This window comes from Chiloscyllium punctatum, chromosome 36, assembly GCF_047496795.1.
Source record: "Chiloscyllium punctatum isolate Juve2018m chromosome 36, sChiPun1.3, whole genome shotgun sequence".
NCBI classification, from domain to species: Eukaryota; Metazoa; Chordata; class Chondrichthyes; order Orectolobiformes; family Hemiscylliidae; genus Chiloscyllium; species Chiloscyllium punctatum.
This window is the reverse complement of record NC_092774.1, coordinates 18,053,424-18,112,824: the sequence shown is the minus strand read 5'-3', so window position 1 is coordinate 18,112,824 and position 59,401 is coordinate 18,053,424. Positions and strand designations below refer to the sequence as shown.

Sequence of the window (59,401 nt, the reverse complement as noted above, 5' to 3'; positions counted from 1 at the left end):
AAATGTAGGTCTGGACAATGTATGTGAACCTTACGACTGCCCCTCAGTTGCATAATTAATGGAGAGTGGGGCTTGTGTTTTACATAAAACTTGTAACATTCTGTATTTTATTGGATTATGTCAGACTTTATTTTGAACTAAGAGGTATTCCCCAATGGCAACGAATAAAGCTAGTTGATTGCTCAAGGTCTCCTCTCCTGACTACTTTACTTTAAACGATTTGACACACGAGTTACTTTGCTCCAACAGTACTAATAGTTACATCGAAGGGAGAGAGAATTCCTCAAGTATGGCACTATCAGAATCCTGGGACAGCCCTATTTCTGGTTTACTTCCTAATGAACAAACATTAGGCATTTATTTATTTCTGATTTTGTTTCATTTTTCTTGTTTGATTCCCTGCTGTGACTACACTCTGTATCTGGAATGGTGACAGGCTGAGACTGTAGGTTCGCTTTCGATTGACTGAATGTTTTCTTGTTCTGGAAGCTGTAAAAGAGGCGTGAAAGCTTCAGCAGAAGTCCAGCAAAGGTGAGGATAGACCGACATCTTACTCTGTGGGAACAGGGAGATCAGAGGACAGAGAAATCAGGCCCTGAAATCCGAGCTGACACCAGACTACCCTGTGATCAGTGCTTTGATTAGCAATGCCAACCCTCTGCCTGACCTCGCTTCCCATCTGACTCCCCCCTCAATATTCAGGATCCAATTCTTGCCATCCTGAAGCCATGTGTCTGTAAGGAGTCTCAGACCATAATTATTCATTTCAATGAGTGCAGTTAATTCATTTACTTTTGTTACAATGTGGCAAACATTCAGATTCACCATGTATCATTTCAATTTTTGTGATCTTTAGAATCCAGTTTTGATTGCTGGTATATTTACTCTCCTTGTCCCTTTCTATTGTTCTCTGATGTTCATTTTCCACATCACTACACTGCTCACTGGCCTTGATTTGGATTGGCCATGCTAAATTGGCCACAGTGCCCAGGGATGTGCAGGTTAGGTGGGTTAGCCATGGGAAATGCAGGGTTATAGTTTCATAGTAATAGAAGCAGGAGTCGGCCATTTGACCCATCCAGCCTGCTCCACCATTCATTACGATCAGGGCTGATCTATCCACTGTCTGAGCTCCTCCTCCCTGCATTGTCCCAACTACCCTTAATTCCCAGACTCAACAGAGACACTCGGCCTTGCAGCTGTACTGTTACCTGATAAACAAATTCTTTCCTTGCATGGGAGTATCCTCTCTTTGCAAGGACCTATTGTATACTTATCAGCTACTAACCAACACTGTCCAGACACGACGTGACTGGGGAAAGTGCCTCAGTTTGCTCAAATTCCTGCAATTAACAGTTTGCTAACTGTTAAATGATTGTAACCTATATAATCAGACAACTCTGTTTCTCGTCAGAGTGACTTGTGACCATGAGGTCGACTTGGCTCTCCCCGTGAGCTCCGAATAAACAGTCAATAACCCAAGGTTTGTGTGTCATGATTACTTATCTAATACTTATTGGACTACTACGAGCAAGTCACCCACAGCATAATCCACTTCCATCCCCAACATGGATCAAGACACCATCCCTTCTTTGCCAGACAAGTAAATGTATCAAGTTCAGGAAACAAAGCCTGTCAAACATTAACAGGCACAGATCTAGACCAACCTTTTCCAGAGTCTGTCCCTTCACCTCGATTGACTTTCTTTTTCCCCTCAGCTCCTACAAACCAACAGCTGAACCCAAGGATGAGAAAAGAAATGGGAAAGAGGGCGAGAAAAGAGAGTGTGGTCCTCCCAGATGTTAAACAGAGGAAGGAAGTTACAGTCTGGACTGAAGCTCAATCTTCATTCAGAGAGAGAGGAGCAACAGCAACTTCAGAAGCTCATGGTCGACCTTCCGCATTCAGACAGTGGCGGAGGTTCTGATTGGCAGGAGGACCAGGCCCCTTCCGGTCCGAGAGGGTTTCCCAAAGAGGGGCGGGGTCCCATGCCGATCTCACACATGCGCACTATGAACACTGCTCACGGCCAATAGAGCGGAGTCTGGATCGCATGGGACTGTGGGTATTACATTAGCCATTAAAGAGATGAAATCAAGAGTCCCATATGCCATCTTAACCGTCCTTTTTTATGTGTTAATGACGAACACGTCAAGAGCTAATCTTTAATCGATTTTCAATTGATAGACTGAGTGAATCACTACAGGGGTTTAACTCTCTATTTCCAGTTCAGTGTCAGTATATCGCTCTTTATCTGCCCTCAAATAAGGACCGAATCAAAGCCCGACGTCTGTTCCACCTGAACGTTGATTTTTGTTTAGTTTGCAGGTTCCAACCCTCCGTTTCAATCATTTATTAAAAGTTATTCGTGTTACATGGGCATCGCTGGCTGGCCAGCATTTAGTTCCCCTTGAGAAGGTGGTGGTGACCTGCCTTCTTCAACTGCTGTGGTCCACACGCTGTACGGTGACCCACAATGTCCTGAGGGAGAGAATTCCAGGATTTAGACCCAGCAACATTGAAGGAACAGCAATGTGTTTCCAAGTCAAGATGGTGAGTGGATTGGAGGGGTACTTGCAAGAGGTTGTGTTCCCAAGTATCTGTTGCCCTGGTCGTTCTAGAGGAAGTGGTTGTTGGTTTGGAAGGTATTTTCTAAGTATCTTTGGAGAATTTCTGTGTTGCATCTTGTAGATCGTACACATTCCTGCTTCTGAACAGTGGGACAGAGAGAGTGGATGTATGTGGAGATGGTGCCAATCAAGCAGGCGACTTTGTCCTGGATGGTATCAAGCTTTTTGGATGCTGTTGAAGCTGCACCCATCCAAGCTGGTGGGAGAGTATTCCATTACACTGCTGACTTGTGATTTGTAGAAGATGGACAGAGTTTGGGGAGTCACAGTATGCCTGACCTGTTGCCTGCTCTTGTTGCCATTGTGTCTGTGATTAGTCAAGTTGAGTTTCTGGTCAATTGTAAACCCCAAGAATGTTGATATTGGGGTGTTTAGTGACAGTAACACTGTTGAATATCACGGGGCAGTGGTCAGATTATCTCTCTTGGGGATGAGTCATTGTTTGTCATTGGCATGGCATATATGTCACTTGCCACTCCTGAGCACATTGGATATTGTTAAGATCTTGTTGCATTTCAAACTGAACTGCTTCAGTTTGTGAGAAGTTGTGAATCGTGCTCAACATTGTGCAATTATTGGCGAATATCACCACCTCTGACCTTATGATGTAGGAAGGTCACTGATGAAGATGGTTGAGCCTAAGAAGACACTACCCTATGAATTCCTGCAGAGACGTCCTGGAACTGAGATGACTGACCTCCAACAACCAAAGCCATCTCTCTCTGTCCCAGGTATCCCTGAACAATTCAGATACACAACAATATTTCAAAACTAATTGAAGGAATACAGATGAAACACCCCTCTTCTGGGAGTCTCCAGTGCAAGGTTTTCTGTTCGGGAAACCATCTGATAAGTGTTGACTGTCATCAACCTTTTTGATCTTGGCCACACACAGCGCCCCCTGTCCATTAGCCCCCGCCACTCCAGCGCTCCCTGTCCATTTCTACCCCGGCACTCCAGCGCCCCCTATCCATTCTCCCTCACCACTCACAGCACCCCCGTTCTTTCCTCCCACCACCCACAGCTCCCACTGTCCATTCCACCGCCAACCACAGCGCCCCTTGTCCATTCTCTCTCCATCCCCAGGTTCTTGCCCATTCTCCCTCTATACTCCAAACACCCTGTCCACTCTCTCTCACGCCACCCTCTGTACCCCTGTCGTTTCATTCCTCAGGCCCTGTCCAGTCCGTCTGCCCACCTTCTACACCCATCTATTCTCTCTCACCCCACCCTCTGTCCCATGTCCATTCTTCCAGCCCCCACCATCCATTCTCTCTCTCTCTCCCCTCCCCCCACCATCTGCCACCCGCCCCATTCTCTCTCCCCTGAAATACACCAGGCTCGGAGTCAGAATTGGGGTTCAATGACAGAGTTTATTGCACAAGGAAATTCCGGGGCTCCGGGGAGAGAAAGACACCAACAGCACAGTGTCAGCTGCGAGACTTCTCTCGACCCGGAGCACACGTCGAGAAACTTTTATACATTTTGTGATACAATCGGTCAGGGATGAGATTATTGTCTTTGTAACATGATTTGTTTATGGTAATCCTTGCAGAATCGTTGATAGTTGATACAATCATTGTCAGTTCCAGCACAACCTTTGTTAATTTCCACACAGTCGTTGTCAGTTTCAGTGCAGACATTGTCCATTTCAATGTCTCCATGGAAATCCATTGTTGTTGTAATGGGCGCTAATTGCTCTCCCTGAGAAGGAGGATTCCTGCAGCCCTGGATATTAGCATTTGGTATTGAGTCTGTATCATGCTGTTGGCACTTCTATAAGAGGTGTTGGCTGGACACAGACACTTCGGCGGGCAGTGTTCATTACTCATGAATATTCTCTCCCCCACCCACCTTAAGCTAATCACCTGGGTTGTGAGTCCATTGTGCTAACATTCTGGTGGCCCCAGGCATGTCTGTATCAGCTCTGCTGTTTCTCTCCATATTGTGATCCAGCGGCCATCTTGTGTGTCAAGTTGGCCAACTGATGGCTCAGTGACCATCTTGTGTGTCTGTGTGTCTAATGTCACCCTGCCCTGTGCCATCTCCCACTTCTCCGCCACGCCCACTCTCTCTCTCCTCTGTTCAATTTCTCTATCAACCCCACTCATTCTCTCTCTCTACCCCCACCCTCTGACCGCCATTTTCTCTCTCTCTGTCCCCCATCCTTTCGGTCTCTTTTCTCCCCAGCCCCCACCACACCCGTCCTTTCTCGAGCCTCGAACCATCTTTGACCTCTGTATCAAACCCTTCAAAGGACAGAGAGAGAGAGAGGGAGATAATGGATGGTGATGACTCTACCTGGGATTCGGGAGGGGTGAGAAATGGCTGATCTTCTAAATTGAGAATACCTAAAATGATTTTTGCAAGGTTTGTAGCTCAGGTTGAGGTTTAAGGTGTAGGTTTGCTCGCTGAGCTGTAGGTTTGATATCCAGACGTTTAATTACCTGGTGATGAAACCAGCGTCTGTGCAAAAAGGTTGCCCCTCAGAAATCTTTCCCCTCTCACTCTAAACCCGTGCCCTCCATATCTGGACTCGCGAAACGTGGGGAAAAGACATACAAAAGTTGATCAGCCAGACAGAATGCAAAAACAATACAATGTCGAATCACAGGGAAAAACAAATTGTAGCTCGACCCCTTTTTTGTCCTATTGGCAGTTGGACTCTGAAAATCTGACAGGAACACCAGCACCCCTAGTGAGCACACTGCGCATGTTTCCCGGTGTCAGTTACGCAGTGCACATGCCCAACGGTGTCAGCTAAACACTGGGCATGCTCATCGCTTTCCGCAAAAAAAAGGGCGCGCGACCTTCCTTTCATAGTCCAATAGGGAACCGTGGAGGACCAAACAAAAACTGGTCCTCCTGCCAATCAGAGCCACCCCATTGTCTGAATGCGGAAGTTGGACCATGAGTTTCTGAAGCTGCTCCTCTCTTTCTGAATCAACATTGAGCTTCACTCAGACCGCAAATTCCTTCCTCTGTCTCAGATCTGTGAGTACCGCACTCTCTTTTCTCGCCCCCTTTGCCATTTCTACTTTTTTCCGGAGTTCAATTGTTGACTTACACCAACTGAAAGGAAAGGGATTTAACCCCGGGATTGGACGGACTATGGAAAAGTGATCGAGGTATGTGTCTCAATTGGCAAAATAGACAGGCAGGAGGCTGGAAGGACACAGCAAATCAGGCAGCATCAAGAGGTGGAGAAGTCGATATTTCGGGTGTAACCCTTCTTCAGGGCTGGGGCTGGGGCTGGGGCTAAAGTGGGGATAGGTGAAGATAGGGAGAGGGTGCGGCCTGATTAATCATTAGGTGGAAGAAATCAGGTTGGTGACAGGAAGGAGTGGGAGTGAGGGGCACGGGGCTGAGAAGGGAGTCGGGGGATGGAAAGGGAGGTTATTTGAAATTGGAGAACTCGATGTTGGGTCCTGCAGGCTGTAGGCTGCCCGGGCGGAAGATGGGGTGTTGTTCCCCCAATTTGCAGTTTGGTTCGTTGTGGCAATAAAGGAAGGCTAAGATGTTCTTGTCAGAAAGGGAGTGGGAAGGGGAATTAAAATCGATGGTGACTGGGAGGTCCGGACGGCCTCTACGCACCCGGCTGTGATGCTCGCCAATCCGTTCCCCAAGTTTACTCTCAGTCTCCCCAAAGTCGAGAAGACCACAATTTACAAACACGTGGCAAATGCAGTATTTCAATGTGAACTTTTAGCCTTTGCTATGGAAAAAAAAGCAGAAAGACAGTGTATTATTTAAATGGTAAAAGGTTGGAGTTTAAGAGGAGCTTTCAAAGATGTTTGCCCTTAATGGGAGCAGAAGAAGTTACAATGAAATCTTGCATTTGTGAGACAGAAACTGAGTGAGTGAGTAAATCTGAGGTTTTGGTGCAAAGTGGGAATTCATTGCACTGTGAGGATGAAGCCCTACCTATTGAGTCATTTCTGCTGGTGAATGAAACCAGGCTCAAGATTAGGAGGAGTAAATTTAGGACAGGGATGAGGAGGAACTGCTTTTCCTGGAGTCTAGTGAATCTATGGAATTCTCTGCCCCAGGAAGCAGTGGAGGCAGCTTCATTAAGTATATTCAAGACACAGTTGGATGGGTTTTTGCATGGTACGGGAATTTAAAGGTAGTTGGGTCAATGCAAGGAGGAGGATCTCAGATGATGAATAGATCAGCCATGATCTTAATGAATGGCGGAGCAGGTTGGACGGGCCAAATGGCCTTCTCCTCCTTCTATTACAATGTAATGTAACCCTGCATTTCCCACGTCTAACCCACCTAACCTGCACATCCGTCATCATTATAGGCAATTTAGCATGGCCAATCCAAATCAAGGCCGGTGAGCAGTGAGGTGATGTGGGAAATGAATATTAGAGAAAGGGACAAGGAGAGCAAATGTACCAGCAATCAAAACTGGATTCTAAAGATCACAAAAACTGAAACGGTGGGTCTGAATGTGTGCTGCATTGTAACAAAATTGAATGCATTAACTGCACACATTGAAGTGAATAATTATGGTCTGAGACTCCTTACAGAGACATGGCTTCAGGATGGCAAGGATTAGATTCTGTATATTGAGGGTGTTGTCTAATGGGAAGCTTGGTAAAGGTAGAGGGTTGGCACTGCTCATCAAAGCTCTGATCACATGGTAGTCTGATGTCAGCTCGGGTTTTAGGGCCTGGTTTCTCTGTCCTCTGTTGATCTCCCTGTCCCCAAGGAGTATGATGTCGGTCTGTTCTCAGCTCTGCTGGATTTCTGCTGAAGCTTTGTCCCCTTTTTCACCTTCTGGAACAATAAAGCATTCAGTCAATCAAGCCCCAACCCACCATCTCCCAGTTTGTCAGCCACCCAGGCACAGTGGAATCACAGCAGGGGATCTCACAAGAAAAAGGAAACCAAATTCGAAATGACGAGGTGCTCGTGTTTAATGTTTGTTCATGAGAAAATAAACCACAAATGGGGCTCTCCCAGGATTCTTATACTATCCTACTTGAGGAATTCTCTCTCCCTTACATCTAACTCTGAGAACCCAGCTATGATTTACAACAATATTTACACCAACAGAAGTAAGGAACCTGTTCTCAAATAGACAGAGAGATATACAAGATGCGCACATACAAGATCTCTCATACACACACACACACACACACACACACACACACACACGCGTTCATGGGAGTGAATGCACATTTGCAGAGCTGAGCTCAAGTGTCACTTTTTGTTATAAAACTTTAAGTTCGCTTGATAAGGTGCTTTCCAGGAAGTTCTGGGATTTGCATATTAATGATACCTGCAACCCATTTGTAAAGATGAAAGCCTTAACAATCCAGGTTTGTTCAATGGATCATTTCAGTGACAGGACACTGTCATGTTTTTCTATAAATTCTGTGTCTTATTATTTTATTCTCCACAACCACTTGATGAAGGAACAGTGCTCCAAAAGCTAGTGCTTCTAAATAAACCTCTTGGACTATAACGTGGTGTTGTGATTTTTAACTTTGTCCAGGTTAGGGGGGGAAATTGCTATGCTAAATTACCCATAGTGCCCAGGGATGTGCAGGTTAGGTGTGATAGTCAGGGAGTAGAGCAACAGGTGTAGGGGAATGGATGTGGGTGGGTTACCCTTCGGAGGGTCAGTGTGGACTCGTCGGGCCGAGTGGCCTGCTTCCATACTGTGGGGATTCTGTGAGGGGAAGGAATTCCTGCAAACTGTGCAGGGCGGTGCAGGCTAGCCAGCCGGCCGGCCGCGCCCCACCCCTTCCTCTCGCCCCTTTTCCCATTCCCTACCCCACCCCTGACCCATTGAAGGCGTCACAACGCGGAAGTGGCCCTGTCAGTTTGCATGAAACTCCCTCCCTCTCGGCAATTCCTCATCCTGGGAGTGTGTGGGGGGAATCTGTTCACTTGTGCCAACTGGAGTGAATCCAAGGAGGCAGCAGACTCTGCAAACTCAGGTATGTGTCTTAATTACCCGGGTGAGGAGGGACAGAAGGATGGGGTGGAGCTGTGTTCCCCATTGCGCCAGAGTCTGAGACTTCTATAAAATCATGAGGGGAATGGATAGGGTAAATGGACAAGGTCTTTCCCTTGGGATGGGAGAGTCCCAAACTGGAGGGTCATAGGTTCAGGGTGAGGGCAGTGGGGAGATGTAAAAGAGACCTCAGGGGCAACTTTATCATGAAGAGGGTGGTGCGTTTATGGAATGAGCTGCCAGAGGAAGTTGTGGGGGCTGGTAGAATTCCAACAGTTAAAAGGCATCTGGATAGGTGTATCAATACAAAGGGTTCAGTGGATCGGGGCCAAGTTATGGTAAATGCGACTGGCGTCATAGAGATATACAGCACAGAAACAGACCCTTCGGTCCAACTTGTCCTTGCTGACAAGAGAGCCAATCCAATTTAGTCCCAGCTGCCAGCATCTTGCCCATATAGGGGCCAAGTGATGGCAAATCTGACGAGATTAATTTAGGATATCTGGGCAGGTTGGACCAAAGGGTCTGTTTCTGCACTGTGTGACTCTAATCGTCTTCAGTGAAAGCAGAAGTATGGTTGTGAAGGCTGGACTTTCAGAGCATGTTCTGCCCTGACTGGAAGCAGAAGAGTTTGACTGAAGTGTGTTGGTGTTAATGCCTTGATGTCTCATGTTGCTCCCACCTTCCTGGGGTCATTAACCATTTTGTTTCTGGTCCTTCCTCAAGAAGCTGCATTGCAGGTTCACCCTGAATTGACACACTTTTTTTTTGCTTCCCAAAATCAGACCTGCTCACTCTCAGCAGGATCCCAGTGTTGTGAAAGATATTAACTTTCAGGTGGAGGTATCCAAAATTCAGAGAGATGTCAGTCTTGATGTTTTTGCTTTTTCTGCCCCTGTAAGATCCTGAATCAGCACCTTCAGGGGAATTAGTTAGAGCGGAGTGAGAACAGAGGGGAAGGGAGAGTGGGATGGTACTTTCAATTTTGTGGAACAACAAAAGAATATTCCACAGAAAGTAGAATTGCTTGTTCTGAATTTCTACCCTGTGCTGATAGTGATGACTTTTGTAATCTGTTTTTGCAGAGTATTTGAAAATCTGAAGTCAGAAGATTCAAAATCAACAGATGAAGGCCTTATGCCCGAAACGTTGACTCTCCCGTTCCTCGGATGCTGCCTGACCTGCTGTGATTTTTCTAATGCCACACATTTCGGCCCTGACTCTCCAGCGTCTGCAGTCCTCACTTTGAGTCAATGTCTGACAGTCACTCAGTGCATTCGGACCGCAACAATTTTCAACTAAGTTTCTGTGAGAAGGAGCAAAGCTTTTTGGTTCCTGTTTGAGGATGTTTTCAGCGTCAGTGGGACTGGATGAGAGACCCTACTGTTGCAGCGCACTGATTGTGGATCGTGTAACCGTTATACGGCCTGGGAAGAGGAATTGACGGCAGGGGGGGGCTGTATGTGTGTTTGTGTGTAACTGAAGCATTGGCCATGGAGAAACCCGAGGAATCCCACCTTTTGGAGAAACGATGGAAGTGTGATGACTGCGGGAAAAGCTTCTGTTTCCCATCTACCCTGGACTCTCATCGGCGCAGCCACACCGGGGAGAGGCCGTTCCCCTCCCCCGAGTGCGGGAAGGCCTTCAGTAATTCCTCCACCCTGCTGACCCACTGGCGGGTCCACACAGGGAAGAGGCCGTTCACCTGCTGTCAGTGCAAGAAGGCTTCCACCTGCTCCTCCGCCCTGCGGAGGCACCAGCGAGTTCACCTCGAGGGGAATTGAAACTGTGATGGCCAAGTTGCATCCTTTACCCGGTCTGGCCTACACATGACTCCAGATCTACAGCAGTGTGGTTGAATCTACACTGTCCCACCCCTCCTCGCTCGGCAAATGAGAGGGGAGAAACTTACTTGGAGACAGAGTATGGATTGAAATTGCTGAGTGAGGAGGCAACACATCCTCCTGGTTACAGCTGTACCAAGGATCCAATTACAAAGGGACGACTGGGTGCTAACCAATAGTAAAGAACGTGGGGGTGGGGGGTGGAGTGTATGCACTTTGACCTTGAGCTGTTTAAAAAGCAGCTACTTTTTCTCTGCCTTTTTGCAGGGGGATCTGAAGCTGTAACAAAGTTGGGTCGCAATAAAGGTTACCTGAATTTACCCCCTGGCTCAGACTCTCATTGAAAGCTTTGAGCTCCAAGAGGTTTTTGTTTAAAAGCTGATCAGTTCTTTCAGCCTCCTGCACTAAGCTTCCAATGTTGTCTGTCAGATGGAGCAGTGAATGAGGAGCCAGTACCATTCGAAATTGTAAGTTTTTCAGGATTGTAGAGTGCATCATTTCATCGTCATTGTAAAGTTTCCTGGCAGCTTCGGGAGGTGTGGGCTGTGTTCAATGGAAACGAGGTGGAGGAACCGATGGGGGACTGGCCTGGATGAAGTTAAAAATCGCACAACACCAGGTTATAGTCCAACAGGTTTATTTGGAAGCACTAGCTTTCGGAGCGCTGCTCCTTCACCGGGTAGCTGTGGAGCCGGATCAAAAGACACAGAATTGATAGCAAAAGCTCACAGTGTCGTGCAACTGATAGGATATATTGAACAAACCTAGATTGCTGTTAAGTCTTCCACCTTTGAGAATGGATTGCAGGTTTTGGTTCATTAATATGTAAATCCCAGAACATCTTTTAAGTTACGTTCTTGAGATGACTTAAGGGTTTATTTTAAAAAAGGCTGACAGCTCAGACAATGCATTAAAGGTGTGAGGTTCGAGCCTGTCATACCCCAATCTTGGATCAGGCTGGTTCCAGTTCCAAAGTAGGAATTTATAAAATATTACACGGATTGACTGCCTGCAGTTTCCGCACTTTTTGAGCAAAGAATGTATCTGCAAATAATTCAGCCAATTCAAATTCACTTCTTGGAGTTATTTGTGTGTGTGCATTTGAGTTTGTGTGCATGCTTGGTAAAGAGTATAAGCCTGTGAGACTGTTGGGGGGGTGTGTGTGTGTGTGTATATGTATGAGAGAGGTATGAATAAAAGCAAGGGGTTGCATTTTGCTGAAACAAGGAAGGGTGGACCTATACAGGTAGTGGTAGGGCCTTGAGTCTTGTTGGAGAACAGAGACATGGGAGGATTCAGGTGCATAGCTGCATCACTGGGAGACAGGGTGGTTACGAAGGTGTTTCGCACACTTCCCTTCATTGTTCACCCCATTGAGTATTGGAGTTGGGACATCATGTTGAGGTTCTACAGGATGTTGGTGAGGCCACTTGGAGAGGACTGAGTACAGTTCTGGTGGCCCTGTAATAGGAAGAATACTATTAGAGAGGGTTTAATAAAGATTTACCAGGACATTGCCAGGACTGGAGGGTTTGAGTTATAAGGAGAGACTGGGACACTTTTCACTGAAGTGCAGGAGGTTGAGTGGTGATGTCATTGAGATTGATAAAATCATGAAGAGTGGAGGTAAGGTGAATAGCAAAGGGCTCTTCCTTAGTGTAGAGGTGCTCAAAACTAGGAGGTATATTTTTTTAAAGTGAGGGGAGAGAGATTTAAAAGGAGCCTGAGGGACAACGTTTTGGTACAGGGTGGTTTGCATATGGAATTAACTTGCTGAGGAAGTGGTAGATGCAGGGACAGTTACAACATTGAAATGACATTCGGATGGGTACATGAATAGAAAGGTTTAGAGGGATATGGGCCAAATGTAAATAAGTGGGACTAGTTTAGTTTGGGAATCCTGGTCGGCATGGACGAGTTGGACCGAAGGGTCTGTTTCTGTGCTGTCTACCTCTCTGAACCAGAAGTGATCTTATTGAAACCAGTAGAATTCTGAAAGGGGCTTGACAGGATAGATGCCGATAAAATGCTTCTTTGTGGTGGGAGTCAGAGAATCCCAACAATGTGGAAGCAGGCCATTCGGCCCATCTATTCCACACTGGCCCTCTGAAGAGCATCCCACCCATTCCTAACCCCTTTCCCCGTATTTCCCATGGCTAATCTATCCTAACTTGCACATCCCAGGGCACTATGGGTAATTTAGCACTGCCAATCCACCCTAAGCTACACCCTAAAATACAGAAGAGGAAGTGTTGGATGTCTTGAAACATAAAGGTGGATGAATCCCCAGGACCTGATCCGGTGTAGCCTAGAGCTCCGTGGGAAGCTGGAGAAGTGATTGCTGGGCCTCTTGCTGAGATATTATCATCAATAGTCACAGGTGAGGTGCCGGAAGACTGGAGCTTGGCCAACATGGTTCCACTGTTTAAGAAGGGTGGGAGTCCAGTAAGTCTGATGTCATTGGTGGGCAAGTTGTTGGAGGGAGTCCTGAGGGACAGGATGTACATGTATTTGGAAAGGCAAGGACTGATTAGGGATAGTCAACATGACACTGTGCGTGGGATATCATGTCTCGCAAACTTGATTGAGTTTTTCTGAAGAAGGAACAAAGAGGATAGATGAGGGCAGAACTGTAGATGTGATCTATATGGACTTCAGTAAGGCATTCAACAAGGTTCTCCATGGGAGACTGATTAGCAAGGTTAGATCTCACGGAATACAGGGAGAACTAGCCATTTGGATACAGAACTGGCTCAAAGGTAGAAGACAGAGGGTGGTGGTGGAGGGTTGTTTTTCAGACTGGAGGCCTGTGACCAGTGGAGTGTCTCAAGGATCGGTGCTGGGCCCTCTACTTTTTGTCATTTATAAATGATTTGGATGCGAGCATTAAGAGGTACGGTTAGTAAATTTGCAGATGACACCAAAATTGGAGGTGTAGTGGACAGCGAAGAGGGTTACCTCAGATTACAACAGGATCTGGACCAGATTGGCCAATGGGCTGAGAAGTGGCAAATGGAGTTTAATTCAGATAAATGTGAGATGCTGCATTTTGGGAAAACAAATCTGAGCAGGACTTATGCACTTAATGGCAAGGTCCTAGGGAGTGTTGCTGAACAAAGAGACCTTGGAGTGCAGGTTCATAGCTCCTTGAAAGTGGAGTCGCAGGTAGATAGGATAGTGAAAAAGGCGTTTGGTATGCTTTCCTTTATTGGTCAGAGTATTGAATACAGGAGTTGGGAGGTCATGTTGTGGCTGTACAGGACATTGGTAGGCCACTGTTGGAATATTGCGTGCAATTCTGGTCTCCTTCCTATCGGAAAGATGTTGTGAAACTTGAAAGGGTACAGAAAAGATTTACAAGGATGGTGCCAGGGTTGGAGGATTTGAGCTACAGGGAGAGGCTGAACAGGCTGGGGCTGTTTTCCCTGCAGCGTTGGAGGCTGAGGGGTGACCTTATAGAGGTTTACAAAATTACAAGGGGCATGGATACGATAAATAGACTAGGTCTTTTCCCTGGGGTCAGGGAGTCCAGAACTAGAGGGCATAGGTTTAGGATGAGAGGGGAAAGATATAAAAGAGACCTAAGGGGCAATTTTTTCATGCAGAGGGTGGTACGTGTATGGAATGAGCTGCCAGAGGATGTGGTGGAGGCTGGTACAATTGCAACATTTAAGCGGCATTTGGATGGGTATATGAATAGGAAGGGTTTGGAAGGATATGGGCCGGGTGCTGGCAGGTGGGACTAGAGTCGATTGGGATATCTGGTCGGCATGGACGGGTTGGACCAAAGGGTCTGTTTCTATGCTGTACATCTCTATGACTCTAAAAGCAAGTTGTAGACAAGTAAAAAGGCCCACCAGGCAAGGAGGTGGTTAACAACCTTAGGGCATCCCTCTTAAACCATGCATCTTGTTTGTTTACAAATTAAACATGCTTCAGCTCTTTTCCTATCTGTTTTCTGGAAATCTGGGTGACACCAGGTTTGTAATACAGTATTAACCATTCCCTCCCTACCCACGTGTGTACAATACTGCACATAATCAATTGAAAAAGGCAGCAGCAAAGAAGGAATACAAAGTAGTCCATCGGGGGTCACCCACATTTCGGTTTGAGTATCGAGGGAGTACCCTGTTTGAGGCCATAGTTTGTGCTGCTCAGCAGGGGGCGCACCCTGTGATTTCAGGCCTGGCATTTCTACCCCCATATTGTCTCTGTCGGGGTTTTGCTGGGGACCCAATGGGACCAGAGGTTTGGGGTGTCAGGCTGCCTGCTTGGCAGCAGCATCCATCTGCTCATTCCTTTGGAGACTGTATCCATTGCCTCAGCATGAGCTGAACATCTTGATAGCTGCCAGATTGATTGGACAAAACAGCATTACTGTTCGTCTGCCCCATGGGGGTTAAAAATCCTCTCCGTTCCCACAAGTCTCTGTAATCATGGGTCACACCAAAAGCACAGTGAGAGTTGAAGATCTCAACCCCCGGGAGGGGTCTCTCAGTTCCGCGATCGGTCAAATGAACACTAGGATTATGGTCTGCTTCAGCAAGGTTTCACACTTTAATTTGTAATGGCCGGGCAAAGATTTGTCCAGCAACACAGATATTAAAAGATTCTGTGTTCCTTGGAGAAACTGTATGATTAACTTAGAATAAAAAATCAATTTTCGTATGTTTCTTAAGAGACAGTACAGCCTTAATTCCAGAATAATCCAATAAAATGTAATAAAATTACACAATGGAAACAGGTTAATCCAATGATACTTCCTGGGAAATAATGTTGTTTCACGCGTATGATCTCCTCATACCTGTGCTTCAAGGTTAGCTAGGATGGTCAGTAATGTCTTATCTAGCTTAATTAGATCCATACAATGAAGAAGGCATCGTTTGCTTAATCTGTAATTCAGTTCGCTCAGGAATGCAGAAATGCAGCTTTGAGCCATTTTAAACACAATGTTAATTTGCAGCCTGAAGCCATGTTGTTCTATTACTTTATATTGAGATGCCATTTTGTGATGAATAAAAGCTCCTGACAACAGCCTAAATCTAGGTATTAGATCCTCATCTGGTGTGGACCTGCTCCGTCACTCAAAACAAAACTCAATTTACAATTTCAGGCCATACGTGGTATTCTGCTAAATTAATCCAGTTGATTTTTTTCTGTTTAAAAATGTGAAATCCTCGTGAACAGTTCTTCCAGTTAATCACTGGATATTCAAATTTCTCTTCACAATTAAAGATCATAACGAAACTGGGTGTCATTGTGGGATTTTGAATCTGAAGGGTGTGCTTGTGAAGTTTGAATGAACAATATTTCAAAGTGAATGTTATCGTGTTCAGTATTAAGACTTTCTGGAGATGAAAAATTTGTCCTTGTGTGTTTTGCAACACTTAACCAAGGTCAGTTCTATAGAATATGCAGACAGGTTGATGCGAGAGTTGAGAGCTGGGGCAAACATCAGAAATAATGGAGGCAGGAGCACAGCAATTAGAGTTAGAAAGTTAGCCAAAAATATAAAAACAGGAAGGAAAGTTTCATCACTTTGTTAGCTTTTCTTAAAAAAGTTAAGTGTTGGTTCTGTAAAAAATGAGTCTGGGGATTCAATAACGGAGGACAAAGAGATGGCAGATGAATTAAAAAGAGCTTGAGTCTGTCTTCACTAGAGAGGATACAAGTAACAGCCTGGAACTAGCTGGAAATCAGGAATTGAAAGGGAAGGAGGAACTGAAGACAATTACAATTACCAGGGAAGTAGTACTGAGTAAACTGTTGGAACTACAAGCTCACAAGTCCCAGGGGTCCAAAGGATTTCATTCTAGACCCTTAAAAGAAAAATTAGCTGGTGATATAGTTAATGCATTGGTTTTAATTTTCCAAACGTCATTAGTTTCAGGGAAGGTTTCTGTAGATTGGAAAACTCCTTTCTTCAAAAAGGGAGACCGAGAACAGGACACTGCAGACCATTTACCTTAACATATGTCATAGGGAAAATGTTCAAAGCTATGATTAAAGATGTGATGACAGGGCACTTGTACAAGTTCAAGGTAATCAGGCAGCGTGAATGTGTTTTTGTCAATGGGAAATAATGTTGTAATAATGTTTTGAAGAACTGCCTCTCCGCACTGTGACTGAGCTGATAAATCTCATGAACCGACAGGGAATGGAATCCGTCAGCACAGTCCCCGCATTTCTACGACTTCTCTGTCGTTCTGGTGTTCTTTTGGCTCCCTGTTTCTGATGAACAATTGAAACTGTGATCACACTCAGGAAATGTGTGCAGTTACTCCCTGCTGCGACGACTATAATGTTACTTCAGTCTGTGTAACTGGTTACAGCTCCATCCCATAGACAGCTCACTGGGGCACACTCTCTCTCCACAAGGACAAAAGACATACAAAAGTGGAGTAACCAGACAAAACGCAGAAGCAATAAAATGTCGAACCACAGGGGAAAAAAAAATTGTGGCTCTACCCCTTTTTTTTCCCTGGCATTTGGACACTTCAAATCTGTCAATAACAGCAACAACCTCAAAGAGCATACTGCGCATGTTTGCCGGTGTCAGCAACGCAGTACGCATGCTCGCCGGTGTCAGCAAAAACCGGTGCGCATGCTAATCGCTATCGGCAAATAAGGCGCGAGACCTTCTTTTGATTGACCAATAGGCAGCACAGGAGAACAGGAAGGACGTTGGTCCTCCTGCCAATCAGAGTCACCCCGTTGTCTGAACGCGGAAGTTGGACCATGAGGTTCTGAAGCTGCTGCTGCTCGTGTCTGAGTGAACATTGAGCTTCATCCCAGACTGCAAATTCCTCCCTCTGTCCATTATCTGGGAGTACGGCACTCTCTTCTCTTGTCACCTTTTCCATTTATTTTTTTCATTCTGGGATTCAGTTGTTGACTTGCAGCAACTAAAAGGAAAGGGAGTGTGTCGGGATGGGGACAGACTCTGGAAACGTTGCGCCAGGTCTGTGTCTCAATTGGCAAGATACATAGGTAGGAGGCTGGAAGAACACAGCAAGCCAGGCAGTATCAGGAGGTGGAGAAGTCAACGTTTCGGGTGTAACCCTTCTTCAAGATTGGGGATGGGTGTAGGGGGCGATGCAGATAAAGGGTGTGCTGGTTGGTGAAGTGGGCACAGATGTAGACAGGTAGAGGGTTCGACCTAGGCAAAAGGGAGGACTGCAGGTGCTGGAAACCAGAGTTTAGATCAGAGTGGTGCTGGAAAAGCACAGCAGGTCAGGTAGCATCCGAGTAGCAGGAAAATCGACGTTTCGGGCAAAAGCCCTTCATCAGAAATTTCCCCAGGGTCGGGGAGTCCAAAGCTAGAGGACATTTGTTTGAGGTGAGAGGGGAATGATTTAAAAGGGACGTGAAGGACAACTTTTTCACATAGACAGTTGTACATATATGAAATGAACTGCTAGCGCGGCACGGTGGCACAGTGGTTAGCACTGCTGCCTCACAGTGCCAGAGACCCCGGTTCAATTCCTGCCTCAGGCGACTGACTGTGTGGAGTTTGCACATTCTCCCCGTGTCTGCATGGGTTTCCTCCGGGTGCTCCGGTTTCCTCCCACAGTCCAAAGATGTGCAGGGTAGGTGAATTGGCTATGCTAAATTCCCCGTAGTGTTAGGTAAGGGGTCGATGTAGGGGTATGGGTGGGTTGCGCTTCGGCGGGGCAGTATGGACTTGTTGGGCCGAAGGGCCTGTTTCCACACTGTAAGTAATCTAATCTAATCTAATCTAAAAAGAGTTGGTGGAGGCTGGTACGATTACATTTAAAATGCATCGGGATGGTTTGGAGTCGTGTGGGTTACGTGCTGGCAAACGGGACTAGATTAATTTCAGATATGTGGTCGGCACAGACAAGTTGGGCCGTAAGGTCTGCTTCCATGCTGTGAAAGCAGAAGTGTGGTTGTGAAGACTGGACTTTCTGAGCACCTTTCAAAGATGTAAAAACAATGACTGCAGATGCTGGAAACCAGATTCTGGATTAGTGGTTCTGGAAGAGCACAGCAGTTCAGGCAGCATCCAAGGAGCAGCGAAATCGACTTTTAGGGCAAAATCGCTTCATCAGGAATGAAGGCAGAGAGCCTGAAGTGTGGAGAGATAAGCTAGAGGGGGGTGGGGGTGGGGGTGGGGAGAAAGTAGCACAGAGTACAATAGGTGAGTGGGGAAGGGGATGAAGGTGATAGGTCAGGGAGGAGAGGGTGGAGTGGATAGGTGGAAAAAGAGATAGGCAGGTAGGACAAGTCATGGGGACAGTGCTGAGCTGGAAATTTTAAACTAGGGTGAGGTGGGGGAAGGGGAAATGAGGAAACTGTTGAAGTTCAGATTGATGCCCTGGGGTTGAAGTGTTCCGAGGCGGAAGATGAGGCGTTCTTCCTCCAGGCATCTGGTGGTGAGGGAGTGGCGGTGAAGGAGGCCCAGGACCTCCATGTCCTCGGCAGAGTGGGAGGGGGAGTTGAAATGTTGGGCCACGGGGCGGTGTGGTTGATTGGTGCGGGTGTCCCAGATATGTTCCCTAAAGCGCTCTGCTAGGAGGCACCCAGTGTTTTGCCCTTATTGGGAGCAGAAGAATGCAATGAAGTCTTGCATTTGTGAGAGAGCAACTGAGTAAGGAGGTACAACTGGGATTTTGGTGGAAAATGGGAATTCTTTGCACTGTGGGATGAAGCCCAACCCTATCCAGTTATTTCAGCTCGTGGGTGAGACTCAATCCAGGTAATATTTTATAAATTCCTGCTTTGGAAATAGAACCAGTCTGATTCAAGACTGGGATATAGACAGACTCTGATCTCACACCTTTAATGCATGGTCTGAGCTGGGATGACACCTTTTGTTATAAAACCTTAACTTATTTCAAGAAAGTGTCTTTCAGGATGTTCTGGGATTTACATATTAATGATACCTGCAGACCATTCTGAAAGCTGAAAGGCTTAACAATCCCAAGTTTGTTCAATATATCATTTCAGTGGCAGGACACCGTAATGTTTTTCTATAAATTCTGTACCTTATTATCATCTTCTCCACAACCACCTGATGAAGGAGCAGCACTCCAAATGCTGGTCCTTCCAAATAAACCTGTTGGACAATAACCCGGGTGTGTGTGATTTTTTTTAAACTTTGTCCAGGTTAGGTTGGATTGATCATGCTAAAGTGCTCACAGTGCCCAGGGAGGTGCAGGTTTGTGTGAATTGGCTGTGCTAAGTTACACAGTGTCCAGGGATGCGCAGCTTAGAATGGATTGGCCATGCTAAATTACCTATAGTTCCCAGGAATGTGCAGGTTAGGGTTAATTGGCCAGGTCAAACTATCCAGAGTGAAGATCTAGACCCCTCTTAAGGGCCCTTTCGGTTCGCAATTGGTCTAAAGAATCAATGAAATGCAGTCTGTACAAAGCAAGGTTATCAGTTTAATAAGGCATCTTGACCCAATTCTGTCCAACAACACAGTGATTAAAGCTTCTGTGTTCCATGGCGAAGTTGTGCAATTACATTTGAAAATGACACGTTATTTATTTAGGTTTTTTTAAGAGACAGTACAGCCTTAATTACAAGAAAAGACCAATCAAATGTAATAAGGTGACATGATTTAGAGCAGGTTAATCCAATGATATTTCCTGGGAAAGGGGTCTTAATTACATAAATCATCATGCCATGGTAGCAGCTAAAGGTTAGTTCAAATGGTCAATTAATGTGTCCGTGTTCATTTTAAACAAACTCCATTGTCCTCTTATCTTTGGATTGTAGCTTAATTCTGCAAAACAGCAGGACAAGTTCACAGAGTTCAATCATTATTCTCAGCCATTTTGTTGTATTATTTTAAATTGAAAAGCCATTTTGTGGTTAGTAAAAATCTACATATACTTGTTGAGTCTGACAATACCCTAAATTCAAATTTTAGATCCTCACCTGAAGCATCAGAGTCTGAGGGGTGACCTGATAAACGTTTGTAAGAGGCATGGATATGGTGAATACCCAAGGTCTTTTCCCCAGGGTAAGGGAGTCCAAAGCTCGAGGCCATATGTTTGAGGTGAGAGGGGAATGATTTCGAAGGGACCTGAGGGGCAACTTCACACAGAGAGTGGTGCATGTATGGAACGAGCTGCCAGAGGGAGTGGTGGTGGTTGGTACAATTACAACATTTAAAAAGCATCCGGATGGGGATATGAATAGGAAGGGTTCGGAGGGATATGGGGCACATGCAGACAAATGAGGCTAGATTAGTTTAGGATATCTGATCAGATGAATTGGACCAAAGGGTCTGTTTCTGTGCTGTACGACACTAATCGTCTTTGGCGAAAGCAGAAGTGTGGTTGTGAAGACTGGACTTTCAGAGCAGCTTTCAAAGGTGTTTTGTCTTTACTGGGAGCAGAAGAAGTTACAATGAAATCTTGCATTTGTGAGACATCGACTAAGTGAGTGAGTACATCCCAGATTTTGGTGGAAAGTGGGAATTCATTACACTGTGGGGATGAAGCCGGACCCTATCCAGTCATTTCTGCTGGTGGGTAAGACCAGACCTCAAGACTAGGGGGAGTAGATTTAGGACAGAGATGAGGAGGAGAAAGTGAGGACTACTGCTCTTCCTGGACTATAGTGAATCTATGGAATTGTCTTCATTAAGTATATTCAAAATGGGCTTTTGCATGTTTGGGGAATTAAGGGTAGTTGGGGCAATGCTGCTCGGAGGAGCTGAGACGATGGATAGATCGGCCATGATCACAATGAAGAACGGGGCAGGCTGGATGGGCCAAATGGCTGACTCCTGCTTTTATTACTGTGAAACTATTTCCCATGGCTAACCCACCTAATCTGCACGTTACTGGGCACTATGGGTAATTTAGCACAGCCAATCCAACCGAATCCGCACAACACTGAACACTGGGTAATTTAGCATGGTCAATCCACCCGAACCTGGACAAAGTTAAACATCACATAACACCAGGTTATAGCCCGACAGGTTTATTTGGAAGTACTAGCTTTCGGAACACTGCTCCATCATCAGGTGGTTGTGGAGTATAAGATCAGAACGCACAGAATTTATGGAAAAACATGACAATGTCCTGCTACTGAAATGATATATTGAACAAACCTGGATTGTTACCCCTCTCATCTTTTACAGTGGGTTGCAACTACCATTCATATGTAAATCTCGATAACATAAGGTTTTATAACAAAAGGTAACAACATCTGGGCGGCACGGTGGCTCAGTGGTTCTTAATTCTGCCTCACAGCGCTTGGGACCCAGGTTCAATTCCAGCCACTGGCCACAGTCTGTGTGAAGTTTGCACATTCTCCCCGTGGCTGCATGAGGTTTCTCCAGGTGCTCCGGTTTCCTCCCACAATCCAAAAATATGCAGGTGAGGTGAATTGGCCATGCTTAAATTGCCCGGTGTGTTACATGCATTGGTCAGGGGGTAAATATGGGGAATGGGGCCTGGTGGGTTACTCTTTGGAAGGTTAGTGTGGACCTGTTGGGCCAAAGGGCCTGTTTCCGTACTCTAGGGAATCTAATCCAATCTCAGCTCAGACAATGCGTTAAAAGTCAGAGTCTGTCTTTATCCCCACCTTGAATCTGACTAGTTCTGTTTCTAAAGTAGGAATTTATAAAATACAATATGTTCTGACAGCTTGCAGATTGTGCATTTTTGAGCAAAATACAATTTATCTGAAAATATAATTCTGCCAGGAAGGGGCAGTGTAGAGTCAACCAGACTGCTGTGGGTCTGGAGTCAGGTGTAGGCCAGACCGGGTAACAGATGCTTTATTTCTGTTGGTGTAAATATTGTTGTAAATCATAGCTACGTACTAACAGTTACATGTAAGGGAAAGAGAATTCCTCAAGTAGGGCACTATCAGAATCCTGGGAGACCCCTATTTCTGGTTTACTTCCTATTGACAAACATTAAGCATGAGCACGTATTTATTTTTTTTTGTTTCACTTTTCTTGTTTGATTCCCTGGTACGACTACACTCTGTGACTGGTCGGTTGTCAGGCTGGGAGGTAGTGGATTGGGTTTCGATTGACTGAATGTTGAATTGTTCTGTAAGGTTTAAAGGGGTTGAGGGGTGGGGTTTTGGGGAATCAAAACTTCAGCAGAGCTGAACATCTTGCTGTGTGAGAACAGGGAGATCAACAGAGGACGGAGAAGCCAGGACCTGAAATCCGACCTGACACCGGATTACTGTGATCAGTGTTTTGATTTGCAATGCCAACCCTCTACCTTCACCTAGCTTCCCGTTTGACTACCCCCTCGACGTTCAAGGACTAATCCTTGTCGTCCTGAAGCCACGTCTCTGTAAGGAGTCTCAGACCATAATTATTCTCTTCAATGTGTGCAGTCAATTCATTCACTTTTGTAACAGTGCAGCACACATGCAGACACACTGTTTTCGGTTTAGATCTTTGCAATCCAGATTTAATTGCTGGTACATTTACTCTCCTTGTCTCCATCATTCTGTGATGTTCATTTCCCACATCACTACATTGCTCACTGGCCTTGATTGGGATTGGCCGTGCGAAATTACCCACAGTGCCCAGAGATGTGCAGGTTAGGTGTATTTGTCAGGGTAATGTAGAGCAGTATGGGTGGGTTCCCCTTCAGAGGGTTAGGTGTGGACTCGTTGGGCCGAGTGGCCTGCTCCCACACTGTGGGGATTCTCTGAAGCGAAGGGATGCTTGCAAACGGTGCAGGGCAGGACAGCGCAGGCGCAATGCGTGCGCCCGGCTTGGCCCCGCCCACCCGCTCCTATTGTGGCGTCACAACGCGGAAGTGACACTGAATGAATGAAAATCCCTCCGTCTGGGCAAATGGTGGGGCGGGAAAATCTGTTCACTTGGAGCAATGGGAGTGAATCCAGGGCGGGAGCAGACCCTGTCAGCTCAGGGATGGGAGTTAATTACCGCGGAGGGTCGGCAGGAGGGAGTCTGACGAATAGATTGGAATCGGGGACTGGGGACGGGGCAAGTCAGTCATCTCCCGATAGAGAGGAGTAACATACTACCGCCTCTGGGGTGTAGAGCGTTCTGTGGGCCTGTATAAATAAGTTCCTTGTGGATTGAGGAGTTTCCCCTATCAGGCTTCCCTTTTCTCGAGTCGGCCCGTCCTACAAAAAGGGATGGTGTTCCTGGGCATCCTTAAAATATTTACCATAATGACGGGGTTGATCATTTTTATCCTCACTAGGCTTGCGTCTGCAGGTAAGATCAAAAAGACAGGTTCGGTAACGCCATGGTAACTCCCCCTGATTTCTACTGTCCAGATGGACCATCTGGTCTTTCTGATGGAAGAGTCCATTACAATAATCAATCTTCATCACGTTCCACACGTCAAAGGGGTCTGGTCCGGTGCACTGGACGACATCTCCTCAGTATGGGTGCTGGATAATCTCTGATCATTCCTGGTCCCATCCATACTTAGTGGCTTTCCCCATCAGGATGTTGTACGTGATCAGAAAGGTGAGGAGATAAGCGATCCCCCACATGTCCCTCCTCTTAGTTCAAGTATCTGTAATAAGATTAACATTAGAACAACAGCAAGATTCAAAAACCCAAATGGACAGGGTCCACTCCTTTTGTTGGGATTCCAGAATTCTCTCCTCGTCTTTCCCCCTTTTGATTGGTGCGGTCAATCAATTTACAACGGTGCAGTTGGACCCAAGCTGAGTGCCCAGCGACTGTGACCGCCATAGGGGTTGGAAGTAGAACCTGGAAGGGGCCATCCCAACGAGGTTGGAGTCCTTTGCCAGTCCAGTTCTTGACGAGCACCAACGAACTGGGCTCTACCCGTGATGAGGCTGAAACGGAGGGAACATCGCTGTAGGCCGCATGCTCCTGAGAGTGAAAGGCATAACACTAGTTAGAGCAAGAACATAACCAATGATTGCTTCGGTCACGTGGTGGACGTGGACTGAGAAGGGAGCCGAACCGTTCCAAGGGGTACGGAGGGGGTGACCAGAGAGACTCTCAGCTGGAGACAGTCGTGTCTTGCCCGCAGACATGGATCACATCTGGAATAAGGCCACAGGGATTAACATAACCAGGAGAGGCCAGATTCGGCCATTAATTTGGCAAGGTTAGTCTTGAGTCTGGTTAAAAATTCAACAAGGCTGGTCACCTGAGGATGATAAGCACCGTGCAGTTCCCGACAAATACAAAGCTGGGAACAGAGTTCTCCGTTAATATTACATGCAAAGTGTGGTCCATTGTCTGAGCTAATGCATGCAGGTATACTGAAGGGGGGAATTCTTTCCTTAAGCAAAATCTTTATCACAGTCTCAGCAGTAGCGTTAGGAGGAGGGTAGGCTTCAATCCACTTCGAAAAGACATCAGCAATAAGCAAAACATATTTATAGCAACTCAACTCATTTCTCCAACTCAATGAAATCCAGTTGAAGTGTCTTCAAGGGACCCTCCAGCAAGGGAGTTCTCGTAGAGATACTTGAACTAAGAGGTGGGGGATCGCCTACTCACTGACCTGTTTGATCACGTACAACATCCTGATCGGGAAAGTCACTGACTGAGTATCGATGCGATCTGGAACGATCTGAGATTATCCTGGTGTCATCTGGTGCACCAGACCAGATGCTTTCAACGTGGAGTCGCTTGAGCGATGGAGTGAGCTGCCAGAGGAAGTGGTGGGTGCTGGTACGATGACAAGTTAAAAGGCTCCTGGATGGGCATCTGAATATGAAGGGTTCAGGTGGGTCAGGGCCAAGTGATGGCAAATGTGACTGGAGTCATAGAGATGTACAGCACAGAAACAGACCCTTCGGTCCAACTCCGTCCTTGCTGACAAGAGAGCCAACCCAATTTAGTCCCAGCTGTCAGCACCCGGCCCATATAGGCGGCAAGTGATGGCAAATTTGACTAGATTAATTTAGGATATCTGGGCAGGTTGGGCCAAAGGTTCTGTTTCCGTGCTGTGTGACTCTAATTGTCTTCAGTGAAAGCAGAAGTGTGGTTGTGAAGGCTGGACTTTCAGAGCATGTTTTGCCCTGACTGGAAGCAGCTGAAAATGTGTTGTTGGAAAAGCGCAGCAGGTCAAGCAGCATCCAAGGATCAGGAGAATTGACGAACCAGGCGTGAGCCCTGAAGAAGGGCTCATGCCCGAAGCGTCGATTCTCCTGCTCCTTGTATGCTGCCTGACCTGTTGTGTTTTTCCAGCAACAGATTTTCAGCTCTGATCTCTAGCATCTGCAGTCCTCATTTTCTCCTGACTGGAAGCAAAAGAGTTGGACTGAAGTGTGTTGGTGTTAATGCCTTGATGTCTCATTTTGCTCCCACCTTCCCAGGGACGTTAACCATTTTGTGTCTGGTCCTTCCTCAAGAAGCTGCATTGCAGGTTCACCCTGAATTGACACTTTTATTGCTTCCCAAAATCAGACCTGCTCACTCTCAGCAGGATCCCAGTGTTGTGAAAGATATTAACTTTCAGGTGGAGGTATCCAAAATTCAGAGAGATGTCAGTCTTGATGTTTTTGCTTTTTCTGCCCCTGTAAGATCCTGAATCTTCAGGGGAATTAGTTAGAGCGGAGTGAGAACAGAGGGGAAGGGAGAGTGGGATGGTGCTTTCAATTTTGTGGAATAACAAAAGGAAAGGATATTCCACAGAAAGTAGAATTGATTGTTCAGAATTTCTACCCTGCACTGATCATCCCTTTTGTAATCCCTTTTTGCAGAGTATTTGAAAATCTGAAGACTGAAGTTTCAAAATCAACGAATGAAGGGCTTACACCCGAAACATTGACTCTCCTGCTCTCCAAATGCTGCCTGACCTGCTGTGCTTTTTGATTGACTCTCCAGTGTCTGCAGTCCTCACTTTGATGTCAATGTCTGACAGTCTCTGAATCCATTGGGACCGCAACTATTTTTGACTGTGATTTCTGTGAGAGGGATCTACACTTTTTGGTTCCTGTTTGAGGACGTTTTCAGCATCAGTGGGACTGGACGAGAGACCCCTCTGTTACAGCGCACTGTGTGTGGAGCCTGAAACAGTTATACGGCCTGGGAAGGGGACTTCACGGCAGGGAGGGGCTCTACACGTGTTTGTGTGCAGCTGAAGCTGTGGCTATGGAGAAACCTGAGGAATCCCGCCCCGTGGAGAAACCGTGGAAGTGTGGTGACTGTGGGAAAGGCTTCCGTGTCCCGTCTGCCCTGGAGACTCATCAGCGCAGTCACACGGGGAGAGGCCATTCCCCTGCACCGACTGCGGGATGGCCTTCAGACATTCCTCTCACCTGTTGGCCCACCAGCGGGACCACACGGGGGAGAGGCCCTTCAGCTGTCCAGATTGTGGGAAGGCCTTCAGATATTCCTCCTCCCTGATGAGGCACCAGCGTGTCCACACGGGGGAGAGGCCCTTTAGCTGCCCCGAGTGCGGGAAGGCCTTTACCGACATCTCCTCCCTGATGAGGCACCAGCAGATCCACACGGGGGAGAGGCCCTTCAGCTGCCCCGAGTGTGGGAAGGCCTTCAGTTATTCCTCTGCCCTGCGGAGCCACCGGCGCATCCACACGGGGGAGAAGCCCTTCAGCTGCCCTGAATGTGGGAAGGCCTTCACAGACGTCTCCACCCTGCAGAAGCACCAGCGTATCCACACGGGGGAGAGGCCCTTCAGCTGCCCCGAGTGTGGGAAGGCCTTTACCCACGGCTGCGCCCTGCGGAGACACCAGCGTGTCCACACCGGGGAGAGGCCCTTCAGCTGCCCCGAGTGTGGGAAGGCCTATACTGACATCTCCTCCCTGATGAGGCACCAGCGGGCCCACACGGGGGAGAGGCCCTTCAGCTGCCCCGAGTGTGGGAAGGCCTCTACCGAAGTCTCCTCCCTGATGAGGCACCAGCGGATCCACACGGGGGAGAGGCCCTTTACCTGCTCTCAGTGCCGGAAGGCCTTCAGCAGTTCCTCCACCCTGCTGACCCACCAGCGGGTCCACACCGGGGAGAGGCCGTTCACCTGCTCTCAGTGCGGGAAGGGCTTCACCTGCTCCTCCAACCTGCGGAGCCACCGACGCGTCCACACGGGGGAGAGGCCCTTCAGCTGCCCCGAGTGTGGGAAGGCCTTTAGCGATTCCTCGAACCTGCTGGCCCACCAGCGGATCCACACCGGGGAGAGGCCGTTCACCTGCTCTCAGTGCGGGAAGGGCTTCACCCGCACCTCCCACCTGCTGACCCATCAGCGAGTTCACGTGCCATTGCAGGGGGATCGATTGGACTATCAACCCGGTTCCGGGGAGTCCCGGGTTTGAATCCCGCCAAGACAGATGGCAGAATCGGTATTCGGTCAGAAATGTGGAGTTCGGAATCTAACAATGAGACCGTTTCAGGGAGGGGGTGGTGCGGGGGAGAAAGCCCCCATCTGATTCACTCTCTCCCTTGTTAGGGAAGGGAACCACCATTGGGGGAAAGGATTCACTCAGTCGTTCCAGCTGCATCCTTTACCCGGTCTGGCCTACACCTGACTCCAGACCCACAGCAGTCTGGTTGACTCTACACTGCCCCTTCCTTGCAAATGAGCAGGGAGCCACTTACTTGGAGACAGGGTATGGGTTAAAATTGCTGAGTGAGGCAATACTTCCTCCGGGTTGCGGATGTACCAAGGATCCAATTACAAAGGGACAACTTGGTGCTGACCAATAGTAAAGACAGTGAGGGGGGTGGGACAAGGGGACGTGTGGTGTGTGCACTTTGACCTTGAGCTGTTCAAAAAGCAACTGCTTTTTCTCTGCCTTTTTGCTGGGGGGATCTGAAGCTGTGACAAAGTTGGGTTGCAATAAAGGTTACCTGAACTTACCACCGGGCTCAGACTCTCATTGAAAGCTTTGAGCTCCAAGAGGTTTTTGTTTTAAAGCTGCTCATTTCTTTCAGCCTCCTGCACTAAGTTTAGAACATGGAACATAGAACAGTACAGTGCAGAACAGGCCCTTCAGCCCTCGATGTTGCACTGACCTGTGAACTATTCTCAGCTTGTCCCCCTACACTATCCCAAAATCAACCATGTGCTTATCTAAGGATTGTTTACATCTCCCTAATGTGGCTGAGTTGACTACCTTCGCAGGTCGGGAAATCCACGCCCTTACCACTCTCTGCATAAAGAACTTGCCTCTGACATCCATCTTAGATCTATCATCCCTCAATTTGTAGTTATGTCCCCTCGTACAAGCTGACGTCACCATGCTAGGAAAGAGTCTTTCACTGTCTACCCTATCTAATCCTCTGATCATCTTATATGTCTCTATCAAATCCCCTCTTAGCCTTCTTCTTTCCAATGAGAACAGACCCAAGTCTCTCAGCCTTTCCTCATAAGACCCTCCCTCCAGACCAGGCAACATCCTGGTAAATCTCCTCTGCACCTTTTCCAATGCTTCCACATCCTTTCTGTAATTGGGCGACCAGAACTATACACAATATTCCAAATATGGCTGCACCAGTGTTTTGTATAGTTGCAGCATGATATTGCGGTTCCAGAACTCAATCCTTCTACGAATGAAACCTAACACACCGTGTGCCTTCTTCACAGCACTACGCATCTGAGTGGCAACTTTCAGGGATCTATGTACATGGACTCCAAGATCCCTCTGCACATCCACACTACCAAGAATCTTTCCATTGACCAACTACTCTGCCATCCTGTTATTCTTCCCGAAGTGCATCACCTCACATTTAGCTGCATTGAACTCCATTTGCCACCTCTCAGCCCAATTCTGCAGTTTATCCAATCCCCCTGCAACTTGTAACATTCTTCCAAACTGTCCAGTACTCCACCGACTTTAGTGTCATCTGCAAATTTACTAATCCATCCACCTATGCCTGTGTCTAAGTCAGTTATAAAAATGACAAACAGCAGTGGTGCCAAAACAGATCCTTGTGGAACACCACTAGTAACTGGACTCCAGGCTGAATATTTTCCATCAACCACCACTCGCTGCCTTCTTCCAGTTTCTAATCTTTTCTACAATAGATGTAAGACTCACTGGTCTATAATTACCTGGGTCATCTCTGCTGCCCTTCTTGAATAAGGGCACATTTGCAATCCTCCAGTCCTCAGGTACTAAACCCGTAGACAATGACGACTCAAATATCAAAGCCAAAGGCTCTGCTATCTCCTCCCTCGCTTCCCAGAGAATCCTTGTATAAATCCCATCTAGCCCAGGGGACTTGTCCACTTTCACTCCTCCTTGAATTGATAACACCTGTGTGTAACCAACCTCGGTCCTTTCGAGTCCAATATCTCGTACCTCATTCTTTTCCTGAGTGAACACTGATGAGAAATGTTCATTTAGCCTCTCTCCGAACTCTACAGGGCCCACACTCCACTTCCCACTTCTGTCTTTGATTGGCCCTATTCCTACCCTAATCATCCTTTTATTCCTCACATACCTATAGAAAGCTTTAGGGTTCTCCTTTATTCTGTTTGCTAAAGACTGCTCGTGTCCTCTCTTTGCTCTTCTTAACTCTCTCTTTCAATCCTTCCTCGGTGATCTGTAATTCTCAATCGCCTCATCTGTACCATCCTGCCTCATCGACACATAAGCCTCATAGAACAGCATCATAAGACACAGAACTTACATCACAAGATCAGTGTCATGCAACTGATAGAATATATTGAACAAACTTAGATAGTCTTCATCTCTTAGAATGGGTGTGGGCTTTGGTTCATTAATGTGTAACAATGTTCTTGAGATGACTTCAGGTTTTATATAAAAAAAAAGACATGTCTGCTCAGACAATGCATTAAAGGTGAGATTTCAGTCTGTTGGTATTCCAATCTTGAATCAGACTGGTTCTGTTTCCAAAGTCTGAATTTGTAAAATATTACATGCATTGACTGCCTGCAGATTGTGTGCTTTTTGAACAAACTTGAATGTAGCTGCAAATATAGTTCTGCCAATACAATTTCACCCCACAGAGTAGTGTGTGTGTATCTGTGTGCATGTGAGTTTATGTGTGTGTGTGTGTGTGTGTGTGTGTGTGTGTGGGGTGGGGGGGGGTGGTGGTGTTCAGGTACATAGTTCTTTGATAGTTTCATTACTGCTAGTCAGGGTGGTTAAGGTGGCATTTCGCAACATTGCCTTCATTGTTCACCCCATTGAGTATCGGGGTTGGGACATCATGTTGTGGTTGTACAGGATGTTGGTGAGGGCACTTTCAGAGTACGGAGTACAGTTCTGGTGGCCCTGTAATAGGAAGAACACTATTAGAGAGAGTTTAATAAAGATTTACCAGGATGTTGGAAGGACTGGAGGGTTTGAGTTATGAGGAGAGGCTGGGACTTTATTCACAGGAGCACAGGAAGTTGGGGGTGACCTCATTGAGATTGATAAAATCATGAAGAGTGGAGGTAAGGTGAATAGCAAACGGCTCTTGCTTAGCGAAGGGGAAATCAAAACTAGGGGGCTTTTTTTAATGTGAGGAGAGAGATTTAAAAGGAACCAGAGGGGCAACATTTTGAAAGAGGGTGATTTGCATGTGGAATGAACTTGCTGAGGATGTGGTAGATGCAGGTACGGTTACAACATTGAAACAGCATTCGGATGGATACATGAATAGAAAGGTTTAGAGGGATATGGGCCAAATGCAGGCAAGTGGGACTGGTTTAGATTGGGAATCCTGGTCAACATGGACAAATTGGACCGAAGTGTCTGTTTCTGTGCTGTATACCTCTATTGAAACCAGTAGATTTCTGAAAGGGGCTTGACAGGATAGATGCAGATAAAATGCTCCTTTGTGGGGAGGGTCATCGAATTCCGACAAGGTGGAAGCGGGCCATTCAGCCCATCTATTTCACTCTGGCCCTCTGAATGGTATCCCACCCATAACCCAACCCCTTACTCTGTATTTCCCATGGCCAAGCCACCCTAACCTGTACATCCCTGGTCACTATGGGTAACTTAGCACGGCCAATTCTCCCTAACCTCTACACCCTAATCTATAAATTACCTTCTCAAGAATGTAATTTAAATGCAGAGCTTTTCTAAGACTCAACATTGGGACACAGATTGTCTCTACTTATAAATAGGGCAACGTCCCTTTGAAATGTAGATTCATTTAGATATAACTGCGTCATTTTACATATGAAGATATCCCTTTGAATGCGCTCACATCCCTTTGAAATATAATCTTGTCCATTTAAACCTCTTTATTTGCAGAAATACCCGCTAAAATGTCCACGTCCCTTTAAAATGCAGATTTCCCCCTTTAGATATGACGCCGTTCCGTTAGATGTCGGAATATCTGTTTAAATTGAGCCGTGAGCTTTCCCAATGTAGACAGGGCTCCTCGAAACGTGGCAGTGTCCCCCCGCCCCCATCCCTCTAATCCCTTCCTGTTCATATACCCATCCAGATGTGTTTTAAATGCTGTAATTATACCGGCCTCCACTACTTCCTCTGGCAGTTCATTCCATACATGCACCACCCTCTACATGGAAAAGTTGCCCCTTAGGTATCTTTTAATATCTTTCTGCTCTCACCCTAAACCTGTGCTCTCTAGTTGTGAACCTCACCCCTACACTGACAAAAAGACATTTTAAAAAAAAGTTGAGCAGCCAGACAACATGCAAAAGCTATAAAACGTTGAGCCACTTGGGGAAAAAAGAACTGTGGCTCTACCCTTTGTTTCTCCTCTTGGCATTTGAACACTTAACATCTGTCAATAACACCAGCATCGCCACAGAGCATATTGTGTCTGCTCCTCTGTGTGAACAACAACGCACCTGCTCGCTGGTGTCACCAACACATTGTCCATGCTCCTCGCTGTCGGCAGAAAAGGCGACATCGCTTATCTCTGTTTCTAAAGTTCTTCCCTTTATTCTTAAAGCTGTGCCCTCTGGTACTAGTCTCTCCTACCAATGGAAACAGCTTCCCAATGTCATTGCACTGTGGGGATGAAGCCCTACCCTGTCCGGTAATTTCTGCTGGTGGGTGAGACTAGGCCTCAAGGTTAGAGGGAGTCGCTTTCAGACTGAGATGAGGAACTGCTTTTCCCAGAGGGTCGTGAATCTTTGGAATAGTCTAGATTAGAGTGGTGCTGGAAAAGCACAGCAGGTCAGGCAGCGGCCGAGGAGCAGGAAAATCGACATTTCGGGTAAAAGCTCTTCCTCAGGTGCTGCCAGACCTGCTGTGCTCATTTCTGACAGTCTGCTGTACTATGTTTCCAATGTTGTGTATCGATTGCAGCAGTGAATGAGTAGCCAGTAGTGTTAGAAATTGTAAAGTTTTCAGGAGTGCAATGTCATCAGCATTGTCGTTTCCTGGCAGCACTGAGAAGGGTGGGCTTGGTTCATTGGAAACGATGTGGAGGTGCCCGTGTTGGACTGGGGTGGATAAAGTTCAAACTCAACACCAGGTTATCGTCCAACTGGCTTATTTGGAAGCACAAGCTCCTTCATGGGGTGTTTGTGGTACAGGATCATAAGACACAGCCACCTGATGAAGGAGCAGTACTCCAAAAGCTAGTGCTTACAAATGAGCCTGTTGGAGTATCAGCTGGTGTGGTGTGAATTTTAACTTCATACACCCCAGTCCAACACCGGCATCTCCAAATCAGGTACATAGTTCTTTGAAAGTTGCATCATTGGGAGAGGCCAGTCAGGAGCCCTGGAGGACTGGAAGGTGACTGGTCCTCCTGCCAATCAGAGCCTTCCTATTGTCTGAACGCAGACGTTGGAACATGAGCTTCGGAAGCTGATGCTGCTCTGTCTCTGAATGAAGATTGAGTTTGCTCCAGACTGCAACCTCTTTACTCTGTCAACCATCTGTGAGTAGGGTACCCTCTTCCCAACTCCTTTTCCATGTTTTTCATTCTGGCCTTCAATTTACGACTTGCAGCAACCAAAAGGAAAGGGAATGAATTCAAGGAGTGGACAGAATCAGGAAAAGTTTGTTTATAAACAGAGCGGTTCATGTGTGGAGTGAATGTAAAGAGGAAGTGGTGGATGCACATTCAGATGCAACGTTTAAAAGACATTTGGATAAGTATATGAAGAGGCACGGTGCACAGGGATATGGGCCAAGCACTGGCACGTGGCCCTAGTTTAGTTTGAGAACATAGTCAGCATGGACTAGTTGGACTGAAGGGTCCGTTTCTGTGCTGTCTAACAGTAACTGTTCTGTTGTGGTCTTAAAACCATTTTATTGCCTTCCACTTTCAACGTGGATACTGTACCTGCATCCAACACATAAACCATTCAAAAAAAAAACCACCTCCCGCGCACAAAAAAATCCACACTTTATTGTTCAAAAATCAGATGAACTCCGCCTTAAATATATTCAATGACCCCCCTAACTGCAGGAAGACATCCCCACTTCTAATCTCAGTTCAACCTGCTAATATACCACTTACCTTGCTGAACCTGTCTGACAACTGGCATTGACTGATGTAAAAGGATGCTGCTAATCAAAGCACTGATCACAGGGTGGAATGGTGTCAGCTCGGGTTTCAGGCCCTGATTTCTCTGTCCTCTGATCCTCCTATTCCCACAGACTAAGATGTTGGTCTGTTCTCAGCTCGGCTGGATTTCTGCGAAAGCTTTGACCGCCCCCCTCGCCCCTTTTATAACTTCTGGAACGATAAAATATTCAATCCAGACCCAACCCACAATCTCCCAGCCTGTCAACCATCCTGATAAAAGGTGCAGTCATAGCAGGGAATCAAATAAGAAAAATGAAACAATCATAAATAGGCGCACGTGCTTAATGTTTGTTCATGAGGAAGTAAACCAGGAGTCTCTTAGGAATCTTACAGTGCCCTACTTGAGGAATTCTGTCACCCTTGCATCTATTAGTACCCAGCTATGAATTACAACAACATTTACACCAACAGAAATAAAGCATCAGTTATCAAATAGACATAGAGATATACAGCACGGACGTAGACTTTTTCTGTCTCATACACACACAAGATAGATCATCCATGGGGGTGAGTTTGTATTTGCAGCATGATGTTTAGGGTGTAGGTTTGCTCGCTGAGCTGTAGGTTTGATATCCAGACGTTTCATTACCTGGCTAGGTAACATCATCAGTGTGACCCCCAAGTGAAGCGAAGCTGTTGTCTCCTGCTTTCTATTTATATGTTTGTCCTGGATAGGGTTCCTGGGGTTTGTGGTGATGCCATTTCCTGTTCATTTTCTGAGGGGATGATAGATGGCATCTAGATCTATGTGTTTGTTTCTGGCGTTGTGGTTGGAGTGCCAGGCCTCTAGGAATTACCTGGCTAATCATGATCTTATTCTCCACAACCACCTGAAGCAGCAGCAGCACTTCAGAGCGCCAGAGATCCGGGTTCAATTCCCACCTCGGGCAACTGTCAGTGTGGAGTTTGCACATTCTCCCCGTGTCTGCGTGGGTTTCCTCCCACAGTCCAAAGATGTGCAGGTTCAGTGAAGTGGCCACGCTAATTTGCCTGTAGTGTTAGGTGAAGGGGTAAATGTTGGGGAATGAGTCTGGGTGGGTAGCTCTTCGAAGGGTCGGTTTGGGCTGAAGGACCTGTTTCCACACTGTAAGTAATAAAATCTAAAATAAATCTAATCACTCCGAAAGCTAGGGCTTCCAAACAAACCACGTTATGGAAGCAGCGGGAGGTGTGGATTATATTCACTAAAAACAGTTAAGCAGTTAGATAACACGTTCGAGTGGGAAGTGTGTATAACATAATCTCACAACTCCTATCCTCAATGCTATGACCAATGAAGGAAAGCAAACCAAACGCTGTCTTCACTACTCTGTCCACCTGAGACTCCAGCACTCCCAAGGTCTCTTTATTCTGCAACACTCCCCTTAACTGTGTCAGTCCTGCCTGGATTGCTTGACCAAAATACAAACCTCTGATTTCTCTAAATTAAACTCCAACTGACACTCCTCGGCTCATCAGCCGATCCCATAAATTCTAATTTATATTGAACACTTTCTCTTTTATTCCCTGGAAGCTGAAAATCTCCATCCCACACTCACTCCCTCCATTTTCATTTTGTTTATAGCGGAAGAATGTAACTGAGAAACATATCAGCCATGATTGAATGGAATGAGCAGACCTGGTGGTCTAATTTCTCCTCCTGTGTCTTGTGGTCTCTTGCTGTCCGAGACACCGAGAGAGAATTGGGACCAGCATTGAACCAATCATGACTGGATATGGATCTACCTGCATCTCGGTGGATGGGCTGGGACTTTCACTGGAGCAGAGGAGGAGGAGATGTGACCTTATCAAGGTTTATAAAATCATGAGGAGAGAGATGAGGTGAACGACGGGTGTTCTTCCCCTAGGGTGGGGGTTTCAAGATTAGGGAGCAAATTTTGACGGTGACAGGAGAAAGAGATTTTAAAAAGACTTGAAGGGCACAATTTTTTTTATAGAGTGGTTCACGTGTGGACTAAATGTCTAGAGGAAGTGGTGGATGCAGATACAGTAACGACATTTAAAAGACATTTGGATACGTTCATGAATAGGAAAGGTTTGGAGGGATTTGGGCCAAAACACTGGCAGGTGGGACTGGTTTAGTTTGAGAACATAGTCAGCATGGACTAGTTGGACTGAAGGATCTGTTTCTGTGCGGTATGGCTCTGTAACTCGGTTCTATACTAGTCTTTCAACCATTTTCTTGCCTTCCCCATAAACATCCACATAAGAATCAGATGAACTCAGCCTTGAATATATTCAATGACCCCCTAACTGCAGGAAGACATCCCCACTTCTGAACTCAATTCCTCTTGTTAATACACCACTTGCCTTGCTCATTGCCTGCTGCACCTGTCTGACAACTGGCACAGAAGGACACTGATGCCCCTCTGAACACCCACGCATCATTCCTGATGAAGAGCTCGTGCCCCAAACTTCGACTGTTCTCCTGCTCAGATGCTGCTTGACCTGCTGTGCATTTCAATTGTGGTCTTCTCTACATCGGGGAAACCGAGCGTAAACTTGGGGAACGGTTTGCTGAGCATCACAGCCGGGTCCGCAGAGGCTGAGCGGACTTCCCAGTCTCCACCCATTTTAATGCCCTTCCCACTCCCCTTCTGACATGACTATCTTTGGTTTCCTCCATTACCACAACAAACCAAACCACAAACTGGAGGAACAAAACCTCATCTTGTCTGAGCAGTCAACAGACCGGAGGACTCAACACAGAGTTCTCCAATTTCAAATAATCTCCCATCCCATCCCCCAACTCACTTCCCAGCCCCTTCCACTCTTCCCTGCCAACTAGATTCCTTCCTCCCATTCACCAACCAGGTCGTACCAGGTTATGATGATAAGACAGAAACAGGATACTGATTGAGGATGATCAGCCATTATCACAATGAATGGTGGTGCTGGCTCGAAGGGCAGAACAGCCTACTCCTGCACCTATTGTCTATTGTACCCTCTACCTGTCTCCACCTATCCCCACTTCAATACCCTGCCCCCAGCACACCCTTGTTCCACAGCTCTCCCTATACCCACCCCCAGTCCTGAACAAGGGTTACACCAGATACCTTGACTTCTCCACCTCCTGATACTGCCTGGCTTGCTCTTCCAGTCTCCTGTCTGTCTATTTTGCCAATTGAGACACAGGCCTGGACTAACTTTTCCAGAGTCTGTCCCCTCGCTGGATTCACTCCCATTCCTTTCAGTTGCTCCAAGTCAACACTTGAACCCCAGAATGAAACGTAAATGGAAAAGGGGGTGAGAAAAGAGAGTGCTGTACTCACATGTTGGACGGAGGAAAGAAGTTGCAGTCTGAGGTGAAGCTCAATCTTCATTCAGAGAGAGGAGGAGCAGGACCTTAAGAAGCTCATGGTCCAACTTCCACATTCACCAATAGGGGAGCTCCGAATGGCAGAAGGACAAGTCTCCCCCTGGTCCTCCAGTGCTCCTTATTCGTCCATCAAAAGTAGGTTTCGCAACTTTTCTGCCGACAGCGAGGAACATGCCCAATGTTTTGGTGACATTGGCAAACACGTGCCCTGCTTGTTGACACTGAGGAGTGTACACAACGTGCTCTGTAGCAATGCTGATGGTATTGACAGATTTTAAGTTTCCAAATACCTATCGGAGAACAAAAAGGGCAGAGCCATAATTCCCCCCCAATGTGGCTCGATATTTGGCAATGTTTTTAAGCCTTTTCCTCAGTGTTGGGGTGAGACTCACAACTAGAGGGAATAGGTTTAGGGTGAGGCCACAAAGATATAAAAGGTTCCTGAAGGGGCAACGTTTCCATGTGGAGGGTGGTGCAGGTATGGAATGAGCTGCCAGAGGAAGTGGAGGAGGCTGGTATAATTACAGCCTTTAAAAGGTATCTGGATGGGTATATGAATAGGAAGGGTTTAGAGGGATATAGCGCTGGCAAAGGGGACTAGATTAATTCAGGATATCTGGATTTTCCTAACGGCCGCCCTCCCGCCGCTTCCTCGCTCGAGCGACTTCTCCTCCCAACCGCCTTCACCCCCGCGTGACGTCTGCACGTGGGGGATGGGCGGGGCCCGGGTGGGGGATGGGCGGGGCCGGGGTGGGGGGATGGGCGGGGCCGGGGTGGGGGGATGGGCGGGGCCGGGGTGGGGGGATGGGCGGGGCCGGGGTGGGGGGATGGGCGGGGCCGGGGTGGGTGGGGGGATGGGCGGGGCCGGGGTGGGGGGGGGGGATGGGCGGGGCCGGGGAGGGGGGGGGAAGGGCGGGGCCGGGGGAGGGGATGGGCGGGGCCGGGGAGCCTCACCGTCACCAAGTCACAGCCACCTCGCGCTCCAACTGTTCATTCACAAAAACAAACTCTCCTGTCTCACTCTGCAGCTGCGGGGGGCGGGGACACTGCCACGTTTCGAGGAGCCCTGTCTACATTGGGAAAGCTCACGGCTCAATTTAAACAGATATTCCGACATCGAACGGAACGGCGTCATATCTAAAGGGGGAAATCTGCATTTTAAAGGGACGTGGACATTTTAACGGGTATTTCTGCAAATAAAGAGGTTTAAATGGACAAGATTATATTTCAAAGGGATGTGAGCACATTCAAAGGGATATCTTCATATGTAAAGTGACGCAGTTATATCTAAATGAATCTACATTTCAAAGAGACGTTGCCCTATTTATCAGTCGAGACAATAGGTGTGAATTCTGTCTGCGTCCCAATTGTTAGAAACAAATTTAATAAAATTTAGACGAGACCACCACAACTGGAAACAAGACAATTTATTACAAACTTGCAAGTAAGGGCTTCAAATGCAGAAGCTAATGAGCAAATTAGAATCAGGTTAGTGTACAGTTATACCCTTTGAGCTGAGTGAGGTAATCTCTCCAGACTCCTAATTCCCCAATCTCTCTCACTGTACCAGACCACTGCCCAGCTGCGCTCCACCCTTATTACTTCCCCCTTCCCCAAGTTGGTAACCTTCCTCTCTGTAAGTGCTGAACTCAACACTATATTGTCAAGATCTGGTTTAACATTTTGTATCAATTTTGCTGGTACATTCCATCCTCGGACATTTCATTAACTTGTATCGTTTTGTATCGCTCAAGCATTTTGGTTATCTCAGCTTTTTTGCTGAAAGCACAATTTTTCAAAAAGGACTTTTTGCTATAGTAATTACACACCAAAGTTGGTGTTTTCTTCACCACAATTATACACTGAAAAGTAAAGAGACTCTTCTCTAACCTCTTGCTGTACCCCTTTTCTGTATGCTTTTTCTATATCTGCAAAAACAACACTTTACCCCATTTCTCACGATTCCCCATTTCTTTTCTTTAACCATTTGTTGTTTTTGCAATCTTATTTTCTGCCCTCTTTTCACCCTGTGGTGTCGAGGTTCCCAATCTAGTCATTTCTGTCCTTCTAAGTTTGTCTTTTTTTTAAACTCTAGGAGTAATCTGTTACTCTCTCTTTCTTGCGCTTGTGCTATTGTCATGACCGTTATTGGTTGTTGTCCTCCCAAAGACATTACCAGCTTAGTTATTATCCACTTTAACACATTAAACCCTATCAGTAAACCTACAATTATTAGTTGCACATAAATGCCTAAATTCACGAACCATTTTCCCCACTCGGTCAATCTCCAGTTACCCCATCCCCATCCTTAATCTTTTCGGAGTTCATCTCCAATTTGTCTTATATGGTTTATCTTTTTCTTTACTATTTCCACCTTATCTTCCACTATGGAAGAGGTGTCTGGGATGAAGGTGCAGCATTCTTTACCAATCAGAGCACAAGTTCCCCCTTTTCTGGCCAAAAGATAGTCTAAAGCCATTCGATTCTGTAAAGCTGTCGGTCTCGTGGCAATCATTTCAGTGGTTATGGCCGATATTTGGGATTGAGATTCCCCATCGTGCCGGTGTTATCATTAATTAAATTTTCAAGGGCGGCCGCCATTTCTGTATTTCCACCCCTGCCCTTGTAGTGCCGTAGTTTGGGAGCAGTGTCCACAGTAGACGGTCTCCTTCAGAGACCTCTCGGGTCTTACGTCTTATCCCCCCCCTCCCCCCTCCTTTCTCAGGTTGGGCTCATGCTTTTCTATTCGGAGGTGAGGGACTATATAAGCGAGGGAACAGCAGCCACTCCAACCTTTCTGGTTTTGAGGAAGTGTTTCGTCAACTTCATAACGTGACACATTCGATCACCCGAAAATATTTTTCCCCGGGAATAAATGGATAGGCCTTCAGACCGCATCCCCAACACGTTCCGTTTAATATTCAGGGAGTGGTCGTGGCAGTGGCCTGACTGGTGTGGACACAAGATGATTTTCCTAGTTGGAAAGGTGCAGCATCATTCTGATGACAGAAACAGGTGGTATTCACTGCTCCTTTCGGTGGGGAAATTCTAAGACTGTCAATAGCGCCCTGATTTTTCAGGGCTGGCCTTGGGAACCATCCCGCAAAGTTATATTTGCTCCTTTCAGATCTCCACTTTGTATTATTTGAACCCACATCAAATTATTGTACATCGTATTTTTTTTTAGTGAGCGGTATTATTGAGGTGGGGATTCCAAGATTCGCTATGGTGTGGGACCTCTGCACAGACCCAACAGTCGGTAAGTCCCTCTTGTTCAGCATAATTCTGGCACAGCGTAGTGAAGTGATTTTTCCCACTTCCTTGAATAGTTAGTACTACTAACATTACAATACTATACCAGTATCTACCCATCTCTGAACTCTGCCCACCATCCTGTCTTAACATTTTGGATGTCACACAGCCCTTACAATCAATAACAATATATATATATATATATATATCAGCAAACGTTAAAAGAATCTTTTGTCTCAGTTCATTCTTTCTTTCTTAACTTTCAGAGGGTTGTCTGTAGGATGAGCGTGCCACTCCACCTTTGGGGCGTTCACAGGACCTTTAACGGGAGTGTGATGACTCCACCCTTCCTCAGCAGTCCGAATAGCTGTTTCACTAGTTAGGAGGGTTAGGAATGGTCCCTCCCAGCTCGGGTACAGTTTGGTCTCTTTCCAGGTCTTGTTCAGGACCCAATCACCCGGTTGTATTCGATGTACTGTAAACTCGAGTGGCAGTGTCTGTACCAACAGGCCTTTATTCCTAAGAATAGACAAAGAAGAGCTGAGTGCCACTATATCGTTCGTTAAAAACTTATCATTGAACTCTGACCAGCCGTTAGGCAGTTTTTCAGCCTCGATAATGCTTCCCTCTATCCTGTCTACTACAGTATATTCATTGTGCTTTTTACCCTCAATCAACCGGGAGGACCCGTCGATAAACAACCGAGCTCTCGCATGCAACGGTACATCTCTTAAGTTCATTCGCACTTTAGTCTGATATTCGGTAATATCAAGGCAGTCATGTTCTGGATTGACCGGGGTCACCCCCCTCTCTCCGCCACAGAAATGCAGCTGGATTCAAGCAACTGTCTGTGACTAACACAAGGTCATCCTGTTCTATTAAGATTGTCTCATATTTCAAGATCCTAGAGTCTGTGAGCCATTGTCCTGCATTCTGATTTAAGAATTCTTTGCCTTTTACTCCAGAAACCTTGAGATCTTTGTTAGTTAATTTAACACCGCTAGGTCTAAAGCTTAGGGATGATCGTGCTGCTCCCGTATCCACTAAAAATACTGTTTCCTCTCCTTCAGGTGCCACCTTTAACTTTATCAAGGGTTCCCGGTGGGTCTCAGGAGGAGGGAACCCCTGACTCCCCTAATCTTCATCAAAAATCATCAATGATACCGCTTCTCTTTGTCGTCCTAACCTTGGACATCGTCTATCGTAATTTCTTCAACTGCTGCAACCATTATTTTAGCTTTTTGTTTTTGTTTCTCCTCTTCCCTTCTCACACACACTTTCTGTGCCTCATATAACAGATCTTCTATCTGTTTTTCACTCCAGCCTTCTAATCTCTGTAACTTCTTTTGTACGTCCTGCCATGATTTAGTTACAAATTGGACCTTTAAAAGTCAGTAATGTAGCTTTCCATTCTTTAATTAACAATGAATGAATGCAGTCATGTTTTGAATTAACCATGAATCAATAATGACAGGTCACTGAGAATGTATGAAGGAATCCTGCCAATTAATATTGATTCAGGCTAACGCATTTGAATAATTATAAATATTAATTATTAATTATATATTTTTGCTCAAGCACATTCATTTTTGAGAACCTCGACAGATTCCATAGCACCTTTTGCAGTTAATTAAATCCCCAATTTGGTGGCAATATCTCGTCATGAACGCAAGACTGATTCTTCCTGCCTCTCATCACAAAACTGTTGCCATAATCCAATTAACTTTTGTTTTGGTTCCCACTCCCTTGGGCTTAAAATCGAAGGGTGACCTTGCTGCCCCCGTATCGACTCGGAAAACTACGTCCTCTTTGTAAGGTCCCACCTTTAAATTTATCGAGGGTTCCTGGTGGGTCCCCGGGGGCAGGAACTCCTGACACCCCTAGTTTTCATCAAGGCTCATAAATGGCACTGCCTTTACTTCCTTTGTCGGGTCAGGACACTCTCTCTTAAACTGACCTGTCTTTCCACAGTAATAACATCCCGCCTGTGGGGATTTCCACTTTGATCCTTGTTCCTATCTCCCAGATTCCTTAACATCTCCTCCCCGATCCTTTCTCCTCCCTTTAGTTTCAACATGCTGCCTGCCACCATTCCGGTTTCCTTCTCCTTTTAGTTTTGTCCTTTTCTTTATTACCTCATTAACCGTGGCTTATCATTATTTTTGCTTTCTGTTTCTGCTCCTCATGTTACGTTGCCAGATCAATGGCTGAGCCAATTTAACCAACTGAACAGCTTTAGGGCCACCTCATGGCCATTCCTCATCACCCAATGTTTTGTTTAGACCTTGATTCTTTTAAAGAAATATTGCAATTTTTCTTGCTCCCTGTAATCTCAAATACAATTCATCAATTGATGCTTGCTTTTCTTTAAAGCCTGTTCCTAACTATACATTTTGGAATCTTACTTGTAAATATATATTTATCTATTATAAATTCATTTATTCAGTGTTTAATATTCAAAATGCACAATGCACACAGTTCCCAACTCTGAAATCCACCACAATCACCCGGTTCCAGTCCCCTGATTCAAATCCAAAACTAGTCCTCCCAACTAGTCCTGACCAGTCATTGCTCAATTACAATGGTATAGGTCGTGAAATAACCAGAGCTGCCTTAAAAGGATTTGTCTATTCAAGTTAAAACTTCAACTGTCCTCCATAAATCGCTTTTATGTAAGGATAAAAGAGATTAATTCGTAACTGATAGTAAGGCAGTCATGACCTGTAAAAAGAACATTTTATTTCATAATCTTGCAAAATCCTTAACCTTAAAAGAAATCATGTTAAAATTTCCATAGTAGAAATCAGATTCAAAACAGTCCTGGATCTCAAGCTCCAGGGAACATTCGATCACCAACAAACAAATGTGCATTCAGACTGAATCACACAGGGATAAACTTTCTACTAACTGTACGGCTCTTTTCTCTCTCTCTCTCACACACACACACACACACACACACGTTTCCCACAATGACTCCTCAAGCTTTTGAATATTTCTCTGGGCGTCTGGCCATAAGTTAGTTCCGAAGTGCACCCCCAGTAGCCCTTCAGCTACTACCCCTTCTGACACAAAGCATAATCTGGTTCCTCCTGACTATAAGGCTGTTTTTCTTTGACATTTTATCATTTGTTTTTTATCCTTTCCTCGTGTCCGAGGATTGTACTTCCAATCTCTTAACATTTTTCCTAAAGGACTGTCCGTTGGGATGTGGTCCTCGGACGTCCCTCTCATGTCCCCTTCGACATCTAAATTGCTATTCTTATTTCCCGTTTTAATACTCGACCGTTTTCTTTATATAATTTCAATTAACCTCTCTGAAGTTCGGTGTTACCTTCTTCCACACCCACTTCAGGGTCCTAATCTCCGCGTGAGGGTTTCCCTTCTTAATAACCGGTCTAAGGCTGGGTGATCGAATCAGTTAGACACCTTACTTGTTAGATTAATCTACCCAATTAAAGACCTTTATTCTCTATTTTTTAAGTTGCCAATTCCTCCGTACTTCTCGTACGGAACCGGCCACCAAGGTAATACCTAAAGGTCAATTTTCATACCTTGGTCTGTGCACAAAAGTTACCTGGTCGAATGCGCACCCCTTCCCGCGGCAATACCAGACAGCAAAATACGTTGTCCATCTAGGTCGCCTGAAATTTACCTTTACCTGGGTCTTATGTACACAAGAGTAACCCGACCGAACCACCACATCTTAGTGCCCTTCGCACCTCGGCGAAACAGCAAGTACTGCTGCAAATCCCGGCCGCCCGCGAATGCGGGTCTTCAGTCCATAAGTGTTACCTGACCAACCCGCCATGTCTTAGTGCACCTCGCTCGTGGCAAAGACTGACAACAAAACAAAACCCGCTGCCTACCCCGGTCGCCTGGACAATACTTATTTAAGACCTTTCTCTTTCCCGGGTCTTGTGCACAAGAGTTACCCGACCAGACTCGCTGCGTCGCCTCTGCCCGTCCTGTCTCCAGGGTCTCCCAGTCCGGATCACCCTCGCCCAGAGCCGCCTCGGCAACAAGGGGAAACTAGAGATCGCCGAAATCAGCGAGGTGCACCTTCTCCGTTTCTCCAAGAACGCCGAGCAACCGGACCTTGGGATCCAGGAACGAGCCCCCAAATCTTTTAGAAACAAGTTTAATAAAATTTAGAGGAGACCACTGAAACTGGAAACAAGACAATTTATTCTATGATCTTGCAAGAAAGGGCATCAAATGCAGAAGCAAATGAGCAAATTAGAACTCGGGTTAGTGGACAGTTATACCCTTTGAGCTGAGTGAGGTCATCTCTCCAGACTCCTAATGACCCAATCTCTCTCACTGTACCAGACCACTGCCCAGCTGCGCTCCACCCTTATTACTTCCCCCTTCCCCAAGTTGGCAACCTTCCTCTCTGTAAATGCAAACACATACATTTATTTTGTCAAGATCTGGTTTAACATTTTGTATCAGTTCTGCTGGTACATTCCATCCTCAGATATTTCATTAACTTGTATCGTTTTGTATCGCTCAAGTATTTCGGTTATCTCAGCTTTTTGCTGAAAGCATAATTTTACAAAAAGAATTTTTTGTTATAGTAATTACACACCAACGTTAGTATTTAATTAACCACAATTAAACACTGAAAAGTCCCTAAATACCTGCAGGGTGAATAGTTCTCTTGCTGTACCCCTTTTCTTTATGCTTTTTCTATATCTGCAAAAACAACACTTTACCCCATTTGTAACAGTATTGAACAATACGGCTAGGGGAATGGTTGAGGGTGAGTTACCCTTTGGAGGGTTGGTGTGGACTCGTTGGGCCGAGTGGCCTGCTTCTACACTGGGGAATTCTCTGAAGGGAAGGAATTTCTGCAAACTGTGCAGGGCAGTGCAGGCGCAGTGCGGGGTCCCGCTGCTGGCCGAGCCCCGCATCCCATCCCGCACCTTTCTCTCGCCCAGTTTCCCATACCCTCCCCCACCCCCGACCCATCGATGGCGTCACAAAGCGCGGAAGTGGCCCTGACAGTTTCAGAGTGAAACTCCCTCCCTCTGGACAACTGTTCATCCTGGGGAGGCGAGAGAGGGGAGGGGTGGAAATCTGTTCACTTGTAGCAGCCGGAGTGAATCCAGGGAGGGAGCAGATTCTGCAAACTCAGGTATGTGTCTCAATTGGTGGAGAAAGTGAGGACTGCAGATGCTGGAGATCAGAGCTGAAAATGTGTTGTTGGAAAAGCGCAGCAGGTCAGGCAGCATCCAAGGAGCAGGAGAATCGACATTTCGGGCACAAGCCCTTCTTCAGGAATGAGGAAAGTTGTGTCCAGCAGGCTAAGATAAAAGGTAGGGAGGAGGGACTTGGGGGAGGGGCGTTGGGAATGCAATAGGTGGAGGGAGGTCAAGGTGAGGGTGATAGGCCGGAGTGGGGTGGGGACGGAGAGGTCAGGAAGAAGATTGCAGGTTAAGAAGGCGGTGCTGAGTTCGAGGGATTTGACTGAGGCAAGGTGGGGGGAGGGGAAATGAGGAAACTGGAGAAATCCGCGTTCGTCCCTTGTGGTTGGAGGGTTCCCAGGCGGAAGATGAGGCGCTCTTCCTCCAACCGTCGTGTTGCCATGGTCTGGCGATGGAGGAGTCCAAGAACCTGCATGTCCTTGGTGGAGTGGGAGGGGGAGTTGAAGTGTTGGGCTACGGGGTGGTTGGGTTGGTTGGTCCGGGTGTCCCAGAGGTGTTCTCTGAAACGTTCCGCAAGTAGGCGGCCTGTCTCCCCAATATAGAGGAGGCCACATCGGGTGCAGCGGATGCAATAGATGATGTGTGTGGATCTATTGCCAAGTGATGGCAAATGTGGCTAGATTAATTTAGGATATCTGGTCAGCTCGGACAAGTTGGGCCAAAGGGTCTTCTTCCGTGCTGTATGAGTCTAATTATCTTTGGTGAAAGCAGAAGTGTGGTTGTGAAGACTGGACTTTCAGAGCAGCTTTCAAAGATGTTTTGCCCTGACTGGGAACAGAAGAGTTTGACTGAAGTGTGTCGGTGTTAATGCCTTGATGTCTCAATTTGCTTCCACCTTCCTGGGGACCTTAACCATTTTGTTCCACAAATAGCTGCATTGCAGGTTACCCCATGAATTGGCACACTTATGTTTGCTTCTCAGAATCAGACCTGCTCACTGTCAACTGTATCCCAGTGTTGTGGGGTTATCCAAAATGCAGAGAGGTGTCAGTCTTGACGTTTCTGCTTTTCTGCCCCTTTAAGATCCTGAATCAGCACCTTCAGGGAATTAGAGTGGAGTGAGAACAGAGGGGGAGAGAAAGTGGGATGGTGCTTTCAATTTTGTGGAATAACAAAAGAAAAGAATATTTCGCAGAAAGTAGAATTCCTTGTTAAGAATTTCTACCCTGCCTACAATGATGCCTTTTGTAATCTCTTTTTACAGAGTATTTGAAGATCTGAAGACAGAAGTTTCAAAATCAACGGATGAAGGGCTTATGCCCGAAACGTTGACTCTCCTGCTCCTCAGATGCTGCCTGACCTGCTGTGCTTTTCCAGCGCCACACTTTCTGACTCTGACTCTCCAGCGTCTGCAGTCCTCACTTTGACGTCAATGTCTGACAGTCACTCAATCCATTGGGACCGCAACGGTTTTTGACTGTGATTTCTGTGAGAAGGAGCAAAGCTTTTTGGTTCCTGTTTGAGTACGTTTTCAGCATCAGTGGGACTGGATGAGAGACCCCACTGTTGCAGCGCACTGAGTGTGGAGCCTGAAACAGTTATACGGCCTGGGAAGGGGAATTCACGTTGGGGATAGGCTCTGCACACGTTTGTGTGTGGCTGAAGCTCCGGCCATGGAGAAACCAGAAGAATCCCGCTCCGTGGAGAAACCGTGGAAGTGTGGCAACTGCAAAAGAGGCTTCCGTTTCCCGTCTGCCCTGGATACTCATCGGCACAGCCACACTGGGGAGAGGCGATTTCCCTGCCCTGTCTGTGGGAAGGGCTTCAGCGATTCCACCAACCTCCACACCCACCAGCGGGTCCACATGGGGGAAAGGCCCTACAGCTGCCACGAGTGTGGGAAGGCCTTTTCCCAGGCCTCCAACCTCCAGACCCACCGGCGAGTCCACACAGGTGAGAGGCCCTTCAGCTGCCATGAGTGTGGGAAGGCCTTTACCCAGGCCTCCAACCTCCAGACCCACCGGCGAGTCCACACGGGCGAAAAGCCCTTCAGCTGCCTCGAGTGCGGGCAGGCCTTCAGCAATTCCTCCCACTTGCTGACCCACCAGCGGGTCCAAACGGGGGATAGGCCCTTCGGCTGCCCTGAATGTGGGAAGGCCTTCAGCAATTCCTCCCATCTGCGGAGCCACCAGTGGGTCCACACGGGGGACAGGCCCTTCAGCTGCTCCGAGTGCGGGAAGGCCTTCAGCAATTCCTCCCACCTACTGAGGCACCAGCGGGTCCACACGGGGGAGAGGCCCTTCAGCTGCACCGAGTGTGGGCAGGCCTTCAGTAATTCCTCCACCCTGCTGACCCACCAGCGGGTCCACACAGGGGAGAGGCCCTTCAGCTGCCCTGAGTGCGGGAAGGCCTTCACCAATTCTTCTAACCTGCTAAGCCACCAGCAGGTCCACACTGGGAAGAGGCTGTTCCCTTGCACAGAGTGTGGGAAGGCCTTCAGGTATTCTTCTCACTTGCTGACCCACTGGCGGGTCCACACCGGGGAGAGGCCCTTCAGCTGCCCCGAGTGTGGGAAGGCCTTCAGGCATTCCACTAACCTGCTGACCCACTGGCGGGTCCACACCGGGGAGAGGCCATTCCCCTGCCCCGAGTGCGGGAAGGCCTTCAGCAATTCCTCTAACCTGCTGAGGCACCAGCGGGTCCACACGGGGGAGAGGCCCTTCAGCTGCCCCGAGTGTGGGAAGGCCTTCACCCGCTCCTCCTACCTGCGGAGCCACCAGCGAGTTCATGTACCATCGCAGGGCGATTGAAGGAATGACAGCCGAGTACCATTTATTGACTGGACGATCAACCCGGTTCTGGGGACTCCCGGGTTCGATTCCCACCGCAGCAGATGGGGGAATTGGAATTTAGTCAGAAATCTGGAGTTCAGAATCTAACGGTGAAACCATTGTCGGTGGAGTGGGGATGGAAGAAAACCCCCACCCTGATTCACTCCGTTCTTTTTTAGGGAAAGAAACTATCGTTGTGGGAGAGGATTCACTCAATCGTCCCAACTGCATCCTTTACCCGGTCTGGCCTACACGTGACTCCAGACCCAATGCAGTATGATTGACTCTACACTGCCCATCCAACTTACTTGGATACAGGATACGAGTTGAAAATGCTGAGTGAGGCAGTACTTTCTCCGGGTTAAGGCTGTACCAAGGATCCAATTACAAAGGGTCAACTGGGTAGTGACCGATAATGAAGAAAGTGAGGGGTTGGAGGGAGTGTGTGCTCTTTGGTGAAGCTGTATCAAAGTTGGGTCGCAATAAAGATTACCTGCCGAACTCAGGCCAGCTCAGACTCTCATTGAGAGCTTTGAACTGCAACAGGTTTTTGTTCTAAAACTGCTCATTTCTTACAGGTGAAAGTGAGAACTGCTGATACTGGAGATCAGAGTCAAGATTAAAGTGGTGCTGGCAACGCACAGCAGGTCAGGCAGCATCCGAGGAGCAGGAAAATCGACATTTTTTAGGCAATATTAATTTTCCTGCTCATCAGATGCTGCCTGACCTCCTGTGCTGATTTCTGACAGTCTCCTGTACTATGTTTCCAATGTTGTGTATCGGTTGCAGCAGTGAATGAGTGGCCAGTATTGTTAGAAATTGTGAATTTTTCAGGAGTGCAGGTACTACATCATCCCATTGTCATTGTCCAGTTTCCTGGCAGCACTGGGAGGTGTGGGCTGTGTCCATTGGAAACGATGTGGAGGTGCCAGTGTTGGACTGGGGTGGAGAAAGTTAAAAATCACACAACACCAGGTTATCTTCCTTCTGGTTTATTTGGAAGCACTGGCTTTTGGAGTGCTGCTCCTTCATCAGGTAGCTGTGGAGCAAGGTCATAAGACGCAGAATTTATAGCAAAAGATCACAGTGTCATGCAACAGATAGGACATATTAAACAAATCTAGATTGCAGATTAATCTTTCATCTTTTAGTATGGGCTGCAGGTTTCAGTTCATTAATATGTAAATCCCAGAACTACTTTTAATTCACCTTCTCGAGATGATGTAAGGTTTTATAAAAATAGGTGACGTTGCAGCTCAGATACTGCACAAAAGTGTCTGTATCCCAATCTTGAATCAGACTGGTTCTCCGAACCAAAGTAGGAATTCATAAAATATTACATGGATTGACTGTCTGCAGTTTGTATGATTTTGAGCAAAATTGAATATATCTGCAAATATAATTCTGCAAATGGAAGTTCACTCCATTGAGTTATGTGTGACTGTATCTGCAGGAGTGTATGTGCGTGCGTATGCGAGTTTGTGCACACATGCTAATGAAATGTGTGTGAGATGGAACATAAGCCTGTGAGATGGTGAGAGTGTTAGGGTGTGTGTGTCTGAGGGAGCGAGAGATAAAGGAAAGGGGTTGCATTTTGCTAAAACAGGGAAGGGCTGGACTTGTACCATTAATGGTAGGGCCCTGCATCGTCATGTAGAACAGATTCATGGGGGCGGGCGGTGGCGTGGAGGGGTTCTGGGACATAAAGTTAAAAATCTCTCAACACCAGGTTATTGTCCAACTGGTTTATTTGGAAACACAAGCTTTTGGAGCGCTGCTCCTTCATGGGGTGTTTGTGGAACAGGATCATAAGACACAACCACCTGATTAAGGAGCAGTACTCCAAAAGCTAATGCTTGCAAATGAGCCTGTTGGAGTATCAGCTGGTGTGGTGTGAATTTTAACTTCATCCACCCCAGTCCAACACCGGCATCTCCAAGTCGGGGACATAGTTCTTTGGAAGTTGCATCATTGGTAGACAGGGTGGTGAAAGAGGCGTTTAGCACACTCTCCTTCATTGTTCACACCGTTCAGTGCAGGAGTTGGGACATCACGTTGAGGTTGGACAGGATATTGGTGAGACCATGTGTAGAGTACTGAGTACACTTCTGGTCGCCCTATCGACAACCACAAGTTGTCGGGTAACCTTATTTCGATTTATAAAGTCATGGGGCGTGTAGGAAAGGTAAATATCACAGGGGGGGAAAAATGATGGATCTCCCCTTTTTAACTTCTCTTGACATTCAGACACTTCAATCCTGTCAGTTACAGCCTCATCGCCAGAGCAAACTGCGCATGCTCCTCACTGCACGCAAGGCACATGCCTCGCGACTTTCTTTTAGTGGACCAATCAGAAGCACTGGAGGACCGGAAGGTGACTGGTCCTCCTGCCAATCAGAGCCTTCCTATTGTCTGAATGCAGAAGCTGCTGCTCCGTGTCTCTGAATGAAGATTGAGTTTGTTCCAGACTGCAACCTCCTTACTCTGTCAACCATCTGTGAGTAGGGCACTCTCTTCCCAACTCCTTTTCCTTTTTTTCCCCCCCCATTCTTGGATTCAATCTTTGACTTCCATTTCCTTTCGGTTGCTGCAAGTGAATGCACGGCGTGGACCGATTCGGGAAAAGGTTTTCATAAACAGAGAGTGGTTCATGTATGGGATGAATGTCCAGAGGTCGTGGTGGATGCACTACCCCCAACTACCCCCTCTCCTCTGAAGAGCAACCCTCCCCAGACCCACTCCCCAACATTTACCCCTTCACCTGACCCTACAGGCAATTTAGCGTGGCCAATTCACCGAACCTGCACATCTTTGTGACTGTGGGAGGAAACCAGAGCACCCGGAGGAAACCCACACAGACAGTTGCCCGAGGCAGGAATTGAACCCGGGTCTCTGGCGCTGTGACGCAGCAGTGCTACTCAGTGTGCCACCTAGGACAAGTGAGGACGAACTGCTTTTCCTAGAGAATAGTCAATCTATGGAATTCTCTGCCCGAGGAAGCAGTAGAGGCATCTTCATTAAGTATATTCAAGACACAATTGGATGGGTTTTCATGGTCAGGGTGTTAAGGGTAGTTGGGATAATGCAGGGAGAAAGAGCTGAGCCAATGGATATATCAGCCACAATCAGCTCGGATTTCAGTTTCCCACAGAATAAGATATTGGTCTGTTCTCTGCTCTGCTGGATTTCTGCTGAAGCCTTGACTCCCCCACCCCCCACACCTTCTGGAACAATAAAACATTCAGTTATTCAAGACTCAAGCCACAATCTCTCAGCCTGTCAACCATCCAGACACAGAGTGTAGTCCGAGCCAGGAATCAAACAAGAAAAACAGAACAAAATTAGAAATAAATAAATGCTCGTGCTTAATGTTTGTTCATGAGGAAGTAAACCAGAAATAGAGCTCTCCCATGATTCTTATAGTGCCCCTCTTGAGGCACTCTCTCACCCTAACATCTAACTATTCATACCCAGCTATGATTTACAACAATATTTACACCAGCAGAATTAAAGCATCTGTTATCAAGTAGACATCGGGATATACAGCACGAAATAGACTTTTCTCTGTCTCATTCACACACATATACATCCATGGGGGTGAATTTGTATTTGCAGAATTATATTTGCAGAGACATTCTATTTTTCTCAAAAATGCACAATATACAGGCTGATCCATGTAATATTTTGTAAATTCCACTTTGGAAATAGAACCAGTCTGACTCAAGATTGTGTTACAGACAGACTCTGACCTCACACCTTTAATGCATTGTCAGAGCTGAGCTGTCACATTTTGTTATAAAACCTTGAGTTATCTCAAGAAGATGTCTTTCAGAAAATTCTGGGATTTACAAATGAATGATACGAGCAGCCCATACTAAAAGATGAAAGACTTAACAATCCAGGGTTTTTCAATATATCATTTCAGTGCACAGTAATGTTTTTCCATCCATTCTGTGCCTTATGATTTTATTCTCCACAATCACCTGATGAAGGAGCCACGCTCTGAGTGTTAGTCATAGAGATGTACAGCATGGAAACAAACCCTTCGGTCCAACCAGTCCATGCTGACCAGATATCCCAACCCAATCTAATCCCACCTGCCAGCACCCGGCCCATATCCCTCCAAACCCTTCCTATTCATATACCCATCCAAATGCCTCTTAACCATTGCAATTGTACCCACCTCCACCACTTCCTCTGGCAGTTCATTCCATACTTGCATAACCCTCTGCATGAAAAGTTGTCCCTTAGGCTCCTTTTAAATCTTTCCCTTCTCACCTTAAACCTATGCCTTCTAGTTTTTGACTGCCCCACCCTGGGGGGAAAAGACCTAGGCTATTTGCCCTATCTATGCCCCTCACAATTTTATAAACCTCTCTAAGGTCACCCCTCAGGCTCTGATGCTCCAGGGTAAAATAAATGCCCCAGCCCCCCTCTCAGTCTGTTCCAAAGTCAGCTCACTGGGACACATACACTCATTCTGTGTAACCAGTTAAAGCTCAGTTCACTGGTATGTTCCTCTCCGAATGCTCCTCTGCTCACACTGATGTCCAGTACCTTTTGAAGCAGGTCAAATGGATTTCTCTTTCCAGACTCAACCCCCCCAACGATATTCAGTGACCCTGTCAGATCTTGTTATGGAATTTCTTCCAAGATTTCTGTCTGCAGATCCTCCCCTTCTGATACCCTGTTAGCAAGTTGAAACAAGTCATCACTGTCTGTACCGAATAGAAATTCTGATTATAATGTATGTGTCTGTGTGTTTAAAGTACTAACCCAGTAACATACAAACGGTATTATTGATTTAAAATACACAGGAGACGTGAGGAGGGAGGTGTCAGGACCTGGCACACTCTGAACCCTGACAGGGTGTTCCAAAATATTTCAAAATGAAGGGGATGGCCATAGAGCTGTACAGCACAGAAACAGTCCATCTCATCCCTGCTGACTAGATATCCGAAATTAATCTATCCTATTTACCAGCACTTGGCCCATATTCCTCTAAACCCTACCTACTCACATACCCATCCAGCTGCCTTTTAAAAGTTGTGTTTGTGCCAGCCTCCACCACTTCCTCTAGCAGCTCATTGCACACACGCACCAACCTCTGTGTGAAAAAGTACAAATCTATGCCTTCCTCATCCCCCGTTTTACCTGTACTGATACCTTCGGGGATCTCTGAACTTGGACAGCAAGGACCCTTTGTTCCTCTGCACTCTGTAGGGATCTACTATTTATTGCTTACTTCCTTCCCTTATTAAATTTCTCAAACTGCCTGGAGATTAAATTCCACAGTTCTGCCCCATTTACGAGCTGATAGATATCAGAGTGTAGCCGGAGACCATCCTCCTCCCTATGAACAATCCCACCTTTCCAGCATTTACTCCTGGACAGAGGGGACAGCATTGTCTCCAGCTCAGCAGTGTGTTTGTTAGCTTATCAGCATGTCCAACTATATTAATCAAAAGTACCTCACGCTACATACACAATAAACCAGTGATGTTAGTTCCCATTATCTCTTTAGTTGCACCCTTACAGTTTTTCCTACATTCTACTTAATGTTATTCTAATGTCACGGTTAGAGATTTAGTGTCAGCATTCCAGACCCTACTTAATATTTTCCTAATGTCATGATTAGATATTTATTATCAATAGTCTCAAGCAGACTGACTCTACCAATCATTAATTAGATATTTAATGTCATGTCCCAAATATTTATTGTCCTAATCCTGTCAATCATATTTAGCAGGTGAGGCTAACTTTACTGACTGTTATCACATCTTGCCATAGTGACCTTTCAGCCTCAACCTTACTCTGCTAATTGGTGTAAGAGCTTTCCACTATCCTTTGCAACAAACTGGCAGTGGTCTCCATGCTCTAACCCTTCCCATGCCTTCATGCTCTTTATTTTCCATACTATCTAAAAATAGACTCAGGGTTGTAGAGCACAGAAACAAACCCTTCGGTCCACACCGACCAGATATCCTAAATTAATCTAGTGACCCATTTGCCAGCATTTGCCCCCTACCCCTCTGAATCTTTCCTATTCATATCTGCATCCAGATGCATTTTAAATACTGTAATTGTACCAGCCTCCACCACTTCCTCTGGCAGCTCATTCCATGTCCATACCTCATCCTCTGTGCGAAAAGATCGCTCCTAAGGACCCCCAGAAATCTTTCCCCTCTCACCCTAAACCTATGCCCTCCAGTTCTGGTCTTGGGGGTCTTGCCCCCACAATAAAGGGAAAAAAACATACAAAAATTGAGCAGCCAGACAAAATGCAAAAGGAATAAAATATCGAGCCATAAGGGAAAAAAAAATTGTGTCTCTATCTTTTTTCCCCCATTGGTATTTGGACCCTTACAATCTGTCAGTAACACCAACATCCCCGGAGAGCAGACTGGGCAAAACACTGGGCATGCTCATCGCTGTACGCGAAAAAAACGGCGCGAGGCCTTCTTTTGATTGACCAATAGGCAGCATTGGAGGACTGGAAGGAGACTGGTCCTCCTGCCAATCAGAGCCAGCCCATTGTCTGAATGCGGAAGTTGGACCATGAACTTCTCAAGCTGCGAGTCCTGATTCTCTCTCTCTCTGAATAAAGATTGAGCTTTACCCAGACTGCAAATTCCTTCCTCTGTCTCAGGTCTGTGAGGACGGCACTCTCTTATCTCGCCCCCTTTTCCACTTTTTTTTAACCATTCTGTGATTCAATTGTTGACTTTCAGCAACTGAAAGGAAAGAGAGTGAATTCGGCGGGGACAGACTCCGGAAACGTTGATCCAGGTCTGTATCTCAATTGGCAAAATAGTTAGGCAGGAGTCATCAGATGGTGGAGAAGTCGATATATCAGGTGTAACCCTTCTTCAGGGCTGGGGCTGGGTGCAGAAACTGCAGATAAAAGGGGGTGGTGGAGAAGTGGGGATAGGTCGAGACAGTTAGAGGGTACGACCTGCTTGGTCAGTGGGAGGAATGAATCTGGTTGGTGGCAGGGAGGAGGTCGGGAAAGTTTTCAAACCTACAAAAGACAACCGGGAAAGAATGGAGGGACAAACCGAACCTTTGAGGGTCAGCTTGGAGGCATCAAGGTCTCAGGACAGGGGGTGGGGATGACCCCAGCTATGGGTCACATACCAGCAAATGGGACTAGATTGATTTAGGATATCTGGTCAGTACAGTCGTGTTGGACAGAAGGGTCTGTTGCTGTGCTATATATCTCCATGACTCTGGCTTTCTACTAACTTTTGCCACATCTATAGGTTCACATTCTCTCTAATGTCGGTGTTAATGTCTTGATGTCTCATTTTGCTCCCACCTTCCTGGGGACGTTAACCATTTTGTGTCTGGTTGTTCCTCAAGAAGCTGCATTGCAGGTTAACCCTGAATTGACACTTTCTTTTTGCTTCCCAAAATCAGACCTGCTCACTCTCAGCAGGATCCCAGTGTTGTGAAAGATATTAGCTTTTCAGGTGGAGGTATCCAAAATTCAGAGAGATATCATATCATGTCTTGACATTTTTGCTTTTCTGCCCCTGTAAGATCCTGAATCAGCATCTTCAGGGGAATTAGTTATATTGGAGTGAGAACAGAAGGGAAGAGAGAGTGGGATGGTGCTTTCAATTTTGTGGAATACCAAAAGAAAAGAATATTCCACAGACAGTAGAAATGCTTGTTCAAAATTTCTACCCTGCACTGGCAGTGATGAGCTTTGTAATCTATTCTGACAGAGTTTTTGAAGATTTGAAGAGGGAAGTTTCAAAATCAACGGATGAAGGGCTTATGCCCGAAACATTGACCCTCCTGCTCCTCGGATGCTGCCTGACTCCCCTGTGCTTTTCCAGTGCCACATTTTTCGACTGACTCTCCAGCATCTCCGATCCTCACTTTGATGTCAATGTCTGACAGTCACTCAATCCACTGGGGCCAGCAAACATTTTCGACCGTGATTTCTGGGAGAGGGATCAAAGCTTTTTGGTTCCTGTCTGAGTATGTTTTCGGCATCAGTGGGACTGGACGAGAGACCCCACTGTTGCAGCGCACTGTGCGTGGAGACTGAAACAGTTATACGGCCTGGAAAAGGGATTTCACGGCAGGGAGGGGCTCTACACGTGTTTATGTGCAGCTGAAGCTGTGGCCATGGAGAAACCAGAGGAATCCCGCCCCGTGGAGAAACCGTGGAAGTGTGGTGACTGTGGGAAAGGCTTCCGTTTCCCGTCTGCCCTGGAGACTCATCGGCGCAGTCACACCGGGGAGAGGCCATTCCCCTGCACCGACTGCGGGAAGGCCTTCAGACATTCCTCCCACCTGCTGGCCCACCAGCAGGACCACACGGGGGAGAGGCCCTTCAGCTGTCCAGATTGTGGGAAGGCCTTCGTGTTTTTCTCTGCCCTGTTGGCCCACCAGCGTGTCCACACAGGAGAGAGGCCCTTCAGCTGCCCCGAGTGCGGGAAGGCCTTCAGGTATTCCTCCACCCTGTTGAGCCACCGGCGGGTCCACACGGGGGAGAGGCCCTTCAGCTGCCCCGAGTGTGGGAAGGCCTTCAGCGATTCCTCCACCCTGCGGAGTCACCGGCGTGTCCACACAGGTAAGAGGCCCTTCAGCTGCCCCGAGTGTGGGAAGGCCTTTACCCACGTCTCCTCCCTGATGAGGCACCAGCAGAACCACACGGGGGAGAGGCCCTTCAGCTGCCCCGAGTGTGGGAAGGCCTTTACCCAGGCCACCACCCTGCTGACCCACCAGCGGGTCCACACGGGGGAGAGGCCCTTCAGCTGCCCCAAGTGCAGGAAGGCCTTCAGCAGTTCCTCCACCCTGCTGACCCACCAGCGGATCCACACCGGGGAGAGGCCGTTCACCTGCTCTCAGTGCGGGAAGGGCTTCACGTGCTCCTCCAACCTGCGGAGCCACCAGCGTATCCACACGGGGGAGAGGCCCTTCAGCTGCCCCGAGTGCGGGAAGGCCTTCAGCACATCCTCCACGCTGCTGAGACACCAACGGATCCACACCGGGGAGAGGCCATTCACCTGCTCTCAGTGTGGGAAGGCCTTCACCTACTCCTCCCACCTGCGGAAGCACCAGCGAGTTCACGTGCCATCGCAGGGGGATTGAAGGAGTGACGGCCGAGTGCCATTATCGATTGGACTATCACCCAGGTTCCGGGGACTCCTGGGTTTGAATCCCACTGTGGCGGATGGTGGAATTGGTATTTGGTCAGAAATGTGGAGTTCGGAATCTAACCATGAGACCATTTCAGGGAGGGGCTGGTGTAGGGGAGAAAGCCCCCATCTGATTCCCTCTCTCCCTTGTTAGGGAAGGGAACCACCATTGTGGGAAAGGATTCACTCAGTCGTTCCAGCTGCATCCTTTACCCGGTCTGGCCTACCCCTGACTCCAGACCCACAGCAGTGTGGTTGACTCTACACTGCCCCTTCCTGGCAAATAAGCAGGGAGAAACTTACTTGGAGACAGGGTATGGGTTAAAATTGCTGAGTGAGGCAATACTTCCTCCGGATTACGGCTGTACCAAGGATCCAATTACAAAGGGACAACTTGGTGCTGACCAATAGTAAAGACAGTGGGGTGTGTGTGGGCTTTGATCTTGAACTGTTTAAAAAGCTGCTACTTTGTCTATGCCTTTTTGCTGGGGGAATCTGAAGCTGTAACAAAGTCGGGTCACAATCAAGGTTACCTGAACTTACCGCCGGGCTCAGACTCTCATTGAAAGCTTTGAGCTCCGAGAGGTTTTTTGTTTTAAAGCTGCTCCTGTCTTTCAGCCTCTGCAGAGTTTCCAATGTCGTGTATCAGATGGAGCAGTGAATGAGTCGCTTGTATCATTAGAAATTGTACATCTTTCAGGTACTGCGTTGTTTCATCAGCATTGTCAAGTTTCCTGGCAGCACCAGGAGGTGGGGGCTGTGTTCAGTCGAAATGATATGGAGGGGTTGGTATTAGACTGGGGTGATAAAGTTTAAAAAAATCACAATTCCAGGTTATTGTTCAACAGGTTTATTTGGAAGCACTAGCTTTCTGAGTGCTGCTCCTTTATCGGGTAGCTGTGGAGCAGACACAGAACGTATATCAAAAGATCATGCAACTGATAGAATATATTGAACAAGCCTAGATTGCTGTTAAGCCCTTCATCTCTTAGAATGGGTGCAGGTTTTGGTTCATTAATGTGTAACTGCCAGAACATCTTTTAAGTCACATTCTTGAGATGACTTAAGGTTTTATGAAAAAGATAACATCTCAGCTCAGACCATGCATTAAAGGTGTGAGGTCAGATTCTGTCTGTACCCCAATCTTGAATCAGACTCGTTCTATTTCCAAAGGAGGAATTCATAAATATTACATGGATTGACTGCCTGGACATTGTGTGCTTTTTGACCAAAATTGAATGTATCTGCAAATATAATTCTGCCAATAAAAATTCACCCCAAAGAATTGTTGTGTGCGTGCATGTGAGTTTGTGCGTGAGAGTGTGTACATGCTTGGTAAAGTGTGAGTGTGATGGTGTATAAGCCTGTGAGAGTATTGAGGGGAGGAGGAACGTGTGTGTGTGTGTGTGTGATGGAGCATATATGTGAGAGGTATTAATACAAGCAAGGGGTTGCATTTTGCTAAAACAAGGAAGGGCAGCACTTGTCCAGATAATGATAGGGCCCTGGGTCATGTTATAGAACAGACAGACATTGGGGTGGGGTGGGGGGGGGGGTGGTGTTCAGGTTACATGGTTCTTTGGAAGTTGCATCACAGGTAGCCAGGGCAGTTAAGAAGGGCATTTAGCAGCATAGCATTCATTGTTCACCCCATTGAGTATCGGGGATGGGACATCATGTTGAGGTTGTACAGGATGTTGGTGAGGCCACTTGCAGAGGACTGAGTACAGTTCTGGTGGCCCTGTAATAGGAAGAATACTATCAGAGAGGGTTTAATAAAGATTTACCAGGATGTTGTAAGGACTGGAGGGTTTGAGTTATAAGGAGAGAGGCTGGGACTTT

At 46.8% G+C, this 59,401-nt stretch overlaps 1 protein-coding gene across 2 annotated transcripts; it reads left to right on the top strand.

Moving 5' to 3' along the window:
- Positions 1-23,002: 23,002 nt before the first annotated feature.
- On the top strand, positions 23,003-58,727 carry LOC140460835 (uncharacterized). Of its 2 annotated transcripts, XM_072555499.1 has the most exons (4): positions 23,003-23,646; positions 26,127-27,223; positions 47,450-48,356; positions 57,147-58,727. In XM_072555499.1, the coding sequence occupies exons 2-4, from the start codon at positions 26,661-26,663 to the stop codon at positions 57,510-57,512; spliced, it is 1,836 nt and encodes a 611-aa protein (XP_072411600.1). In that variant the 5' UTR covers positions 23,003-23,646; positions 26,127-26,660; the 3' UTR covers positions 57,513-58,727. The 2 variants fall into 2 exon arrangements, with proteins under 2 accessions (XP_072411600.1, XP_072411601.1); XM_072555500.1 differs by lacking the exons at positions 23,003-23,646; positions 26,127-27,223 and having other exon boundaries at positions 47,385-48,020; positions 57,066-58,727.
- The last annotated feature ends 674 nt before the right edge of the window (positions 58,728-59,401 follow it).

Coding starts and splice junctions, on each gene's coding strand:
- LOC140460835 (XM_072555499.1), top strand. CDS start 26,661: ATGGCCTTCAGACATTCCTCTCACCTGTTGGCCCACCAGCGGGACCAC. Junction 27,224..47,449: donor CGGGCCCACACGGGGGAGAG/GCCCTTCAGCTG, acceptor CATGGGGGAAAG/GCCCTACAGCTGCCACGAGT. Junction 48,357..57,146: donor ACCTGCGGAGCCACCAGCGA/GTTCATGTACCA, acceptor CTGACCCACCAG/CGGGTCCACACGGGGGAGAG.